Source organism: Trichomycterus rosablanca, chromosome 13 (genome assembly GCF_030014385.1).
Source record: "Trichomycterus rosablanca isolate fTriRos1 chromosome 13, fTriRos1.hap1, whole genome shotgun sequence".
NCBI classification, from domain to species: Eukaryota; Metazoa; Chordata; class Actinopteri; order Siluriformes; family Trichomycteridae; genus Trichomycterus; species Trichomycterus rosablanca.
In genome coordinates this window covers 5,627,268-5,699,356 of record NC_086000.1, presented here as the reverse complement: position 1 = coordinate 5,699,356, position 72,089 = coordinate 5,627,268, and the positions used below count along the sequence as shown (strand labels likewise).

The window sequence follows — 72,089 nt, the reverse complement described above, 5'->3', positions numbered from 1 at the left end:
TGGTAACAGGTAAGGGAATCATGATTAGATATAAAGGAGGATCCACCTTTATATCTAATCAGTCTCAGGATCAGTCTTTGAAGGATCAAATGGCAGAGCTATTACTCTGCCCATTAATTAAGTGTGGACTCTGGCAGCCACCGTAGTGTGGAGAAGCAGTCCCCCCCCCCCCCCCCCCCAAAATGTTCGTATGGTAAACCATTCGTAACTCAAGGGTCTGCTGTATTTTGGGCCTTTCGCCATTTGTACATCATGTACTATTTACTAGAAGTTTAGTTTGTTTAGAACAAGGCTGCAAACCACCATTAAATGTGCATGACCTTCAAGCCCTGCATGAGAAACAGTCATGCTGCTGTGATAAATATAGCTGGTGCATATTCTGGTGGTATTTTTGAGGTTGGTATTTAAAACAGTGTAATTAAACGGGTGACTTGCTTATGTGTGAAGGCGCCATTGATGCAGAGGCGTTTATTGGGACTGTCTACTGGGTTTTTTCTGAAAAGTCCATGAATATTTCTGCAAGTAAATGCCAGACCTTCTTCTGTACATACTATAACTGTATGGCTTCATAAACATAGAGTGCATGTGTCTGACCGGTCTGCTTGCAGTCTAGATCTATTTCTTATTGCAAATTTATGTCAGTGAGTGTAGAAACAAGGAGGTGGTTTTAATGTTATGCTGATAGGTGTGTATATTGCTTGTAAATGTTAAAAAAAATAATTATTTCTATTGTGCATTCTGGCTTCACTATTACTGAAGGTTCATTTTTTTATTTATTTGATTTTAATGTAACTTTTTTTCCATTTCTGATATTGTAAGCAAAGCTTTTAAGTAATTATTTAAAGTTATATGTGAAGTCCACAAAGCAAGTTAGTGCTGGCTACAAGGTAATTCATGTCTGTTAGTCATTTCTGGATAAAAAATATCATAAGTGCTTTTAGAAGGATGGTTCATATAAATAAATACAGACCATTAAATTGATTATTAAATATTACTGCTGAAATGAAATAATAAATAATAAATAAAATCTTATATAATAATAATAAATAATATAATAAATAATAAAATCTTACTGTCCTTTGTCTAGCTGAACTTTATTTAACACCATCATAAATTTTAGGCATACAAAATTGGGTGGCCTGTTGGCATTAATACACTTCCCTGAATAACTGCATATTCTTTTGGTATTTTTATGCAAAATCAACTTGTTATGCAATTCTGTGTTAAGGGGTCTTATTATTCTCACCTTAAGTCAGACTTATTTGTATAGTATTTTTAACCATGAACACTGTCTCAAAGCAGCTTTACAGAAATCTAGGTCAGAAACTTATAATGAGCAAGCATACACATACACAAATCAGGCATAACATTATGACCACCTTCCTAATATTGTGTTGGTCTCCCTTTTGCTGCCAAAACAGCCCTGACCCATCGAGGCACAGACTTACTAGACCCAAGGTTGGCAGGACCCAAGGTTTCCCAGCAGAACATTGCCCAAAGCATCTCACTGCCTCCTGGTGCATCCTGGTGCCATGTGTTCCCCAGGTAAGCAACGCACACGCACCCGGCCATCCACGTGATGTAAAAGAAAACATGATTCATCAGACCAGGCCACTTTCATCCATTGCTCCGTGGTCCAGTTCCGATGCTCATATGCCCATTGCTGGCGCTTTCAGTGGTGGACAAAGGTCAGCATGGGCACTCTCACTGGTCTGCAGCTATGCAGCCCCATACGCAACAAACTGTGATGCACTGTGTATTCTGACACCTTTCTATCAGAACCAGCATTAACTTCTTCAGCAATTTGAGCTGCAGTAGCTCGTCTGTTGAGTAGCCTTCTTCTATGGGGCTCAGCCTTCTTCTATGGAGCGCACGTAGGATGACGTAAAATGCCGTCTATGTAGAGAGTTCACTAGGTTTTCGAACAGACCCATAGACTCACATTGACATGAATAAGATGCCAGACTCCACAGAGATAGTTAATGAGGTAAGGATTGAATCTGGGTCCTAGTGTATGTTTAACACCAATGTTACCGTTCATACTGACAATAATACCTCTTATCTTATGACGATAAGATTTAGCAGAACTAATCACCTCTATATGTTTGGCAGAACCTTTGATTGAATAAATATGCATGCATTAATACATCCATTGAACATCTTCCATCATACATCCTAAAAATCCTAATAACAAACTTAAACTAAACAAACTTATACAGCCAAGATCCTGCATTTCATCATTATTTCAAGCACTTGGGTTGGCTTGAATCCTGAAGAAGTGCCAGATTTTCATAAAATGCATTCAAACTGAACTGTCCATTTATGCTAGGAAATTATTAGTGGAATTATTATTTGTATTATCATTATTTTAGTTCTCATTGGGTAGCTTTAGTCAGGTACATGGGAGGGCAATAGTAGCTAGTACTGGACTATTACTCAGAAGGTTAACTGTACAAGCCCCACCACCACTGCCAAGTTATGACTGTTGTGGCCCTGAGCAAGGCCCTTAACCCCCAATTTCTGGACTGTATTCAGTAATAATTGTAAGCCGCTTTTAGTTAAACCTTAGCAGGTATCCAGTGCAATGCAGGACCAGACACAGGTGTGCATCTGTGTAAAAAAACGTTTCTCTGAGCCAGTATAATACATGTTTAATATTTTAGTTTTTAATATTTTAGTTTAATACTGACCCTTATGATTTAACACTTATTGGCATAGTGTGAAATAGCGTGTCATTAAATGTAGTTTTATAATAGACAGTTTTACAAAAAATTGCTGATTTTATTAAGGTTTTGGGTTCAGAAAATGTGTCATTTAAACACCATTCAGAGATTAAGTTATTAAGGTGAAAACTAAGAAACTGTCCCAAAAGCTGAGAGAGGAGATCATTTTATTGCACCGAAAGAGCAATGGTATAATGGGCAGGCCCTTTCACTTCTGTAGGTAATGGGGTGAATCATCCTACAGTGCACCCTGTTGTCATCTTTTCCCTGGATAAACAACAAACATGTTTCCAACTGTGTGGGTGATCATAGAGAAAATGTAATTTATTGGACTGCTAACTGTTTCCCACTGCTTTATTGGACACTTTTGATGCTTATGACACCACTGTAGTAGATTTTGATGATGGACAGGATGTAGAATATGCACTTGGACTGTTTTTACACTGCATTTTGTGGCACATTTATCTATAACTATTGTTTGAATTATCTGCTGAGTTGTTAAGCTGCAATAGCCCTATTGAAGAAGATTATATACTTTATTTGTCATATATACATATAGCTGGGGTCAGTCATTGTACGGCGCCCCTGGAGCAGACAGAGTTAAGGACCTTGCTCTAGGACCCAACAGTGGCTGCATAGCAGAGCCTGGATTTGAACCGCCAATCTTCCGGTTGATAGCCCAAAGCTCTACCCACTAGGCTACCACTGTCCCTGTTGTTGGTTGTTGTTGGTCAGTACCAGACGACATAGCCTTCATTGTGCTCAGGCATCAATAAGTTTGGCTTTCCAAAACGTATTGATATTTCAGTGATTAATATTTGTCCCTTTGTGCCTGTTACCTCTACATGCTGAGAGCTCAGAGAGCCCGGATGACTCTCAGATGCGTAGCCATAATGGTTTGGCCCTCCTTAGTCACTTAAGTCATTATGCCTTCATATACCTGCTACATTTATCACGTTTACTATGAGTAACTACTGTCATTTAATTTAGCATTTAATAGACCCTTGACCACCATGTGCACATTTATTACATTCATTCATTGTCTGTTTTAGCACCACTTACCCAATTAAGGGTTGCGGTGGCTCAGTAAGTTAGAAAACACCCTGAACAGGTCGTCAGTCCATCACAGGGCAAACACATACACACATTTACACACACTCATACCTAGGGGGACTTGGGTATCTCCAATTAACCTGACTGTATGACTTTGGACTGTGGGAGGAAACCAGAGAACCCGGAGGAAACCCACACAGACACAGGGAGAACATGCAAACGGCTGGCGACCTGTCCAGGGTTTTGCCCAGTGAGTAACAGCAAAAACACTGTTCCAAGACTTGTGATGTAAAACGCTTGCTGCATGATATGCTAGCTATTAAAAAAGAATCTATGCCTGACCAGACCAGACATGACTTTTTCATAAAATTTATGAGTAATGAAACTAACAATAAAATTTGCATTTTGCTCAGTTTTCTATCAGATTTAATTTTACGTAACTTTAAATTCATGCCAGCATCTCTGTCTTCTGTTCTTTTTCCATTTCGCTCTTGGTGTGTGTAATTAATCCTGAAGCTGAACTCTAATTTATTAGAGTAGGAGTGTGATTTGTGTGTTCATCTGTGAGAAATGTCTGACCTTGTTCATGCTGGGTGGGTGAGTGATCTCTCCCTGGGCATTAATTTGTCCGGTCTGTCTTCTTTTTTGTCTATGTGAGTGGTGGCATATGGGGAATATCTATGAGAGTGACCCAGGCAACCCTTCATGTACTCCTCATTCAGGTCTGGTTATCACACACACTATGAAGACCCTTCTTCTCTTTCTTGTGATGAAGAATTAAAGCTGAAGCTTGGACTTTTATCTCACTATTCTTGCTCATTTACATCTGCTAACATACAGAACGTATAATAATCCAATTATATATGACCAAAAGAACATCCAAAGGCATGACGTATACACTGATCAGCCATAACATTAAAACCACCTCCTTGTTTCTACACTCACTGTCCATTTTATCAGCTCCACTTACCATATAGGAGCACTTTGTAGTTCTACAATTACTGACTGTAGTCCATCTGTTTCTCTGCATACTTTTTTAACCTGCTTTCACCCTGTTCTTTGATGGTCAGGACCCCCACAGAGCAGGTATTATTTAGGTGGTAGATCATTCTCAGCACTGCAGTGACAATGACATGGTGGTGTGTTAATGTGTGTTGTGCTGGTATGAGTGGATCAGACACAGCAGCACTGCTGGAGTTTTTAAATACCGTGTCCACTCACTGTCCACTCTGTTAGACACTTCTACCTAGTTGGTCCACCTTGTAGATGTAAAGTCAGAGACGATCGCTCATCTATTGCTGCTGTTTAAGTTGGTCATCTTCTAGACCTTCATCAGTGGTCACAGGTCGCTGCCCACGAGGCGCTTTTGGCTGGATATTTTTGGTTGGTGGACTACTCTAGTCCAGCAGTGACCGTGAGGTGTTTTAAAAACTCCAGCAGCACTGCTGTGTCTTATTCACTCATACCAGCACAACGCACACTAACACATCACCACCATGTCAGAGTCACTGCAGTGCTGAGAATGATCCACCACCTAAATAATACCTGCTCTGTGGGGGTCCTGACCATTGAAGAACAGGGTGAAAGCAGGCTAAATATGCATGTAGAGAAACAGATGGACTACAGTCAGTAATTGTAGAACTTTAAAGTGCTTCTATATGGTAAGTGGAGCTGATCAAATGGACAGTGAGTGTAGAAACAAGGAGGTGGTTTTAATGTTATGGCTGATCAGTGTATGTAAAGCACACTAGAGCCAGAGCCAGCAAATTTAACCAAGGATAAGAAGTTCCTACCCTTGGCTTTGTCCTGTTTGAGCTGTGTTTAGTTCTTCGCATGAGCTGAGTCATTCAGTTTGTAATAAGAGTCCAGCCTTAAAATGTGAAACTGTTTCTTTATTGATAAATCAGAGTTTGTGATTAGAAACAGTATAAAATGTAATATATTGCATACTAAATCAATTGCACTTTTATTTATAGGTATAGCATTGCATCTACGTCTCATTATGCCACACTTACAAGTCCTCGCTGTGCAATTGAACTGTAATGCTAAACTAATATGGGTGTGAATCATAAACATATAGTGATTTAACATTTAATGTATGTTTGAATATAGTCTGATTTCCGCAGTGCTTGATTGTTCATTTAATGCCGTGTTCATGTGAACATGAAGCTTGTACATACAAATAATGTTAAATGTTTATATACACTTACTTAAGGATAAGATGCATGTAATGCATATTGGTTTTTTTATATTAAGCCTCTCCACAACCAGTAAAGAACAGAGTTCAGATTAAATATCCACGTAATCTTTAAGTTTGTGCTTTACTCATTAGATGACTTTGATGGCCATCCAAAGCAGCATTATTCTCAAGTTGCTTTTCCATCTGCTCAGTGTAGTTCCTGGGGAATAAAACAAGTGTTAGGGTATGAGATGAGAAAAAGTGAGATATTCAAGTTCTAGTTCACACCAACACGGAAATTATTAATAAATAATTGTTTTTAAATTAACAAAATTCAGACGCTCCCCATCCAATCTGATGGAGCTTGCAAGGATATGCCAAGAGGAATGGGCAAAAATGTCGAAAACTAGTGTGCCAAGCTCGTAGTTTCTTTCCCAAGACGCATTGAAACTGTAATTGTGTGTACAGATATGTAACCCCTAAATAAACGAGTTTTGTCAGTAAAATATAATTGCATATTTTCTAAACCAAGTTTTCACTTTTTGTGTGTAGATGTTTGAGGCAAAAAAGAACTCAATCAATTATAGAGTGAGTCTGTAATGTAATAAAACTTAGAGAAGTGAAAGGGGTTTGCAAACTTTCCGGCTTGACTATATATATATATATATATATATATATATATACACCGTATATATATACAGTGTATCACAAAAGTGAGTACACCCCTCACATTTCTGCAGATATTTAAGTATATCTTTTCATGGGACAACACTGACAAAATGACACTTTGACACAATGAAAAGTAGTCTGTGTGCAGCTTATATAACAGTGTAAATTTACTCTTCCCTCAAAATAACTCAATATACAGCCATTAATGTCTAAACCACCGGCAACAAAAGTGAGTACACCCCTAAGAGACTACACCCCTAAATGTCCAAATTGAGCACTGCTTGTCATTTTCCCTCCAAAATGTCATGTGATTTGTTAGTGTTACTAGGTCTCAGGTGTGCATAGGGAGCAGGTGTGTAGTACAGCTCTCACACTCTCTCATACTGGTCACTGAAAGTTCCAACATGGCACCTCATGGCAAAGAACTCTCTGAGGATCTTAAAAGACGAATTGTTGCGCTACATGAAGATGGCCAAGGCTACAAGAAGATTGCCAACACCCTGAAACTGAGCTGCAGCACAGTGGCCAAGATTATCCAGCGTTTTAAAAGAGCAGGGTCCACTCAGAACAGACCTCGCGTTGGTCGTCCAAAGAAGCTGAGTGCACGTGCTCAGCGTCACATCCAACTGCTGTCTTTGAAAGATAGGTGCAGGAGTGCTGTCAGCATTGCTGCAGAGATTGAAAAGGTGGGGGGTCAGCCTGTCAGTGCTCAGACCATATGCCGCACACTACATCAAATTGGTCTGCATGGCTGTCACCCCAGAAGGAAGCCTCTTCTGAAGTCTCTACACAAGAAAGCCTGCAAACAGTTTGCTGAAGACATGTCAACAAAGGACATGGATTACTGGAACCATGTCCTATGGTCTGATGAGACCAAGATTAATTTGTTTGGTTCAGATGGTCTCAAGCATGTGTGGCGGCAATCAGGTGAGGAGTACAAAGATAAGTGCGTCATGCCTACAGTCAAGCATGGTGGTGGGAATGCCATGGTCTGGGGCTGCATGAGTGCAGCAGGTGTTGGGGAGTTACATTTCATTGAGGGACACATGAACTCCAATATGTACTGTGAAATACTGAAGCAGAGCATGATCCCCTCCCTCCGGAAACTGGGTCGCAGGGCAGTGTTCCAGCATGATAATGACCCCAAACACACCTCTAAGACGACCACTGCTTTACTGAAGAGGCTGAGGGTAAAGGTGATGGACTGGCCAAGCATGTCTCCAGACCTAAACCCAATAGAACATCTTTGGGGCATCCTCAAGCGGAAGGTGGAGGAGCGCAAAGTCTCGAATATCCGCCAGCTCCGTGATGTCGTCATGGAGGAGTGGAAAAGCATTCCAGTGGCAACCTGTGAAGCTCTGGTAAACTCCATGCCCAGGAGAGTTAAGGCAGTTCTGGGAAATAAAGGTGGCCACACAAAATATTGACACTTCAGGAACTTTCACTAAGGGGTGTACTCACTTTTGTTGCCGGTGGTTTAGACATTAATGGCTGTATATTGAGTTATTTTGAGGGAAGAATAAATTTACACTGTTATATAAGCTGCACACAGACTACTTTTCATTGTGTCAAAGTGTCATTTTGTCAGTGTTGTCCCATGAAAAGATATACTTAAATATCTGCAGAAATGTGAGGGGTGTACTCACTTTTGTGATACACTGTATATATATATATATGTATATATGTATATATATATATATATATATATATACGCTGATCAGCCATAACATTAAAATCACCTCCTTGTTTCCACAGTCACTGCCCATTTTATCAGCTCCACTTACCATATAGAAGCAATTTGTAGTTCTAAACTATTGACTGTAGTCCATCTGTTTCTCTGCATGCTTTGTTAGCCCCCTTTCATGCTGTTCTTCAATGGTCAGGACTCTCCCAGGACCACCACAGAGTAGGTATTATTTAGGTGGTGGATCATTCTCAGCACTGCAGTGACACTGACATGGTGGTGGTGTGTTAGTGTGTGAGTGGATCAGACACAGCAGCGCTGCTGGAGTTTTTAAACACCTCACTGTCTCTGCTGAACTGAGAATAGTCCACCAACCAAAAATACCCAGCCAACGGCGCTCTGTGGCCAGCGTCTTGTGACCACTGATGAAGATCTCAAAGATGAGCAACTCAAACAGCAGCAATAGATGAGCGATCGTCTCTGACTTTACATCTGCAAAGTGGACCAACTTGGTACGAGTGTCTAATAGAGTGGACAGTGAGTGGACACGGTATTTAAAACTCCAGCAGCGCCGCTGTGTCTGATCCACTCATAGCAGCACAACACACACTAACACACCACCACCATGTCAGTGTCACTGCAGTGCTGAGAATCATCCACCACCCAAATAATACCTGCTCTGTGGGGGTCCTGATCATTGAAGAACAGGGTGAAAGCAGGATAAAAACGTATGTAGAGAAACAGATGGACTACAGTCAGTAGTTGTAGAACTACAAAGTGCTTCTATATGGTAAGTGGAGCTGATAAAATGGACAGTGATTATATGGATTATATGGCTGATCAGTGTATATGTACAGTATATACTCTATACAAAGAGACAAATTCCAACGTCCGGAAAGTGTGGGACATTTTGTTAAATGCAACATAAACCACAACAAACTGTAATAAAAAATCTCTTAAACCTTTATTTAACTGACAAAAAAACAGATAAAAATAAATGAAAATAAAAGAAGAAATAAATGACTTCGTCTTTGGCTGACAATAGTATTTTGTAAATACAAACAAATTTTAAATTGGATGCCTGTGACACATTTAAACCAAAATAGGAACAGGGCGAAATGTATATGACAAATATACAATATTGAAGTTACACGGCTTTTAGAACATGTCACAATAAGTAGGTAAGCCTATCATGATTATTATAAAAGAAGGATCCACCAAAAGCTCAGGCTTTGCAAGAAAATTATGGGTCATGGTTTTATGCCAAACTTTGATATAATAAGATAATTGTTAATCAGCTGCGATTAATTTAGGTCTTTCACCATTTAATGTACATTATGAAGATTCTGGAACTTACAAGAAATCTCAGAACCCTCAGACAGCATTGCATGATAGCATTACACGAGAAACAGTCATACTACTGTGATCAATATAGCCACCTGGGTTTAGGAATACTTCGGAAAATCGTTGTCACTTAAAGGTCACCGCTGCGTCAATGAATTCAACCTACAATGAGCATGAGGTGTTTCAAATGATATTCAATTATTTATCTTGCTGTCTTAACCTCTTGTGTCACTATTCCTATTTCTCTGCTTGTTAAAAGACAAAATAGATATTAATTTGAGTAAAGACACCACCGAGCACTTCTGATAGCACTAGCCATTACCAAAAAAACATCCAAATAAATTGTAAATCCAAATATTCCATCAGAATCACCCACTGGAAACATTTATTAATTTTTTAATGGCTTATATAGTTTTATCAAGAAACAAATCCAAACAAACCTGGACATAGCCAATTATGTCATTGTAGGTGCCCAGTCGACAGATAGCAGAGCTGAGGTTTGCTATTGAATTGAGAGGTTAATAAAAAAAAATAAAAAAAAACATCAGTAAACAAAGTAACAAATAAAATAAACAAAAACATCTGCAGCCCACGATGGAGAAAGTGGATAGAACTGGGATAGTGCAGAAGTGAGAACTGGTTGTTTTCAAAAGTTTTCAGAAAAAAGAAAAGAGGGAATCTTAGAACCAGCCAGGACTGGCAATGCACACGGAAACCAAACCACAGCAACTGGCACCTCCCCACGCATAACATGAATTTACAGGTGAGGTCTGCTTTTGAGGTCTGCCTCTAGGGCAGGCTACTCATGAAGTTCTCAGAAAGCTATAGCATGCTAGCAACTCAAGCCAGCAGAAGATCGAGTTGGACCAAGCAACCTGGTATAACGATTTCAGAAAAAAAAGCAGGTGTGCCAACCAATCATCTGTGCCTCTGTGCCCTCTCTTCTGGCCAAAATGGCAATGCTGTTGGACAATACTCTTGGCACACAGCTCATTTAACAACTGACAGCTTTCAACAACATTCAACAACACCACATTTCAGCTTGCTTTGTGAATAAACAGGATATAATGTTCTCTGTGCCAAGGACAAAAAGGATTATCTAGATTGTTGTCAGCAAAAGGTGAAAAAGTCAACTTCTGTTGTGGTATGGGAGTGCGTGACTTGCATATGTGTGAAAGTATTATTAATAATATGGATGCATATTTCAGGATTTTAGAAAGGTAAAATTTTTTTCTGGGAAGTCTATGGTTATTTCAGCAAGACAATGGCAACAGCAGACTTTATAGACATATATAGCGTGTGTGTGCTTGACTGGCCTGCCTGCAGTCCAGATGTGTTTCCAATTGAAAATGTATGGTGCATCATGAAGAGGAGAATCAGACAATGGTGATCACAAATTGTTGAGAATCTGAAAGAATGGGCAAAATTTCATTTGCAAAACTGCAGTAAATAATATAATCAGTTTCCCAAATGATTAAAAAAGTGTAATGTCCCAACTTTTCAAAAAATAGGGTTTGTAAAACCATTTAATGTAGATATTTGACACTACTACACTTGACTGAGACCTGTGCATTCCCAGCGAGCCTTTTTTATTTAAACATCTTTGGAAAACAAACTGAATTCGAGCAATTTATCCGTGTTAGTGTGCACTAGGTTTAAGCTAAGTAATTGAAACTACAACCCCAAATTAGAAAAAGTTGGGACAGCATGGAAAGTGTTTCTTACATTTACTTCGATTTATTTGATTGCAGACAGGATGAACCTGAGATATTTCATGTTTTGTCTGCTCAACTTCATTTCATTTATTAATAAACATCCATTCCTGCATTTCAGGCCTGCAACTCATTCCAAAAAATTCGTCTTTGGTCTTTGGTCAGGAGCACACAGCGTCCATTTTTTTTCCCAAAAAAGACCTGGAATGCTGATTCATCTGACCACAATACACGTTTCCACTGTGTGATGGTCCATCCTAGATGCCTCAGAACCCAGAGAAGTCAACGCCGCTTCTGAACATGGTTAACATAAGGCTTCTTTTTTTGCACAGTAAAGTTTTAAGTATCATTTGTGCATGTAACTCTGTATTGTAGTGCTGGACAAAGGTTTGCCAAAGTAATCCCTCACCCATGTGGTTATATCAGCTATTGTTGAGTGGCGGTTCTTGATGCAGTGCCGTCTGAGGGATCGAAGATCACGGGTGTTCAGGTTAAGCTTGCGCCCTTGGCCTTTACACACTGAAATTCCTCCTGATTCCTTGAATCGTTTAATGATATTATGCACTGTAGAGGGAGAAATGTGCAAATCCCTTCCAATTTTTCTTTGAGGTTCATTGTTTTTAAACATTTCAATCATTTTCTCACCCATTTGTTGACAAACTGGAGATCCTCTGATAATCTTTGCTCATCATAGACTCAGCCTTTCCTGGATGCTGCTTTTGTATCAAACCATGATTACAATCATCTGTTGACATCACCTGTTTGATATCACATCATTATTTAGTTTTTTCACTTCATTATTAGCCCTAAATTGCCCCTTTGGAATGTGTTGTAGGCCTGAAATGCAGGAATGGAGGTATATTAACAAATGAAATGAAGTTGAGCAGATAAAACATGAAATATCTCAGGTTTAAACTGTCTGCAATCAAATAAAAGTCAAAGTAAATGTAAGGAACACTGCATTTTTATTTCATCTGCATTTTCCATACTGTCCCAACTTTTTCTGATTTGGGGTTGTAAAACAAATACCATGAGTCCAATCATTTAAAAAAGTTCTTACCTTGCTAATTAAACATCATCACAAGGAATCCTTATTGGTTAACAAAACAGAAGTTCCCACACTCCTGATTAATCAGAAAATGAAAACAAAAGTTACTGATGCTGTTTTATCAAAATCCATTTGCTGAATGCAGCCCCGAATGCTACAATCCTACATCGGTGGATAACACAGTTTCATGTGATCTGTTAGTCAGAGCAGAGTTTGACAGCTTGATCTCCAAATGCTGTTGGCTGATGCCTGATGCCACATGGATGCCGGATTCAGGAGAGCTGCACAGGAAGTGCTGAATCAAAGGAACCAGAGTTTCCAGCGTGCATGCTTCTTGGCCTCCATTTTGGACTTGCGTTTGGGGGTGGAAGTATACACTTCATGTGTGTAAGGCAGGGACTGGTAGGGCAGGTCCATTGTTGGACACAGTCTTTTTATCAAGGGTTGTAATTTATCCTCTTGCAGCTTAAAGTCCAGCTCCACACTAAAGAGAAAAAAATATATACAGTTCATTCATGTTATAGAATAGAATCCCACATAAGAGTATATATTTGTAAATCAGGTGTTGTCTTAAGCACACTTAATGCAACTAATCAAGGGCTTCAGATAAAACGCATTAAATACCTGGACTACCTAGGGGTTTATTGACAGTAGAGTTAACATTAAAACCACCTTACCATATAAAAGCACTTTGTAGTTCTACAATTACTGACGGTAGTCCATCTGTTTCACCTTTTTAGCCTGCTTTCACCCTGTTCTTCAATGGTCAGGACCCCCACAGGACCCCCACAGAGCAGGTATTATTTAGGTGGTGGATCATTCTCAGCACTGCTGTGACAATGACATGGTGGTGGTGTGTTAGTGTGTGTTGTGCTGGTATAAGTGGATCAGACACAGCAGCGCTGCTGGAGTTTTTAAGCACCGTGTCCACTCACTGTCCACTCTATTAGACACTCCTACTTAGTTGGTCCACCTTGTAGCTCATCTTTTGATGCTGTTTGAGTTGGTCATCTTCTAGACCTTCATCAGTAGCCACAGGGCACTGTTGGCTGGATATTTTAGGTTGGTGGACTATTCTCAGTCCAGCAGGGACAGTGAGGTGTTTAAAAACTCCATCAGCGCTGCTGTGTCTGATCCACTCATACCAGCACAACACACACTAACACACCACCACCATGTCAGTGTCACTGCAGTGCTGGGAATGATCCACCACCCAAATAATACCTGCTCTGTGGTGGTCCTAGGAGAGTCCTGACCATTGAAGAACAGCATGAAAGGGAGCTAACAAAGCATGTAGATAAACAGATGGACTACAGTCAGAATATGTAGAACCATAAAGTGCTTCTGTATGGTAAGTGGAGCTGATAAAATGGACAGTGAGTGAAGAAACAAGGAGGTGGTTTTAATGTTATGGCTGATTGGTGTAATTGCCTTGCACAAACACAAAAAAGGACACAAAAAGCAATGACAGTGAATGTTACCTTTAATGACAGATACAGTTGGAAGCAAAACGCACAAGGAGAGTCAGCTACAATATGAGCAAAACCATAGAAAGAAGCCACATACATTTTGGGATTCTGTTCCATACAGAAATGACACTAAACTACACCTTTTCAGGCAAATGGATCAGCAGGACATCTAGAGGTGGGAGAGTGAAGCATCCACTGCCTACAGTGATGATTGGTGATGCTCTGGGGCTGCTTTGCTTCCTCTGGCACTGTAAACCTTTAGCGTATGGAGGGCAAGATAGACTCAATCAAGTAAATAAATCCTAGGAGAAAATGCCATGCCTTTTGTGTGGAAGCTGAAAACCAATCTATCACATCCCTGGGCATTGGGGCTGAGAGTAGAGCACTGTTCAGGCAACTTGAGTTTCTCCACATCTCAATCCATGTCTTTTTGAATCTTACTTTGTGCAAAGGGACATACATTAAATTGAAAAAGGAATGGGACGTCATTAAACTATTGCTACAAAGTTGGATGCATAGAATTCATTTTACATGTATTTTTTTTATACTTGCTTGCAATGGATGTGGCTGAAATAATTTATATTAAAATAATATATAATATATTTTTATTTATGTATAGTGTGCCCTCTCATCTTTTAAAGTTCACTTAATTAAATTTTGAGGCAGTTTGTGATATGATGTGGTAAAAGCGACCCAGACAGTACGAAAAACACAGAAATAAAGCGCAACGTGGCTTGTTGTACTAAAACAATGACACACGCTGGAACCAGAGCTGGGATCTCAAATACATCGTATTGAATCTCAGCTATGCATGCCGGCTAGGCTGAGCGGCCACATGAACAACGATTGGCCTGTTGTTCAGATATGTGCGGGACTAAGCCGGATGGGGTTTCTCTCCTATGACTGGTGCAATTACGCCCTCTGCTGGCTGATTGATGGTGCCTGCACAGAGATGAGAAAAGAGTGCTCTCAGGGTGTGTCTCTCCGTACACGACGCTGAGCTGCACTGCACTCGTCAAAGTGTAGGTAATATTGCATACGGCATGCTGCCCATGTGTCGGAGGGGGGGCGTGGGTTAGCTTCATTCTCCTCAATCAGAGAAGGGATTGGCATTGGTGGAGAGGAAGCATGACGCAATCGGGCAATTGGACGCCCTAAAAGGGAGAAAAAGGGGAGAAAATGCATAAACAAAAATATGAACAAAAAAAAGAAATTGTGCAGTACTGAGCACCTATAACCAGTAATATTTAGAAATTTAGTGTTTCTCTGTCGTACTTTTAGTACATTAAGTCACGACTCTCCCGAGAAGCGGATTCAGAACCCCCCGAGCTGTATAATCACCACACGTGAAGTAAATACAGCTAAACACCGATACATGTGGAGCTTTTAGAGTGGATAGAGTGGTTATTTCACACAAATGGATGTTCGTGTGCGTTGATTTTGCATATTTGTCACATCAGGTTCTCATAAGTAATGTAACAATATACAATAAATCATTAATAGGCAGTTGTAGCTTAGTGGTTAAGGTACTGGTCCAGTAATCAGAAGGTTGCAGGTTCAAACCTCACCACTGCCAGGTTGCCACTTTTGGGCCCTTAAGCAAGACCATTAATCCTCAATTGCTTAGATTGTATACTGTCACAGCTGTAAGTCGCTTTGGATAAAAAGCGTCCGCTAAATGTCGTAAATGTGAATTAATAAATACAATAAATAATTTTGTACTTTAATATTACTAAAATGCAACACAAATAATTCATGTAATAAAATAATTGCCCCTTTAAACTTAATAACCGGTTGTGCCACCATTAGTAACCAAATTTGCAATCAACTCCTCCTAATAACTAGAACTGGATCATCAGACTTTTTAAGGTAGAGAGCAGAATATATGCTTCTATTTAAGTCCATCTGTGTTCAATTTTTTTTTTTTTTTTTTTTTTTTTTTTTTTTTTTTTTTTTTTACAATCCTATCAGATTTTAACATTCCACATGTGCACAGCTGCAAATATACTGAAGGTTGCAGGATGCCAATAACTACTTTAAGATTTAAATTAAGTCCTCCACCCTCAGCCACAAGCTGTTGTGTCAGGACCTGCTGGTCCCACTGGATTTTTGTGGTTATGCAAAGCTCAGCAATAGCTATAACTATTTCAATAACTAGTTTGTGTGCAGCATTGAATTTGGTATACAGCCTTTAATAAAAATTTATTTTCCATTTACAATCATAAGATTAAAGTGTTGCAGAGTGGGAGCTACACAAAAGACTGTACAAAATCTTTCTGGAATGTCTTGCAACAACTTGTTCTTTAAAAATGATCTCAAAATGGAATTCCTAAGTACAAATAGACTTAAGTGATTAGGAATCAAATTAGTAAATGCATGTGTGTGTTTTGTTGTAAGCCAACCGACACATTCTTTGTCTTGGAGTGCTAATCTCAGTCTGATGTCATCTAAAATGACTACAACAGTTTAAAGCTCATATTTGCAGTTTGCTTTGCCCTTAATCTGATCTAAATTAAAATCATCCTGCTAGCATCCATATCCGCTATGATGTGACTCATCAATAAACATTCCTGGAAATGGAGGAGCTGTGCTGTTCATATCTCCCTCTGCACAGTTTATTAGATTCCAAATATACATAACAAAATAAATATCAGTACATCATCGTCGTCATCATCAATTATGTCTGTTTATTAAAAATGAGCTGGAGTTTTGAGTTAATTACATGGAGTTTATTGTTATGGGATGTGTTATGAGTAGGTCACTGGTTTAAGCCTCACACAGCCAGGTTAACACTGCAAGGCCCCAAGAGGCTACAAGGCTTTATTTTGTCGGGAGGCTCGCTTTGTTCTTGCCTTTTTTCTCTGTGTTCTATGCTTAATGCAAGTTCTAGTGCTTAGTTTTGCACCAGCACTGCTTCAGTAGCCACCAGCAGTGCTTCAGACTCATAGCATAATAGATATAATAATAATTGCATATTTACGTATCTGCTGTATTTACATTGTTCATTTTACTGTTTATCATATGTGCATGTTAAGCACTTTTGTGGACCTTAGTGTTTTCATATATTCGCACCCCCTGGAAAAAAACCTCACTGTTTCAGACAATCGCATATTTACGGACTAGTGCTCCCCCCTTTTAGTTCATTAAATCAAGGTTCCACTGTATAATATATATAGTGAAAAAGATGGGACACTGCCTAAAGTTCAATAAAAAACTAAAATCTGTAATATGTAAAAAATTGAAATCTGTAATCTGTCATTTGAATCTTTATTTAACATACAAAATAAGAAAGAAAAGATTTTTGGTGACAAACTTATTTCTACTTGTTAAATATAAACAAGTTTGGAAATTGATGCCACCAACACACAAAACTTGCAAAACTTCAACAATTCTAGGTTCTTACAGATGGAGGGTAAATTAGTAGTAGTACTGTATATTGCTGAGCAATTAATCAATAGTGGGTCTGAACAATTAACGTCTCTGCACAAACACCATCTCCAACTCTATATGGGTGACCAATAAAAATAAGACTTCAAAGACTTTCATTACACTGGTCAACAGAGATTTTGTTTCTTGAACACTTTTGGGTGTGTCTTAGGTATTTTGAGCTGCTGATAACAAAAATCACCTCAAATTTTTCCTATCACGTACCATTTTATTGATTCATGCCTCAAGGCTGTCTTGTTATACAGTGACAATGTCTATCCTTCAGTACCTGTTGGTATGCTTTACACATGAAGGAAACATACCAGAACATGGAACTGTTGTTGAAACACATCAAGTACAGCAACTACAACTGAAACAGCTGGAGATTTAGAGTGGCACTGCTTCTTGGATTGCAGCTCAGATATACCAAGTATTGCTGCTTCATTTGCAATTGGGACAGTCATAAGAAGAATCATATTACACTAAAAATAACTGGCCAATTCATCAGAATTTGACCCCAGGGCAGAACAATATTGCACATAAACCACTTGTGGACCCAAAAAAAAAAAGATATTCACTTCACTTAAAACTCGGGCTGATGAAAAATGTTATAAAGGCAACGAACAAATAAAAAGCAAGAAGAGTTCGCAAGAATAACTGATACTATGATTAGTGAAGGCATTTCTGTTGGTCCACAAATGCAACACATCATGAATGATCAGTTCAAAGAGCTGGTGGTGAGACCTGAGAAAATCACTTGGAAATCATTCCAGGATGTTGTTGAAAAATTTTTTTTTGCAACTATCGAGCGCCAAACTTCATCAAGCTGGGTGACAACCTTCTTCAAGCTTACAAAGTGATGAAGTGCAATGTCACTGAAAATTCATTTCCTGCATTTCTTCCCTAATCTTGGTGCAGTAAGTGATGAGCATGGCGAATGCTTTCACCAAGACATTGCCACAATGGAAAAATGTTACCAAGGCCACTGGAATCCGTCAGTGCTGGCTGACTATTGCTGGACACTAATACGAGATGCACCAGATGTTGAGTAGAAACGAAAATCAGCAGCAAAACACTTTTATCTCAGTTGAACTAATGACACGTATAAGATTTAAATGTGTTATAATCAGTAAAGTTAATCTCATGTTTCTCAAAATTTCTATGTGATACAGACAATCAGAAACTACATTTGTGTTCAGATCAAATGGGTCTGTCACAATCACCAAAAAAATTCAAGGTAACAGAACTTTGGCAAAAAATTGTTGTCCAGTGTTATGGATGGAGGGATGGGGGAATGTTGCTGAGTTGTCATTCAGCTGCTCTGAAGCTTCATTATTAAAATGAGCTACATTGCATCAGTAATATTTAACCCAGGGATCACGTTTCCTTTCTAAACCATACAGGATGTAATATTCCAGTTCATATTACTTTACTTTGACTGACAGCATAGTTATGGATCCATAAAACTCCTTTAGTTGTTAACACTGAATACAAGTAACCTCAGGTCTCTCACAATTATACGCTCTGCTGCTTTGGCTGACATGACTATTCTCTCAAATATTTTACAACTGAAAGACAGAAGAGACTAACTCTGTGTGCTGCCATTAATATTTGAACAATAGTTTTGATTAGACTCCTGCTTTTTAACACAACGTTAGACCAAGCCTGATTGATATTGTATATGCTCTACTTTACTTTAAGCCCTTAGTAGTATGTTAGGTAGTTTACAGTAGTCTAACAAATTGTACACATTCATGCATTTGCAATGGAAGTCCTGTTATACACTGATCAGCCATAACATTAAAACCACCTCCTTGTTTCTACACTCACTGTCAATTTTATCAGCTCCACTTACCATATAGAAGGACTTTGTAGTTCTACAATTACTGACTGTAGTCCATCTGTTTCTCTACATACTTTTTTAGCCTGCTTTCATGCTGTTCTTCAATGGTCAGGACCACCACAGGACCACTACAGAGCAGGTATTATTTAGGTGGTGGATCATTCTCAGCACTGCAGTGACACTGACATGGTGGTGGTGTGTTAGTGTGTGTTGTACTGGTATGAGTGGATCAGACACAGCAGCACTTCTGGAGTTTTTAAATACCGTGTCCACTTACTGTGTAGTCTATTAGACACTCCTACCTAGTTGGTCCACCTTGTAGATGTAAAGTCAGAGATGATCGCTCATCTATTGCTGCTGTTTGAGTTGATCATCTTCTAGACCTTCATCAGTGGTCACAGGACGCTGCCTACGGGGCGCTGTTGGCTGGATATTTTTTTGGTTGGTGGACTATTCTCAGTCCAGCAGTGACAGTGAGGTGTTTAAAAACTCCATCAGTGCTGCTGTGTCTGATCCACTCATACCAGCACAACACACTAACACACCACCACCATGTCAGTGTCACTGCAGTGCTGAGAATGATCCACCACCCAAATAATACCTGCTCTGTGGTGGTCCTGGGAGAGTCCTGACCATTGAAGAACAGCATAAAAGGGGGCTAACAAAGCATGTAGAGAAACAGATGGACTACAGTCAGTAATTGTAGATCTACAAAGTGCTTCTATATGGTAAGTGGCGCTGATAAAATGGACAGTGAGTGTAGAAACAAGGAGCTGGTTTTAATGTTATGGCTGATCAGTGTATAACAGGACATCCCACACACGTCTTGGTTTTAGTGTGTGGGATATAGCAGCAATTTCTAAAATAGTCAAATTTAAGTTTTAACTGCAAGTGTAAACAGGCCCAAATAGGATAAAAAAATATTTAGGAATTTTTGTCTGAAGCTTAGTGGCTCAGCTTCATCATCAGCTGTCAGTGTAAGTCAGAAATTGTTCAGATCATATATGTCAGCCAGTGCTTTATTATGTGGCTTTCTTTTGAAGATGTAAGACATGACTATCATTGCTGCTCTCCAACACAAAATACTGTCCTCCTCCTGTCGTGTGCTATCAGTGTCTACTCTCAAGTATCTTGGAAATGTCTGGATTTCAGAAACTGAGGATTGCTCACTAGAAAGAAAGGCACAAGCATAGCTGACTACGTCGTTCAGCTGATTGGCACTTCAGGGTAACGGAGGAATCACACGTTCAACCATTGACTCTGCCAGGCTGTGTTCTCTAGACAATTTAGGAACAGAGCAGAGCAATCAGACATCATGCTCTCTTTTCTCTTTCTTCACTTTATTTAGATTTAGATTGGTTCAGTGAGTCAGCAAAGCTTGTTAGTGCTGACTGCAGCCTAGTGTTCAAGTGATCTCTGGCGCCCAGCTGCACTTGAGAACTTCTAAAACTGTGAAAAATCATTTGGATAATTTATAGAGTGTTATATCCCACACTGCCATTATTTTTTTATTCAAATCAAACTAAAATGAGAAAAAGGGCAGAATGAAGTTGCTTGGAAAGTTCTTTATTAGTTTAAGCAGGATAGAAATTACAGGAATACAATTACAATAACATTTACAATTACGGCATTTAGCAGATGCTCTTATCCAGACAGACAGACGAGAAGGTTGTTCCACCACTTGGGTGCAAGTACAGGTAAGAGCCTTGATGCTTGTCTTCCTTGAGTTCTGGGTGGAGGATCAAGTCGAGCATGATTTTGACTTGGTCTGTTAGCTCCTGTCTGTTAGCTCAGGGTTTAGTTAAACATATAATCATGTTAAACTTTTAAATGATTAAAATCAACACAAAACAAAGAAATGTAACTCTATATACTACTGTGTTTTATAAACACGATTAATAATAACTATGCTAGCCTTGGAAGGCTGAAATAATATCATCTATTTGAAATAAAAGATTCTTTAACAGGAACCTCCAGTGGTTTTCAGTTTTGTACAATGCTGTATACATACACACACAGACACACACTCTTACACACTTTGGGACAGACTGGAATTACTTAATGATGCAAATCCAATGTTCCGTGTGGCAGACAGAATGGCCTCTGGCTCTGCATTACACATAAAAGCAATTACACTACAAAGAATCACAGGGGAAAGTTTTTTCTCCCCTTTTTTGGTTCTTAATGATTTTATGCTACTATTTGCTTTTAGAAGGACAACTCGGGTGGTACGGTTGCTTGGTGGGTAGCACTGTCGCCTCACAGCAAGAAGGTCCTGGGTTTGATCCCCGGGGGGGCGGTCCGGGGTCCTTTCTGTGCGGGGCTTTCCTTGGTTTCCCTGTGTCTGCGTGGGTTTCCTCCAGGAGCTTTGGTTCCTCCATCCATTTCTGCACTGTTTCACTTACTGGAAAGGCTTTTTATAATATTTTAAAGTATTTGTAGTTGTGCAGATTAAGTAAGAAAAATGGGAAGGCACTAAAGTTGCAACTGGCATCTCAGTGCAGTGAAAATGAATTGATAAATGAATCAGGGATCTACTCGGGCTAGAGGATTTCCACACAATTTGTCAAGCCATGTCTTTAAAACCCTTGCTCCCTATATACTTCACAGTCTTTATATAATTGATTTCACTATGCTCATATATGGCTAGTTTTACTGCATCAATAACAAAAGGCATCTCTTGCCAAGGTCAAAAAGAAAACAAAAAAATTGTCTGTGAAATCAGAGGCAATTCAAATGACACAAAAAAACAGGTCTGCCATGAGTTAGAAATGGTAACATGTTCAAGTGAGCTTTACGTTGCCACCAGATTAGAGCCCGTCATCCATGAATGAAGCATCTGCACTAAAATCACAAAAGAAAATTAATCTCCAGACTGCCATTTAGGACTCTAATAAATACCAAATACCACACTTCAAGGCTGCTCAGGTGGCGCAGCGGTAAAATATGCTAGCACACCAGAGCTGGGATTTTAAATACATCGTATCGAATCTCAGCTCTGCCATCCGGCTGGGCTGGCCAGCTATATGAACAACGTTGGCTGTTGTTCATACAGGGTTAGGGAGCCTGAGAGGGACCTCATAACTGAAGCAATTACGACCTCTGCTGGCTGGTTGATGGCGTCTGCACAGAGTAAAGGAATAATGTGTTGATCAGGGTGTGGCTCCCCGTGCACAGGGCTGTTTCGCATATTAACTTGGTTGGTGCAGGTGAAAAGATGCAGTCGGCTACTGCTCACGTATCGGAGGGGACATTTGTCAGTTCGCTCTCCTCAATCAGGGGCGGGGGTCAGCACCAGTAGAGAGGAAGCATAATGCAATTGGGTAAAAATTGGACATGCTAAAAAAACACTTCCACTTTGGCCACCCACATGTGTCTCTAGCAATCCAGATCTATCTGTCCATCCCTCCATCCAATTATTCCCTTCCATCTATCCCACCACCTTTCCCCATCCATATTTCCACCCTGTTCATCTACCCTATATTCACTCCAACCCACCACCTATTAAGCCCCCCCCCCCCAATACATTACATAGCAAATACATTAAAGTATTGAATAGGCAATCCAAAGTTTGTCACTTCAAAGCCCACCATGAACCTTTGTTCTGTGAAGCAGACTTGAAGGTCTTAAAACAAAATTCAAATACAGATGTGACACAAAGTCATTAAAAACTGTTAGTCTGGGAATGGTTACAAAGTCTTTATTCACAAATGGAGAAAACCTGAAACACTGATGAACCTTCCCAGGACTGGCCAGCCTGCCAAAATATCACCAAAAACAAATCAACGACTCATCCAGGAGATACCACGACACTGGCCATTACACAAGGAAGGCATCAACTCAGCAGCAGGACCAGTTATCTGCTCCTTTGTGGAAGGAGGAATGAGAGGAGCCCGGTCAGAGCCATAAAAATGACATCCAACAGGCTACTGGTGCACATGTTTCTGACCAAACTGTCAAAAACAGACTCCATTAGGTGGCATAAGGGCCCAGCATCATCTAGTGTGACCCGTGTTCACCTCTGCAATATACAGCTCAATAAGCATTCACCAGAAAACACCAGAATGGCAGGTCATTTATCCTCCGTTGTCTTTACAGATGAAAGCAGGTTCACACTGAGAACATGACAGACATGAAGGAGTCTGGAATTGCTTTGATGAATGTTAGACTGCTTGCAACATCATCCAGCATGACCGGTTTGGTGGTGGGTCAGTGCTGGCCTGTGATGCTTATCCTTGGAGGGTTGCCTTTACATAGTATAGCCAATGGTACACTTATTGATATTAGGTCTTAGGATTAAATCCTCAGAGCCATTGTAAGAACTTACTCTGATGCAGTGGTCCCCGAGTTCCTGAGTACAGGATGCTTGGTCTTATGTGGCCAGAGTGTGTAGGTAGTTTCTGGATGATAAAGACATTGATGCCATTGACTATCCCGAACGTTCTCCAGATGTGAATCTAACTGAGAACCTCTGGGACTTTCTCAGTGTTGCCCCAAGCCAAGTGTGGGAGGAGATGTGTGTACATGTGTGTGCGTAAACCTTAGAGCTCAGTTCAATCCATCACAGAAGTAAGGAAAATATACGTACGCTGATCAGCCATAACATTAAAACCACCTCCTTGTTTCTACACTCACTGTCCATTTTATCAGCTCCACTTACCATATAGAAGCACTTTGTAGTTCTACAATTACTGACTGTAGTCCATCTGTTTCTCTGCATGCTTTGTTAGCTCCTTTCATGCTGCTCTTCAATGGTCAGGACTCTCCCAGGACCACTACAGAGTAGGTATTATTTGGGTGGTGGATCATTCTCAGCACTGCAGTGACATAGTGGGACAAAAATATATCCAGCCAACAGCACTCCATGGGCAGCGTCCTGTGACGACTGATGAAAGTCTAGAAGATGACCGACTCAAAAAGCAGCAATAGATGAGCGATCGTCTCTGACTTTACATCTACAAAGTGAACCAACTAGGTAGGAGTGTCTAATAGTGAGTGGACACGGTATTTAAAAACTCCAGCAGCGCTGCTGTGTCTGATCCACTCATACTAGCACAACACACACTAACACACCACCACCATGTCAGTCACTGCAGTGCTGTGAATGATCCACCACCTAAATAATACCTGCTCTGTGGTGGTCCTGTGAGGGTCCTGACCATTGAAGAACAACATGAAAACAGGCTAAGAGGTATGTAGAGAAACAGATGGAGTAATTGTCTATATGGTAAGTGGAGCTGATAAAATGGACAGTGAGTGTAGAGACAAGGAGGTGGTTTTAATGTTATGGCTGAATCATATTGAGGATAGTAAATAAAAAGCTGGTCTTATGAAAAAGACGCCTTTACTAAATGATTTTTCAAAGCATTACTTAAAAGAGTGTCCAGACAAAGGTAGAACATCATATGATGGTTATTTTTTATGGAGATGCTTATGCTTGTCAGCAGAAAAGACTGGTCAAGATTAATTTCAATTAATAGCAAACAATACAGATTGATTTTGGACAAAAACAGCTCCTTTTAAACAGCAAGATAATGCACGCAAAGCTCACTGCCAAAACAACACCCCTTGAGGGTGGAGGGGGAGACAATGCCCGTATCTCTCAAACATCAAGGATAAGGCCAAACAAATCCCAGATTGTTATCACTGATGACAAATGACTGCATTAACTTGAGCACCTTTGTTTGTATAAGCACATTATTTTTCTTTATTTCTTCATTATTGTTTAAAGGCAGTAAATGAATGCATAATACCGAACCAGTCCTGTGTATCTTACCTGTAGATGATGCAGGCACTGTTGCGGCATGTGTCACAGTTGGCTGTATCCTGTCCTGTACGGTATGATAGTCTGCTGCAAAGGAAACAGAAACCATGTAAATGGCCTTATTTCAACTCTGTACCCATAACTGATAGATATCAGAATTAAACATCTGTACAATGATGTAAAATGTTGGCATGCATGTCTTCTGGCTATAACTACTGATATGGCATGTATATGACAGTCTGGTTTTTATCAGCCTGGCCAAGTTGTCATGATTTAATGTATTGTATGTGTGGTGCTGTGCAAATAATCACACTCAACAGCCAAAAGTCATTCATGTCATGCAAGTGTAATGGATCACTTCTTTTTTTCAGTGCCCTGTAACATAGTTGTGGTTATTGATATTCTGCGCCCAGATATTCTGCACCCAGGACTAGATTTGTTTTAATATTAAGCTGCAAGATACACAGGCACAAATTCTCTGATGTGCATACAACATACAGCGTACATTATACTCCGAGCACCTGTGCACAATGTATATACACCAATCAGCCATAACATTAAAACCACCTCCTTGTTTCTACACTCACTGTCCATTTTATCAGCTCCACTTACCATATAGGAGCACTTTGTAGTTCTACAATTACTGACTGTAGTCCATCTGTTTCTCTGCATGCTTTGTTAGCTCCTTTCATTCTGTTCTTCAATGGTCAGGACTCTCCCAGGACCACTACAGAGCAGGGATTATTTGGGTGGTGAATCATTCTCAGCACTGCAGTGAAACTGACATGGTGGTGGTGTGTTAGTGTGTGTTGTGCTGGTATGAGTGGATAAGACACAGCAATGCTGCTGGAGTTTTTAAACACCTCACTGTCACTGCTGGACTGAGAATAGTTCACCAAACAAAAATATATCCAGCCAACAGCGCTGTGTGGACAGCGTCCTGTGACCACTGATGAAGGTCTAGAAGATGACCAACTCAAACAGCAGCAATAGATGAGCGATCGTCTCTGACTTTACATCAAGGCAGACCAACTAGGTAGGAGTGTCTAATAGAATGGACAGTGAGTGGACACGGTATTTAAAAACTCCAGCAGCGCTGCTGTGTCTGATCCACTCATACCAGCACAACACACACTAACACACCACCACCATGTCAGTGTCACTAAAGTGCTAAGAATGATCCACCACTTAAATAATACCTGCTCTGTGGTGGTCCTGACCATTGAAGAACATCATTAAAGGGGGTTAAAAAAGTATGTAGAGAAACAGATTGACTAGTCAGTAATTGTAGAACTACAAAGTACTTCTACTGTATATGGTAAGTGGAGCTGATAAAATGGACAATGAGTGTAGAAACAAGGAGATGGTTTTAATGTTATGGGTGATTGAAAGGATGATTGTATACCTATTGGCATGTTTATGAGTATACAGAAAGGTATACAGTTACTAATGGCAGCCATCGTTTTATACATGCTTTTCACCCCCTTAAACTTGACAGTCAATAGAAAAGGTAAACCACATGAACCACTGACCATATATTATCTTGTCAGATATTTTATTAAGATATCAGAGCAAATGAAGTCGATGTAGTGTCATTGAATAAGTATTAGTTTGTAGATGTTAAGAAACACAACATTTTGCTTTTGGTTCTGGTACACATGCAAACATGTTGGCGCTTTTACACTGCCAGGATGAAAAATGCAGTATTGTGTCCCAGTAATACTGCTGCTTCTACAGTTAATGTACTGCACTCTTTCATTCAAAATACATTATTTATAGAAATTGTGTGTATGTATTTTTAATACTGTATACAGTATTTATATTGTTGCAAAACGTGTTTATTTAAAACACTGTAAGCTGGGTTTCTCATTCACTCAACTCACTTTGTCTCTTTGACTTTTGTTTGAGATTCTTTCAGATTCTAGGGTATGTTGAGCACTGATGGCTCTAGTGATTAGCAATTATTCTCTTCTTGTCAAGCTCTTATGTTTTTTAAATCAAGATAATGGCTCCTGCTGTAGGTTTTGTGGAATCCAGGAGCCAAACTGCATTAAATTACGCTTCTAACTAAAAGCTAAATTCACTCAGCACTTAAATTTACCTTATTAATAAAAGTAAAAACTATTGCTTTGTTGCTTAAATAAAGGAACATTTGTCATCATTTCAGCTCCTGCTATGTAACAATTATTATAAACTAACGTAACTAAGTAGCCGAATAACAAAATGTTATTATTGTACATGTTCTTGTAAAACTGTATATATTTTAGTCTTATTTGAAATAATGAGGTTGCGTTGACACATATGCTGTAAATAACACAGATATAATATAAAAACACTGAAATACAATTAAAAAACAGTTAAAAATAAAAAAAATACAATAAAATCTGCTCTTCACCTTCACTTCTTCATTGTTTCCTTACACTTCTTAATAGTGGAGATGCTTGATCTTGAAATATCATATTCCCTTCAGTAAAGACGCATTCACATAAGAAGTGACAAAACCGCTTTTGCACTGCTGTACGGTTATTTCCTATGGAGTGTGCCAGTGCACAAAGCTTAACATGACTAATTGTATTAAAACAACAATTGAGGAATTTAATTAGTGGAGAGAACTTAGAGCAGCACAGGTTTAGTGTTCCTATGTCGTTCTTTTAATACATTAAACCACGTTAAACTTTTTTTTAACAATAAGTGTTTTAAACTCTCCAAAAAAAGCTGATTCTCACAATTTCTCAGCACCCCAAGCTGTAAAACACAAGTTTAAAAGTGAAATAGTAAGGAAAATCCAGCTAAACACAGATACATGTGGATGCTTTTCATCTCATATTCGCGCTTGGATGACGTTTTACCACACCACTCAAGCCAAGTGCTGAACAAAGCGGCTGTTCATTGTTAATTTGAAATTAAATTAATTAATTACTTAAAAAACTAAACACGTTGAGTTTAAGGGAAACGTTGGGTGTTAAGTTTAAAAGATTTTGAGTTTAGGGGACGTTGAGTTACAAGGTACCACTGTATACCAAAACAATTGTAATCGTATATGAATGATATTTGCAAGTTGTTAACAGCTGGATAAAAGTGTACAATATGCTATATTTTAGTAACCAGTAACTGCATGTTTTTGGACTGTGGGAGGAAACCGTAGCTCCTGGAAGAAAACCCACGCAGACACGGAGAGAAAATGCAAACTTCACACAAAAAGGACCCGGACCGCCCTGCCTGGGGATCGAACCCAGGACCTTCTTGCTGTGAGGCGACAGTGCTACCCACCAAGCCACCCATGGGGGGAACTGTTATGTGTAAATACACAAGTATTTACATAGCAATGTTGTCTAAATGTCCACACAACATAATGCAACATAATGCAAATCTAAATCATCACCACACACACTGCCTGTTTAGTATGCCAATATTTCCATTGTAATGTCTAAATGTACTGTTTGTAGGCCTAGTAATTTAAGTAATTTAAATATAATGACCGGGATTTTCCTGTATGTTACTGTTTGTAATCTAACTTTGTGGGCAGATAATATTTCTGAATGTTTTGGTAATAGCAAGAAACATTTATAGCAGCAGCATTCTAAATTTGCTGTAGGTGTCTAATAAAACAGAGCATTACAACAGTCAAGTCTAGAAGTGACGAAGACATGCACATCTGGCTATCAATAGGGGTTAAAATGTCCTGAACCTTTATGATATTTCAAAGATGGAAATACAAATTTTTTCAGATATTACTAATGTAATATTTAATACTGAGCTCATTTTCAAAGATGTCTCCAAATTCATAGACTGTATCAGAATGTAAAATCACTGAGAAGTGAGCTGATGAAAAGTTAGCTGATAGACTTGCCAGAATTTGGTGCTAAGGAGATATTCTGCTGTGTGTCATCTGTAAACAAATGCCTCATAATTACAGCAAAAAGTGGAAGCATATATACTGTAGGTTAAACAGCAAAGGTCCCAAGATTGATCCCAGAGGGACTGCACAAGTAATGGCTTGATGTATTGAAATACAATTGCCAGTGCAACATAGTAGTCATGACCACTTAAATATGTTAGAAACCATTCTACGCCACTGAGACCCACCCATTTTAAAAGCTAAGCAAGTAGGATTTCATGATCACCTGTATTAAAAGCAGCACTCAGAGATATCATCCATGTTGTTTTTGTTAGATCATTAGAGACTTAAAATGATCTAAATAGCCAGTTTAAACTGAAAATGGATCAAAAGCAAATCTAGCATGAACTGAGTAGGAACACTATATCAGAATACAGGTCACTGGTCTTTTGATTGTGCAGAGGTGATGTGCTTTGTCAGATACAAAAATCTTGCTGTTGTTAAAAAAGAAAAGGATTTCACCCACCGGAAAATTCCTAAAGGTCATGTTTGTTTGTGAGTCTAAGCTAAGGCATAATCAGTCATGCAGAAGGACAGTGATCCAAAATAGAAAAATAACTCTGTAGGTGTGGGTTATATTTTTTAACCTTCATGTGAATCATAGCTATCAAATTTACAACCCTAATCAGGAAAAGTGTAGACAATGCAAATAATAAAAACAGTGTTTACATTTACTTTGACTTATATTTCATTGTATTTCATTGTAAACCAGAGATATTTCATGTTATGTGAGCTTTATTTCATTTGTTAATATACATCTATTCCTGCATTTCAGGCCTGCAACACATTCTAAAGAAATGTTGGGACGGTAAATGATTTACAACTCTGTAATGATGCCACTCCTTCTCACAACACTTAAAAGTCGTTTTGGCACTGTGTTGAAGTGTCCCAGTCTTCCTGCAAACACGTCCTAAGGTATGCAACAGTACAGGGTTGGATTTTCCAAAAATCTCAATTACATTAAACCCTTTAAATTTGTGTTAAACATGTTAAATGAATTAATTTTGGAACAGAAATGCAGTTAAACATATTCTTAAGAGGTTAGCAGTAGTAAAGACATGTAATATGAAACATAATTTTTAATTCTGTGTTTTTTAAGGCACATAAAATGTTTTAGAATTATCTAAAGGTGATTGTAAGATTTTTTGACAAAATTTATTTAGCCCAAGCACTTGCTCTTTCACAATACACTGACAAGCCAAACCACAAACCAAAAATTTGCATAGAAATGCCTATTTTGTGACAACTGTGTAGGTGAGATATATTAAAGGTTGGGTTGCTGGTAGTTACTTGTAGTACATGAGTGACTTTGATGAGGGCCATCAACTAATTGTAGAACTACAAAGTGCTTCTATATGGTAAGTGGAGCTGATAAACTGTACAGTGAGTGTAGAAACAAGGAGGTGGTCATAATGTTATGCCAGATCGGTGTATATATATATATATATATATACACACACACCGATCTGGCATAACATTAATATAAATAATATTTTCAGTTTCATTAACTGCTTCATCATAGTCAGTATCATGGTGGGTTGTGCTCCACTTCAATCACTGGTTTTGAAGTATTCCCAGGGGAAAGTAACACAGTTGCTGGATCTTTTAGCTTGCATACCCATTACCTAGCTAGATAGCTAGCATAGACAGCCGACCTATGCAGTTTTAGGAAAATCATGCCTAAAATGTACTTAAAGACATCATATAGGATCGCTGTGTTAACCCAGAATCAGTCCATTTTATATTCACTTAGCAGCAAAGTTCTGGAACTGACAGTTTAGCTTTAATGACACAGTAAGATATATAAGCATATTATGCAGTCCCAGGAACATCATCTATGTGGTCCCAGGAACATCATCTATGTGGTCCCAGGAACATCATCTAGTCTTCATCTGGGGACATCATACAGTTGCGTTGATGATGTTCCTAGAACCACATAGATGATGTTCCTGGGACCACATAGATGAGACCACATAGATGATGTTCCTGGGACCAAATAGATGATGTTCCTGGGACCACATAGATGATGTTCCTGGGACCACATAGATGATGTTCCTGGGACCACATAGATGAGACCACATAGATGATGTTCCTGGGACCACATAGATGATGTTCCTGGGACCACATAGATGATGTTCCTGGGACCACATAGATGATGGTCCTGGGACCAAATAGATGATGTTCCTGGGACCACATAGATGATGTTCCTGGGACCACATAGATGATGTTCCTGAGACCACATAGATGATGTTCCTGGGACCACATAGATGAGACCACATAGATGATGTTCCTGGGACCACATAAATGATGTTCCTGGAACCACATAGATGATGTTCCTGGAATCACATAGATGATGTTCCTGGGACCACATAGATGATGTTCCTGGGACCACATAGATGATGGTCCTGGGACCACATAGATGATGTTCCTGGAACCACATAGATGATGTTCCTGGGACCACATAGATGATGTTCCTGGGACCACATAGATGATGTTCCTGGGACCACATAGATGAGACCACATAGATGATGTTCCTGGGACCACATAGATGATGTTCCTGGGACCACATAGATGATGTTCCTGGGACCACATAGATGATGGTCCTGGGACCAAATAGATGATGTTCCTGGGACCACATAGATGATGTTCCTGGGACCACATAGATGATGTTCCTGGGACCACATAGATGATGTTCCTGGGACCACATAGATGAGACCACATAGATGATGTTCCTGGGACCACATAAATGATGTTCCTGGAACCACATAGATGATGTTCCTGGGACCACATAGATGATGTTCCTGGAACCACATAGATGATGTTCCTGGGACCACATAGATGATGTTCCTGGGACCACATAGATGATGTTCCTGGGACCACATAGATGATGGTCCTGGGACCACATAGATGATGGTCCTGGGACCACATAGATGATGTTCCTGGGACCACATAGATTATGTTTTTGGGACCACATAGATGATGGTCCTGGGACCACATAGATGATGTTCCTGGAACCACATAGATGATGTTCCTGGGACCACATAGATGATGTTCCTGGGACCACATAGATGATGGTCCTGGGACCACATAGATGATGTTCCTGGAACCACATAGATGATGTTCCTGGGACCACATAGATGATGTTCCTGGGACCACATAGATGATGGTCCTGGAACCACATAGATGATGTTCCTGGGACCACTTAGATGAGACCACATAGATGATGTTCCTGGGACCACATAGATGATGTTCCTGGGACCACTTAGATGAGACCACATAGATGATGTTCCTGGGACCACATAGATGATGTTTCTGGGACCACATAGATGATGTTCCTGGGACTACATAAATGATGTTCCTGGGACCACATAGATGATGTTCCTGGGACCACATCGATTATGTTCCTGGGACTACATAGATGATGTTCCTGGGACCACATAGATGATGTTCCTGGGACTACGTAGATGATGTTCCTGGGACCACATAGATGATGTTCCTGGGACTACATAGATGATGTTCCTGGGACCACATAGATGATGTTCCTGGGACTACATAGATGATGTTCCTGGGACTACATAAATGATGTTCCTGGGACCACATAAATGATGTTCCTGGGACCACATAGATGATGGTCCTGGAACCACATAGATGATGTTCCTGGGACCACATAGATGATGTTCCTGGGACTACATAGGTGATGTTCCTGGGACTACATAAATGATGTTCCTGGGACCACATAAATGATGTTCCTGGGACCACATAGATGATGGTCCTGGAACCACATAGATGATGTTCCTGGGACCACATAGATGATGTTCCTGGGACTACGTAGATGATGTTCCTGGGACCACATAGATGATGTTCCTGGGACCACATAGATGATGTTCCTGGGACCACATAGATGATGTTCCTGGGACTACGTAAATGATGTTCCTGGGACCACATAAATGATATTTCTGGGACCACATAGATGAGACCACATAGATGATGCAAATAAGCTGAAAATATTTTGAAGCATTTCTGTCTGTTATGCTACACTTCTGCTTGGGCATCAATCTGATTGCAGTTAAATCTTACCCTTTTTCTAATATTCTGTCTGTACTTTGGTTCCTTTTGTATCATTAAGTTTATTTCCTAGTTTATTTAATTCCTGAAAATGCTATTACTGCTAGCACTGAAACCTTACGTACAAATTGGCAGTTACTGTATTCACTGTATTCAGCATTCAGTGTTTGAATAACTGATTCAAAGTTGGATTAATTGACATTAATTTACTTTCTCTGGTGACTGTAAAAGAGCACTGGCATCTGATAAGGTGATCTTTTTGTTGCACACAGTTTATAATTCCTTACAGCAATATGACATGTTGGATGACAACAATTTTATCCCCACCACCTACAATTTAATCACATTTGGTGGGTGGTGAGGGGTAATTCTAACCCTCTGCCTATAATCCATCATCATCAACAACCAAAGAGATAATACATCATATATGTTTACTCTGTGAACTCATGGGGAGGCAGAAAAAGACTTCCAGGTTCCTTCAAATATGGCATCTCTGCAGGGGTAACTCAAGACAGTCTGTTGCCAGTTTAAATGGGCTGGAGGATAATTGACATGCTAATAGGCCAGCCAGGATACTTATCAGAAAGCTGTTTGGGCTATTTAATTTGTGTGTGGATACAGTGCAGATTAAGTGTCTCTGGAAATCACCACTGCAAATAAAATTGTATTATCTACCGCAACTGTAAAAAATCCATTGGGCAAAATGACAGGAATATGAGATATTGTTTCGAGCATTCTACAAATGCTTCAAAGTTCAGTCAGTTCAAGTCTTAACTGAAAAGTCATATGCACTGAATCTCAGGTGCACCAGCTGGCAATTGCCAGGTAAATACAGCAATAGATAATGCATTTTTCTTCACTTGAGCTGCTAGCTGTTTAGCAAAGGAATCTTTCATGTTCCATTTATGAGATAAGAATTAACTTAATGCCGCTCAGGTGGCGCAGTGGTAAAATACGCTAGCACACCAGAGCTGGGATTTCGAATACATCGTATCGAATCTCAGCTCTGCCATCAGGCTGGGCTGTGCGGCTATATGAACAACGTTTGGCTGTTGTTCATCCAGGGAGGGAGCTGGATAGGGACCTCATAACGACCTCTGCTGGCTGATTGATGGCGTCTGCGCAGAGTAGAAGAATAATGCAATCAGGGTGTGTCTCTCCGCAAATGAACTCGCCACATGCTGGTGAAAAGATGCAGTCAGCTACTGCATAAGTGTCGGTGGGGGCGTATGTGAGTTTGCTCTCCTCAATCAGGGCGGGGGTCAGCACCAGTAAAGAGGAAGCATAACGCAATTGGGTAAAAATTAGACAAAAAAGGGAGAAAATACATTAAAAAAAAAAAGTTCATATTAAGTTCATATTTTTGGGGGCATGTTTAAACCATTACTAACAGGAAGAATGTAAGTAAGCCAACCTTACTCTGTGTTTTAGGCTCTTCTTATTATAATTAGTTAATCAGGGCATGGATTATTATAATCAGTTAATCAGTGTGGCACTGATACAGATCTCCATGCCTCTATAAACTGTAAATATAAAAGACAGTGTAAAAAGTTGCTAATAATTAGAGTATCTCTGTTAAATGCTTTCCCTGTGTGAGATCCACTTACAAACATCTCTTTAACCTGATTATCATCCTGGGACACACAAACAGAGGCAGCTGTACCATTCAGCTCGGTTATAGGGGGGATTACTGCCATTAGGTGTGTGAAGTACCATTCTTGGAGCTTGGCAAGGGGGGCATTCTAGTGTTGTCCTGCTATGGCTTTCTGCCATGGATTTAGTTATGAAATCATTTGTTTATCGTTGAGAGTTTATACTGGTTGGGTTTATACATTTTTGTAAATTGGCTTTGTGTTATATGGAATCAGACAGAGTAAAGTTACTGTAGTTGGATTGGCCCAAAGACAGGGCTGTAGTTTTTAGGGAAGTGGTACATAGAGTCTAATCTGTTTTTGGATGTGGTGGTGGCAAGTCAACGGTGCAGTGGTTTTCCCTTTGGCCAGGTTTGATGATATAGCCTAGAGCAGAGTTTTTCAAACCTTGGGTCACGACCCCACAAAAAACTGGTCACAGAAAAAACTAGTCATAAATAAACAAATTTTAACGTGCATAAAAACGACTTGAACTTGTACACAAATGCTCCCTTGTGAAGGCTTTATGCTACATCCTGTAAACCACAGTGGGACCAGATTGCCACCATTTTTAATAATTAAGTATATTTCAGCTTGATGCATTGTTTGTGCTGCCTAAGTCGTGGTAAAAATCCTGGTCAAAGACGCCGGGATATTCCACTAGCACACCAGCGCTGAGATTCTGAACACCTCGGTTCAAAACTCTGCGTTGCACCGGTCGGCTGGACGCCATTTAGCGGGCATAATTGTCAGTGCCTGCATCAGACACGTCAGACTGCTAGGGCGGCAGAGTGCATGGGTGAAAAAGGGTTCCGCCAAAGTCGGAGAAGGCATTAGCAGCAATATACCCACCTCGACTGCAATCGGGAATCCCCCAGCAGCGGAAGACAAACTGATGCATAAAAAAATAAAATCCTGGTCAAAATATGGGTCGCTTGAAAAAAACCCTGACCTAGAGATATAGCCTATAGAGTTGTCTAGCAGGTCTACTAAAACAGTTTTTCTTTTCTGTTTAATACAATTAGTTTTTCCTTCTATTTTTTGCACAATTTAAACTATGACCAGCTGAAAGTAGCAGTGCCAGAGAAATATGACATCAGTTCAGAAACCTACAAACAGCAGTTCTGTGTCTTGGAGACCAGTACAGGAGAGTCTTATCAGAGCCTGACTGTCAGATTAAAGGACCACTTCAATAGATCAGTACATTATAAAAAAAGCACAAAATAAGAAATTATGGGGACCTTGGTCCTTGAACAGTACTTACGAGTCCTCTACCCAGAAGTCAGAATGCGGGTAAAGAAGCGCAATCCCAAAGTCAGCAGCTGTGGCAGTCAACCTGGTGGATATCTTTGGTGGCACACAATAACCCAAAGGCCTACCACTATGCAGGTGTGCTGATCTGGCAGATGTTGGGCTCTGTTAGGGGTGTTGGTTTAGATGGCCCTGCTAGTTTCAAAATTAACTTTACAATACCCCAGGAAGCAGAGCGGCCACACTCTGAGAGAGACCAATATTAGGACAAGTTGTCAGCAAAGCCATATTATTTGCTTTAATTGTGGTGCACATAGCCACAAAAGTCCCTCATGTTCAGATAGAAAGCCCAGAGATGCCAGTCTGTTACCTGCCTCTTCTTCATTGTCCAAGCAAAATCACAGCATGGAACCAACCACTTATGTAGAATTATATGGCAAAGCAGTCACAGTGTTAGTAGATACAGGCTATCATCAAACCCTAGTCTAGAAATAATATTACCACTTGAGTTTTGGAATGAGGAAAGGTTAGATGTGCTAGCTGTTAGATGTTTTAATGGTGGAAATTTGTAGAAGAGTGGAAATCAGGGATAAGGGTCAGACATTTGTTTTAATTCTCTGTTTACAAGATTTGCCTGTAGTTATAGATCTAGTGCAGAGCCCAGCTTTGTGTGGGTAGTAACATGGGTGACCGCCAATTAGGCAGAGCAGTCACTCTCCACTTTACATTTAAAGTAAGCTGGTCCTGGAGGGAATTCACTTGAGGCTTTCTATGAATCCTGTTTAGAGGAAGAACCATCCACTATGGCAGAAGAGGTCAGTGAAGAGGGATATAGAGGAAGCATTGGAGCAGAAAAGTATAGATTACCCAGAGCTAGGAATAGATGTTGTCTGGTGACCTACCCAATTTGAAGAAAACAGAATGCACTCTTAGCGAATGCCTTAAAAACTCAGAGAAGGGAGGGGACTTCCAGCCAGCTGTGGGTAAAGAAGTCTTTCTGATTTAAAATCACCCTCTACACCATAATGGGGAGGAAAGCTTTGGGCAGGTCATTTAGACTACATGAATACCTTACAGCATAAAAGTAGGAGATGTTATAAAGATTATTTGCAAAGCTTGTTTTATATAGCAGTTATATGAAAGCAAGGCGATAGCTCTGGTACCACTCATTCCTTTACCATTTTCTGACACCCCTCGAAAGAATTGGTGTGGATGTTGTAGGACCTGTGAAAATAAATGAATTTATATCTAAGATGGGAAAAGACTGAAATCAGTGGCTGCTATTCCTGCTGTTTGCATATCCTGAAGTGCCTTAGTCCTCTCCTTTTGAACTGCTTGATGGTTATCATGTCAGAGGACAGCTGGGAGGGCGAGTCCTCATCACCAAGAGTGAACAACATCTCCTAGATGCTTAAGATGTGGAATAAACTAGCACAGACACAGTTTTGTCACAGGAGAATTTGCAAGCAGCTCAAGCGTGACAGAAGTGCTGGTCTGATCAGGCAGTTCAGCCTGGTGATTTGGTGTGTCTTCCCCCAAGCTCAGAGACTAACAAGCTGTTGGCCTGGGGACAAGGGCCATACACAGTGAATAGGAAGATGGGACAAGTAACCTAAGAGATGCAGATATCAGGATGGGGGAAACAACAGCAAGTTTACCATGTAAACCTGCTAAAGTTGTGGGTTCAGTGCCAAGGAAAGAAACTCGGGTTTTTATGATCCAGGCTGTGATAGAGGAGAAAGAACATGAGGAGCAGCACTCCCCTGCAGTCAAGAAAAGAAAGAGCTGGAACCTAAAGCATCTATCTCCTTAGTGTCAGCAGCAGCTGCGAGACATCCTTGCTAAGAACTTGCTGGTGGATTGGCCAGGGCGGACACACCTCGTGGACCATCAGGTGGTTCTCAAAAAGAAGAAGACTGTACCACAGCTGGGTAACCAAACTCCTGAGTACCTACTTCAATTACTCATGGAGGAGTTGGACATCATGCTGCAGATAATGGCAATTGAACCCTCTGCTTGTCCTTAAAAAGGATGAAAGAATCCATTTGTTTTTGGACCCTCAGGGGGTCGACTCTATCCCCAAGAATGATCCATATCCCATGACAAGAGTAGATTAATTGTTGGAATGGCTGTTCATATTTAAAATTCATATCAACTCTTAATTTATAAAAGGGCTATTAGAATGTACCACTTGCAGCTACAGTAATAAAAAGTGACTGCCTTCCATACCCATCCATACCCCTTTCGGCCCCTTCCAACTTAAGGTCATGTCCTTTGGCCTGTCAGGGGCCCCTGCAATGTCTGGCAACTGAGGTTGATAAAAGGGGTCCTCAGAGGTTCTGCAGCAGCTTATCTGGACAATAATATTCTATACAGCAGTAGCTGGCAGAAGCACATGCAACACCCAGGATGTGTTGAGGCATCCTACTTGGGGAATGTCCTGGGAGAAGGGGTAATTAGGCCACAGGTAGAGAAAGTGGAGGCCATAATGGCAGCAGGCCTGCCCAACCACCAAGAAGTGGTATTGCAGATTTATTCAAAACTTTAGTTTTGACCTGCAAATCTGGCCCCAGCAAACTATGACAAATCTTTCACAGATTTGATAGAGCCAGTATTGTGTATAACTGATTTTTTAAAGACATTTACTGTGCAAACGAATGCTTCTGAAAAGGGGAAAAGCTGGAGCACGGCAGCCCATTGCTTCCCTTTGTCGCACGTTGTTACCACTAGAAACAAAGTACCCAACTGTGGAGAAGGAATGCTTGGCAATTAAGTGGGCACTGGACTGGATATTATCTTTTGGAAACCGATCATAGAGACCTGTCATTGCTTAGTAACATGAAGGACACCAATGCTATTATCACAGGATGGATCTTAGCTATTCAAACTTTTGATCTTGAGGTTTTGTATCAGAATGAGAAACTCAAATGTATGGCAGAGTATTTGTCTAAAAAACCACAAGCGGTGTCTAGGTGGGTGGGTGGGGGGGGGGGGGGTGTCATGTATCTTTATGCCCCAACTGTAAATAGAGGAGGGCAGTATACAGACTTGTTGGCAATAAGGGTATCTCTGTTAAATGGTCTTCTTTTTAGCGGTATTTGAAGTTGGTTGGTGTTTTGGGTGTGTTTGTGTTGAACAGATGATCTATTTGTAATGCCATGATAACACACCAGCCATCACATATTTCATTCTTACATGGAATCTAGACACTAAATACATGCAGTAGTCCTGGAACACTTCCTGGGAAACAGAGGCAGTTGTACCATTCAGTTTAGTTATGGGGGTTTCCTGCCATTAGTAGTGGGAAGTAACATTCTTGGAGCTTGGGAAGTTTAGAATGTATTGGGTTTTGCTTGTCTATTGCTGCTGTTTGAGTTGGTCATCTTCAAGACTTCCATCAGTGGTCACAGGACGCTGCCCACATGGCGCTGTTGGCTGGATATATTTTTGTTTGGTGGACTATTCTCAGTCCAGCAGTGACATTGAGGTGTTTACAAACTCCATCAGCGCTGCTGTGCTTTATCCACTCATACCAGCACAACATACACTAACACACCACCACCATGTCAGTGTCACTGCAGTGTTGAGAATGACCCACCACCCAAATAATACCTGGGAGAGTCCTGACCATTGAAGAACAGCATGAAAGGAGGCTAACAAAGCATACAGAGAAACAGATGGTTAGCTGATAAAATGGACAGTGAGTGTAGAAACAATGTTATGTCTGGTCGGTGTATTTCTCAGTGTCTTTATTAGAAAACAAAATTGGTATTTATTGTAAATGAATAATCAATATCTATCTATTTGAGTTGCTGCATTTTAAATTTATTGGAAAGGACATGTTGTATTTGTAATCCCAATAGTTACAAACATAAAATAACTACAACAGTCAAAATGAGAAAGAAAATCAATGAACCTAAGTTACAACATCTATGATGTTATCAGAATGAATGCATGCAATGTTACAGAAATGGTAAAAAGTGATTGTAACCAGTGCCCCAATGTGGGTATAAAATAATTAGAAGGATTAAACAAATCACACATATTGTGTGCTTTTGAAATGAATTTTCACAGTCACACCATTTATATCAAGTGTGAAGTCTGAAAATTCTGTTTTGAGTCAAGCTGTATAACTATTGTTTTATTGGGATTTAAATTCCACCTGAGGTCTGCCCCTTGCCATTTCACAAATGCCTGTGCCAGCACTGCTGAGTGAATGATGCTTTTAGACAAAATGGCAGCATGCTCCAGACAGGCTAAGAAATATATCAAATCCTTGGCCCTGGCTCTCCTGGCCAACAGAGACAAATAGAGGCCGTAAGCACAGCTGCTTAAAAGACCTAGTACAAGTATGAGTAGGGGATCAGAGAGCCTTGATTTAATAATACCTGTGTGTTGTGTGATGTGTGTGTTTGAGTGTGAGTGTAAGAGAACCTTCCTGCTATTCTGCAGATATACACACAGAGGCTAATGCTACTTCCCGAGATGAAAGGCCCGCTTGATGAGACACTACTAATTGAGGCTCTTTGAGAGGTGGTTTGGTGCTTCAAAGACCAGGGACGCTTCCTTTTTTCTCCTGACCTGGGATTAGCTGGAGCTTCACTGTTTTGGTATCTTTGTGGAGCAGGTTTAAGAACCATTAGCTGCCCTACACACAGCCCCAAGGGCCTGTTAATGTTTAAACAAAATGATCTCAGCCAAGGTTTGATGCTCAGAGCGACTGGTACATTAAAAGTGCTTTAAAAAAATACCTATCTAATCAACTCTAATCTGAGTTGAGACACTTTGACACCTACCACAAACCAACAGTCAGTGTGCATTTCGTCACATCACGTTCAACTATAATGTAGTTACATGGTATACTGGTATACTGTCATGGTCATGGTATACTGTCACTGACTGTGAGTCTTTAATTTTATTTCTTTTGATGTAACCCGCTACCCCTTCCTACACAGTCAATAAATTGCATAGCTACTAATACTACTAGAGCAGGTTCCTCATACGAGGCACCAAAATGTAAGCTCTTTAAAATAATTTGAATAATATTTGGATTAGTACCAAACAATGATAATGAAAGTGCTTATAATTGCTTTAAAGTGCAAGTTGACCATCCCCATCAATTCAAATCACAAGTATTCAATGGTCGTACAAAAGCACTTTCATTTACCAGGAAATTAGCTGATATTACATTGTCAGCACAGCAAAATCTCTGACTTTTTTTTTTTAATTGCACTTTAAGATTTGACAGTCAGTAGTGGTTTTACTAAGTGGTGGTCCTATGGTGGACCCTAACCATTAATGTTGTTCAGTATAGGACAGCATACTGAGTGTACATGACAGTTCAGCTACAGTTCAGCTATAGTTAGCACTGTATGTTTAGTTGCTTAGATGCATCAGAAATATCTATTATAGAAATCAGAAAAAGTTGGGACAGTATGGAAAATGCAAATATATTTACTTACATTTACTTTGACTTTTATTTGATTGCAGACATAATGTTTTGTCTGCTCAACTTCATTTTATTTATTAATAAACATTCATTCCTGCATTTCAGGCCTGCAACACACTCCAAAAAAAGTTGGGATGGAGGCAATTTAGGGCTAGTAATGAGGTGAAAAACTAAATGATGTGATTCCAAACAGGTGATGTCAACAGGTGATTGTAATCATGGTTTGGTACAAAAGCAACATCCAGGAAGGGCTGAGTCTTTGATGAGCAAAGATGGCCAGAGGAGGAGAAATTTTAGTGCGTAAAGGCCAAAGGAACAAGCTTAAGCTAAACGCCTGTGATCTACGATCCCTCAGACGGCACTGCATCAAGAACCGCCACTCAACAATAGCTGATATAACCACATGGGGGAGGGATTACTTTGGCAAACCTTTGTCCATCACTACAATACAGAGTTACATGCACAAATGCCACTTAAAACTTTACTGTGCAAAAAAGAAGCCTTATGTTAACCACGTCCAGTAGCGGTGTCAACTTCTATGGGCTCGGAGGCATCTAGGATGGACCATCACACAGTGGAAACGTGTATTGTGGTCAGATGCATCAGCATTCCAGGTTATTTTGGGAAAAAATGGACGTTGTGTGCTCCGGACCAAAGACGAAAAAGACCATCCAGACTGTTATCAGCAACAAGTCCAAAAGCCAGGGTCTGTCATGGTATGGGGCTGTGTCAGTGCCCTCAGCAAAGGTCATTTACACTTCTGTGATGGCAGCACTGATGCAGAAAAGTTCATTGAGATCTTAGAGCAACATGTGCTTCCTTCAAGATGTCATCTTTTCCAGGGACGTTCATGCATAACTCAACAAGACAATGCAAAACCACATGCTGCACACATTACAAAGGCATGGCTGCGGAGGAAGAGGGTACGAGTACTGTACTGGCCTGCCTGCAGTCCTGACCTGTCCCCAATAGAGAATGTGTGGAGAATTTTGAAACAAAAAATGCGACAACGACGACCCCGTACTGTTACACATCTTAAGACGTGTTTGCAGGAAGAATGGGACAAAATAAAAGCTGAAACACTAAATCACTTGGAATGGCTGTTTATTAATAAATGAAATGAAGTTGACCAGATAAAACATAAAATATCTCAGGTTCATCCTGTCTGCAATCAAATAAAAGTCAAAGTAAGTGTAAGAAACTCTGTTTTTTTTTATTATTTGCATTTTCCTGCTGTCCCAACTTTTTCTGATTTGGGGTTGTATATAAAAATATGGATTTATATAAAATATAAAGCTTTAGTAAATAGTTTTTGGGAGAACATATGATTCTGTTTCATAAGGAAATAGCATATTTGCTGACCTCCAGCTGAATGTAGGTGATCATTTGTAACTTTGTGTAAACACTGTGCCAAACCCAATTCATATTCAGCTAGAGTTTAACATTTAATAAGATCTCCCAGCTGTGCAAACCCACAGCAGAAAGAAAGAAATCAAATTCATATTAGCATTTTAATATTGGATCTGCTTTTAGATGGAATTCTTTTTTGTCTGTACTGCAGCTGTTGTTAGGGATCAAACACAGACAGTTGGAGCCATGGAGAAACATGTCTGCTGCATTACTGCCTGACAGCTGTAAACCGTACCTGAAAAAACTCTGAGGCCATGGTTTGTTTGTTTGTTTATTAGGATTTTAATGTCATGTTTTACACTTTGGTTACATTCATTACAGGAACGGTAGTTACTCGTTACACATGATGCATCAGTTCACAAGGTTATATCGAACACAGTCATGGACAATTTTGTATCTCCAATTCACCTCACTTGCATGTCTTTGGACTGTGGGAGGAAACCGGAGCACCCGGAGTAAACCCACGCAGACACGGGGAGAACATGCAAACTCCACACAGAAAGGACCCGGACCGCCCCACCTGGGGATCGAACCCAGGACCTTCTTGCTGTGAGGCGACAGTGCTACCCACTTAGCCACCATGCCACCCCTAAGGCTATCATGAGGTGCTTAGTAATACGTAATTGACTTAAATTAAGACATGCAAACGAGTGTGCAAAAATAGACCCAGTGCCTCAATTGAAGCTGCTAACAAAATAATTACAAGGCGACTTTTATAATAGATTTCTGCATGGTTTGTATCAGGCAAAATCCATAATGTGGGCATACATGTGTTTGCAATATTATTTTATATGACATGAGCAAAAAGTTTAAAGTAGCTTCCTACATTTGGCATCAGTCTGGCTGTTATTTAGTATAATGTTGTGGAAAAGTAAGGTGAGATGATAAATGAAAACAAAAATTACAGTTGACTGGATTGGAGAATTTATTGGCATAATCGTGGGTTCTTACAGAAGTGGAATAGCTAATGAACCAGGAACAGAACTCTGGCTCTCCCTTTATACTGCTCTAGTCACATCACATTGGGTGTTGGACTTTGGAATCGCCATTCTGTGCTAAATGTTGTTTCTTACAATAGACATGTTCCTTATCTCTGTACTTTAGACTCCCGGCCACATCTCAAGCAGCCACGTAAGGATTTAACAACTCGAAGTATTTAATGCTTAAGCAGCAAAACACTAATATTCAGGTGATATCAAATTTTTCAATAACAATAACATATGGCTTGTGTGGGGGCATATGTACAAACCCTATTTCTGTAACAATTGGGACATTTTGTAAAATGCTGTAAATACAAGCATCTGTGATTTGTTAGTTCAGTAAAGGTGTTTCTTACACTGACAAATGTTTTACATTTCTTACGTTTGTTTCATTTTGATTTGTTCAAAGTAAACACGTTTTTCCAGCCATATTTTGATAGTCATTTTTCCATTTTTATATTTTATCACAACAAACGGATGGCACTGTTATTTATAAATATGATCCAACTTAGGTAAATAGTAAATGTTAACCTAATACGCTGCTTTTATTGCTTGTAAACATTTTAAAGTAAAACATCTAATATTTTGTATGTTAAATAAATTATGGCTGTATTGATTTAAAAACACAATAATGCGGTGGGTCCACCAGACCCGCAAACATTGGCTGAGTAACAAAACTATGAACACCACACAAGGGTTAAGCATGTAATTTCTGTAAGCTCACAAAACAAACAAATCGAAACAGAGGCATAGCAAAGATTTAAAGTGGAGCAAATTTCTGCCAAATTGAGCATAATCCTGCTGTCAGTTTATGAGCCCTGACATCATCAGTAGATGCATCCTTGACTCTGTTTTTATAGCATAAGTGAGAAAACACTTTCAGTGGCTGTAAATAAACTCAGTTTCTTTATTTACTTTAACATAAGACTTAAAACTGCTGAACCACTGACTGTTTAACTACTGACAATTAAATTTATGAACTGATTTGGAATGCATTTCTTTTTTACTTAAACTTAAAATTCTTTACATACACCGATCACGCATAACATTAAAACCACCTCCTTGTTTCTACACTTACTGTCCATTTTATCAGCTCCACTTACCATATAGAAGCACTTTGTAGTTCTACAATTACTGACTGTAGTCCATCTGTTTCTCTGCACGCTTTGTTAACCCCCTTTCATGCTGTTCTTCAATGGTCACTACAGAGCAGGTATTATTTAGGTGGTGGATCATTCTCAGCACTGCAGTGACACTGACATGATGGTGGTATGTTAGTGTGTGTTGTGCTGGTATGAGTTTTTCAATACTTCACTGTCACTACTGAACTGAGAATAGTCCACCAACCAAAAATATATCCAGCCAGCAGCTCCACTAATGAAGGTCTAGAAGATGACCAACTCAAACAGCAGCAATAGATGTGCGAGTCTCTGACTTTACATTTACAAGGTGAACCAACTAGGTAGGAGTGTCTAATAGAGTGGACAGTGAGGGGACACGGTATTTAAAAACTCCAGCAGCGCTGCTGTGTCTGATCCACTCATACTAGCACAACACACACTAACATACCACCACCATGTCAGTGTCACTGCAGTGCTGAGAATGATCCACTACCTAAATATTACCTGCTCTGTGGTGGTTCTGTGACGGTCCTGACCATTAATGAACAGGGTGAAAGTAGGCTAAAAAGGTATGTAGAGAAACAGATGAACTACAGTCAGTAATTGTAGAGTTACAACGTGCTTCTATATGGTAAGTGGAGCTGATAAAATGGACAGTGTGTGTAAAAACCAGGAGGTGGTTATAATGTTATACATGGCATTTCTAAACAAAGACAAATTACTCAAGCAGTAGCTAAATGGCATTTGTGATGCCATTTATAATGGTTTGTTATGGTTTGTTTTTTCACGTGATTGGTCAGTTTTGGACACTCGATTGATGTACAGGAGCAGATTATTAACACGGCTCATTTATTTTTTTACTTACCTGATTTGACAGTCGCAAACTTGTGGCCTTTGATCTATTTCATCCATTAGTGGACACAGTTATTGCATTTATACCACTCAAAATATCACATGATTCGGGGTTTCTGAGAGTTCAGCAGCTGAATAAAATAATTGTTTAAATTTACTCTGACTTACCCTTCACGCTGTGCCTCTCCTTTCTCGAGCTCTTGAATGACCCCCAGCAGAACTTTAATGGTCTCCTGGCTGGAGCTAATGAGGGCATCCATGGCTTGCAGCCGAGCCTTCACATTTCCTTCTGCCCCAGGCAGAGAAATCGCCTGCCTGCAGCCATGACCCCCTGTGTCGTCTCGGGTGCTCGTACTCCCAAAGCCGTGACTGCCATGAAAGTGACCATGGCTGGTTTCCTGTGAGGGACACGTGGTTGAGGTCTGAGATTGCGCACCATTCAATGGTGCAACCTCTTCATGCTTAAACTGCTCAGAGGGACTGTCCAGACTTTCCACTTGTGTCAAAGATGTCCATGCAATGGGTCCTGTAACTTTTGAGGTGGCACCCCTGTCCGGCAGGAGTTGTGTTGAGGAAGATGTAAAAGAGCTCTTGGTGCAGTTGGGGTCTTGTTCTGCCCCTGTCTTGCCCTGATTGGCTAATCCTTTGTGCTTGTAGCCACTTCCTTGGGTAGCTCCTTCGTCCTTAACGTCTAATTGGTGCAGGTTTGTTTCCCTGCTTTGACCTGAGGAATCGAGGCTGCTGTCCGGGCCATCGGACCCTGCGCACAAGTCCTGCACATCTGTGCATGGAGGCATACTGTGCAAAATGACTCGAGTCTTTTGTACTCTACCCCCACAAGGCCTGTCCTCCTCGATACTTTTTACTTCATTTAAGAACCCGTTGTTCTGTCCCTGATAGTTCTCCACCAAAGCTGCGTGTTTGATCGTGTTGCCCTTCTTGCGCTCGAACGGGAAAGTCTGATAATGCTTCTTGAGGTCAGGCGAGGTTTGCACCGCAGTGCTCTTGGTCACGTTGGGTATGGAGCGCCGCGCCGGCATGGTCAGATACCTTCTGTGTACGACCTTGCACGAAACCGAGCGCCCCTTGGCACCTTGAGCTAGACGTGCCGCTTCATTCTGGGCCTCACAGATGTCCTTGAATCGGACCTGCAGGGCTTTGTTTCTTTTACGTACAGTGTCCGCAGGGCCACCGCTCTCTTCTCCCAGAGTCGGACCCCCTGAGTCTGAGTCCGACTCTGAATTTGACAGGACACACCGGCCTGTCTCCTTACTGACCATCACTCCTGAGAGAAAACAGTAAGTAATATGTTATTAACTGCAGTTCCAGCACACATTGTCTACATTTAGGTATTTCTTAACATGCAGCACCCAAACATTCAATGCTCATTTTACCCAGTTTTACAACCCCAAATCAGAAAAAGTTGGGACAGTATGGGAAATGCAAATAAAATAGAAATGCAGTGTTCCTTACATTTACTTTGACTTTTATTTGATTGCAGACAGGATGAACCTGAGATATTTCATGTTTTGCTCAACTTTATTTCATTTATTAATACACCTCCATTCCTGCATTTCAGGCCTGCAACACATTCCAAAAAAAGTTGGGACAGTAAAGCATTTACCACTTTGTAATATTGCCATTCTTTTTCACCACACTTAAAAGATGTTTTGGCACCGAGGATACCAGCGATTTTTCTGCATTAATGCTGCCATCACAGAAGTGTAAATGACCTTTGCCAAGGGCACTGACACAGCCCCATACCATGACAGACCCTGGCTTTTGGACTTGTTGCTGATAACAGTCTGGATGGTCCTTTTTGTCTTTGGTCCGGAGCACACGGCATCCATTTTTTCCCAAAAAAGACCTGGAATGCTGATTCATCTGACCACAATGCACGTTTTCACTGTGTGATGGTCCATCCTAGATGCCTCCGAGCCCAGAGAAGTCGATGCCGCTTCTGGACATGGTTAACATAAGGCTTCTTTTTTTGCACAGTAAAGTTTTAAGTGGCATTTGTGCATGTAACTTCGTACTTCGTACTTACAATCAATTCTTTGGAATCACATCATTATTTAGTTTTTTCACCTCATTACTAGCCCTAAATTCCCCCCATCCCAACTTTTTTTGGAATATGTTGAAGGCCTGAAATGCAGTAATGGATGTTTGTTAACAAATGAAATGAAGTTGAGCAGATAAAACATGAAAGATATTGGGTTCAAACTGTCTGCAATAAAACAAAAGTCAAAGTAAATGTAAGAAACACTGCATTTTTATTTTATTAGCATTTTCCATATTGTCCCAACTTTTTCTGATTTATGGTTGTATTTAGAGATGCAGCTGACATGATGCACTCCGCATTTAGGCTCTCTACATTGTACTTTTATTTTTGTAATGATGCTTCACATGTACAAGAGCTTTTAATCAGGTGAAAGCAGTATGTGAACTTTTGTTGCATTACATCAGAAATGCACTCGAAATCCCAAAACACATAAAATGCAATTATGAGGGAACTAAAAGCATCAAAAACACTCAACAGGAAGGTTAAATCAAACACTATTCCACCCTACATACATACAAAATATAAAAACTTATTGCCACCTACAATATTAAGCTGCATGCATGCAGAGCTGAAAACAGAAACATTTATTATTGTTTTATATTTTAAGTGATGTAAAATAAGTATTCAACCACTTGTTATTTATCATTCTTTCTTTGCACTCAGGTGGGTGAAGTGGTCTAATTTGCTAACCCACCACCAATAAGAACTAAATGGTGGGTTGAGCACGTAACAATAGTTGGCAACTAATAGTAGAACTGGTGATGATCAGATGGAGATGAAAAATAGGAGAAATAAGTGTGAACAAAATTATAATGTTAAGATAATGGGTAGCATATTCTGACATAAACACTGTGGTTAATTTTGGTCAAACTGTCTTTAAGTTTCCTACATTGGGATGGGATTTCTAACCAGTCTTAATGTGGTTGTGGCTTTATGTTTGTGGTTGATGTGTTGACATGTCTAGATTTTGTGTTTTAGACAAATACTGCTTCATTACTCTGGTGGTTTATGGCCAACAGTAGTCTGGCTAGCCCACAATCTCTATAGCATTCTGTTTCCAAGAAATTCATTGACCAACAGTGATATTTCTAGTGTACCAATTTACCTTACAAATTAAAAGAACTAAATACAGTACTCTATTATACTTTTTAATAAATAACAAACAAATTACACACATGATGTAAATTATCATTTCCCCAATTGTACCTGCATAGTTGTGGCCATATATTTTAAAATATATAAAACTTGGACTCTAGTTCTAAATTTATTTTAGGTAAATTGTAGTGATTTGTGCAAGATAAATAATACAATTCAAACTTGAGAGAAAATGACAAATTTTGTAAAAGATAAAGTTATGTATTCAGGAAAAAAGTTTCTTCATTCTCTCAGTTAATCTAGTGATTATAATTTCCCCTTTTCCTCATGAATCTTGAGGTGGCCAGTGTTTCTTTTGTTCTCAGTTTTCCCACTCAAACATTTCCCCATACAAACATATTTTCCTTTTGTACCTCTTTTAAGCCTATTGGTTTTTAACCCACCTCAGTAGAGACACATTCTACAGAGCCTGCTTGGCTGAAAGGTAGTGTTCAGTCTCTAATGCAGCGGCCTGGGTTTCAGTCACACTCAGAGTATTTGTTTTTGAGTTTAATTATCTGTTCCACGATCAGACTACTAAGCATTTGGGTCCTATTCCTAACCTGTGTGGTACGCAGGGGTTCTGTGTTCAAATCCACCACTGGGCAAGCACTATTACATAATGTACATGCATATACTGTAACTATTGTGAAGTAACTTCCCTTTTATAATTTAAAGAATTCTTAGGAACATATAGCTTAATTAACCTTCTATTTACTACTAAAATTAAACAATTAAGTTTTACATGTACTTATTTTTACACTATGCAATATTCTAAAGCTCAAAATGGATGTTTTTTTTTAATCAAATTAGTAATTTAAAAAGTGTTCCAAAGCTATATCTGAGGCTTTATGGTGCCAGCAAACCACAGTAAAGATCATTATTTCCAAATAAAGAAACAGCTGAATCTATCTACCCGGCCCGCCAGTATATAGGATGGAATACTACCGATGATACTACCGAGAATGCATTGCAAAAGCGAGCCTGCCAAGCCCATCTGCAACCTTCCTTCCTTCTGTTGCACATTCATTCAAGGTCAGAAGTCAGTTACGCTCATGTACCCTACTTAAATATATTTCCTTTTGCACTTTATCCAATATCCTGTTTATCCTGTTTAATAAATGTTGACCTAGTTTGGCTCTCGACCTTGTTTGGTCCTGGTTTTTAATTCTGGCCCTCTCCGTGATTGAGTTTGACACCTCTGTCCTATAGCATTTGTGCTTTAAGACAAAATGTTCTATAACCTTGCTTACTTTTAGTGTAGGTTATCTGCTAAAAGTCAAAGTCTGATACTGGCATAATGTCAGGTAAAACATTTGTGTATTATTAAAATTCATCCAAATACCAAAACCGAAATACTTAAAAGTACTTAATCAAGGTTAAAACACTATTTAGAGTCTAGGGAAAAAAAAAACAGGAAACAAAGTGTGCAAATACATTTTCAACCTATCTCACCTTTCAACCAAAAGTCTCATTAAACAAAAAAATTTCAATTTATGCATACAAGCGATTTTGAGTTGAAATGAAAAACATTCAGGTCGCTTCACAAATGTCCATGTGCCATTATTCAACCCCCAGCCTCAGTGCTTGGTAGAACATCCTTTATGCTCTACCAAGTGTGTTAACAAGCTTCTGACACCTCTGTTGTGAAATCATCACCCATTATTTTTGTGCAGAAGTTTCCAGCTCATTACTGGCTTTTACGCTGCAACTACTTTCTATAAACAGTGGAAAGGTGCTAAGGTCAGATAAGTCCACATTTCAGTGTGTTTTCAGGAAATGCAGACATCGAGTTCTCTGTGCCAAAGATAAACGAACCATCCAGACTGTTATCAGCGAAAGGTGCAAAAGTCAACATCTCAATGGTACAGAGCTGCATCAATGGTAAGAAGATACCGCTGATGTGATATTGGGATGAACACCAAAAAGAAATACCCAAGAAGAAGGCTAAGGCTGACTAAATTCTTAGATACCTTAAAATGCTGCCTATTAAGATGCTTTAATTCTAAGTGATAATCTGACTGAATAAAGAGGGAGCATCCAGAATAAAGGCAATCCCAGCATTCAGTGCGGCACAACTTTTCTCACAAAAAAATTATAAATAAGGAGAACGAATGCAGAGCAACGAGCGTAGTTCTTTTTAAATGTAAATAAATTCTAGACACCCAGGTGGCGCAGCGTGATATTCCGCTAACACACCAGTGCTCTGTGAATGGTCGCCACCTAGTGTGCACAATTGGCAGTGCCTGCAGCAGACACAAATTGGCAACTGTGTCTGCTGGTTGGGGAAATGGGTGGGGTCTTCAAACGCTGGGTGGGGTCTTCAAACGCTGTGCAAGGACCCTGGTTAGCAGACCGAGGCGCCTATGCAGAAGCACGTGCATAAAAGAAGGGGTCCGCTAGGAACTGCGCACATGTTGGAGAGCAGCAGTATATATATGAGGTGCCTATAAATTACAAGTGTAATTTATTTGGAAATATATAATAAATAAATATATTTATTTGGGTATATAAGCTGGCATGCTAGTGGGTTGTGCCACCTTACCCCATTGGTTTGAATGGCCTAAGACTAACTGTGTTGGCTTAGTAGACGAAAATTGCTGTATAAGTAGGGCATCTAATTAATCTGCCTTATGAGTTTGATGTCTTACTAGAATCCTCTCTACAGGTAGGCAGTAGGGAGCAAGGCAGCGCACTAGGTTTCCAGACAGACCCAATGACTACTGTAAAAGCAACCCAGGAGGTCAAGTAGCCATCCACAATAATGGAAAAAATGTTCCTGATAGCACTACAGCCCTTTAATATGGACTCGTCGTGTCTGATACCACCAATGCGGTTGCCAGGTTTAAAAAATTCTTCACTTTGTGCATTACTAAATATGACTGAGAACAATCACTGAATGACTCAATTACTGACAGCATGAATGTATGTTCTCAGTTCTCAGTTAGCATCAGTGTCTGTAGATGTCTGATTTTTGCTGTGTAAGCTCATCTGAGATGACAGTGACACAGTGACACTTATCCTTACTTTGTCATTAAACTGTCCTCATGATACAATCAGTTCTATCTGGGCTCTCGAAATAATGAGGAAGCATCTCTGTCAAAACTGTTAGGACACTAAAAATCTAAAAGAAGACATTCGATGTGCTGCTCATTATGGAGACAGCAAAATGTTCTATGTCAGCCGCATACATTTACTGAAGAGACCTGATTCTGCATTCTAACCAGTGACACTTTGAGAAACTGTGAAGGAATAGATTACATATGTTAACTTTTGCTGGCTGTGCTTAATAATCATACAGCCTGAGCAGTCTCACCTATCTCTCAATGCTAACACCATCTGTTATCTGTTATAAACAGATGGCAGCAGCTGATTGATTTAATCATTCTATTAACATCATGTATGTGGCACACCAGTGATGTAATTACAATTATTTATTAAATTGTATAAAGGAAGGAACTGAATCCATGTAATTATTTTGGAACTACACTCATTATACTTTTGTATTGATTTGACCCTAAACTGACATTGCAGCATGGTGACGCAGTGAATAGCGCTGTCACCCTACAGCAAGAAGTCCAAAGACATGCAGGTATGTTAATTGACTAGAAATTATGTTAACTACTAGAAATTGCTCTAAGTGTGTGTGTGTGTGTGTGTGTGTGTGTTTGCCTTGAGCTGGACTGGCACCCTGTCCGGGGTGTTTTCTGCCTTTCGCCCAATTAATCAGACCCACCGTGACCCTCACCAGGATAAAACGTTGATAAAACAGACAATGAATGAACGACCGAGACACTCATCTCGCATTTGGCATAATTTTTTTACTTTAGCATTGTGATACGGTTCATTGCCTGATAAACTTCCCTCCCAGTCAAAGCTTTCTCTCAAAGGTGATAGTACAAGGTTTTTTTCAGCAAGTTTCAGCACTTTTTTTACCTATTTATTGAGAATTTCAAAACAAATGACATCACTTGTCTACATAGTTACCTTTCAATGCATTTTTCCCAGCGTCGTACCAACTTTTTAATGCCATCAGCAGAAAGTGAGTGAGCAGAGAGTGTAGCCACTGATGCACCACTGCTTTCACATCATCACATGAAAATCTTCTTCCCCTTAAAGCTTCTTTGAGCGGTCCAAAAAGGTGGAAATCAGATGGTGCTAAATCCAGACTATAAGCTCTCTCTCAGTCTCTGTGGCACGGCCAATTACTAATCCTCCCGCCCTCACCGTTTCAATGAAAACATAAAAGTATATATACAGTGTATCACAAAAGTGAGTACACCCCTCACATTTCTGCAGATATTTAAGTATATCTTTTCATGGGACAACACTGACAAAATGACACTTTGACACAATGAAAAGTAGTCTGTGTGCAGCTTATATAACAGTGTCAATTTATTCTTCCCTCAAAATAACTCAATATACAGCCATTAATGTCTAAACCACCGGCAACAAAAGTGAGTACACCCCTTAGTGAAAGTTCCTGAAGTGTCAATATTTTGTGTGGCCACCATTATTTCCCAGAACTGCCTTAACTCTCCTGGGCATGGAGTTTACCAGAGCTTCACAGGTTGCCACTGGAATGCTTTTCCACTCCTCCATGACGACATCACGGAGCTGGCGGATATTTGAGACTTTGCACTCCTCCACCTTCCGCTTGAGGATGCCCCAAAGATGTTCTATTGGGTTTAGGTCTGGAGACATGCTTGGCCAGTCCATCACCTTTACCCTCAGCCTCTTCAATAAAGCAGTGGTCGTCTTAGAGGTGTGTTTGGGGTCATTATCATGCTGGAACACTGCCCTGCGACCCAGTTTCCGGAGAGAGGGGATCATGCTCTGCTTCAGTATTTCACAGTACATATTGGAGTTCATGTGTCCCTCAATGAAATGTAACTCCCCAACACCTGCTGCACCCATGCAGCCCCAGACCATGGCATTCCCACCACCATGCTTGACTGTAGGCATGACACACTTATCTTTGTACTCCTCACCTGATTGCCGCCACACATGCTTGAGACCATCTGAACCAAACAAATTAATCTTGGTCTCATCAGACCATAGGACATGGTTCCAGTAATCCATGTCCTTTGTTGACATGTCTTCAGCAAACTGTTTGTGGGCTTTCTTGTGTAGAGACTTCAGAAGAGGCTTCCTTCTGGGGTGACAGCCATGCAGACCAATTTGATGTAGTGTGCGGCGTATGGTCTGAGCACTGACAGGCTGACCCCCAACCTTTTCAATCTCTGCAGCAATGCTGACAGCACTCCTGCGCCTATCTTTCAAAGACAGCAGTTGGATGTGACGCTGAGCACGTGCACTCAGCTTCTTTGGACGACCAACGCGAGGTCTGTTCTGAGTGGACCCTGCTCTTTTAAAACGCTGGATGATCTTGGCCACTGTGCTGCAGCTCAGTTTCAGGGTGTTGGCAATCTTCTTGTAGCCTTGGCCATCTTCATGTAGCGCAACAATTCGTCTTTTAAGATCCTCAGAGAGTTCTTTGCCATGAGGTGCCAAGTTGGAACTTTCAGTGACCAGTATGAGAGAGTGTGAGAGCTGTACTACTAAATTGAACACACCTGCTCCCTATGCACACCTGAGACCTAGTAACACTAACAAATCACATGACATTTTGGAGGGAAAATGACAAGCAGTGCTCAATTTGGACATTTAGGGGTGTAGTCTCTTAGGGGTGTACTCACTTTTGTTGCCGGTGGTTTAGACATTAATGGCTGTATATTGAGTTATTTTGAGGGAAGAATAAATTGACACTGTTATATAAGCTGCACACAGACTACTTTTCATTGTGTCAAAGTGTCATTTTGTCAGTGTTGTCCCATGAAAAGATATACTTAAATATCTGCAGAAATGTGAGGGGTGTACTCACTTTTGTGATACACTGTATATGACCACTGAAGAACAGCATGAAAGGGGGCTAACAAAGCATGTAGAGAAACAGATGGACTACAGTCAGTAATTGTAGAACTACAAAGTGCTTCTATATGGTAAGTGGAGCTGATAAAATGGACAGTGAGTGAAGAAACAAGGAGGTGGTTTTAATGTTATGGCTGATCAGTATATTTTATGTATTTGTGCTACACTGTCTGCAGTACTGTTAATCTTGTGGTCATGATTTATGAATAATTTACCATGAGGGTACAAGCTTTTATTATTAATAAACTAGACAACTAAGTTGATGTTACATAAAGAGTCACCTTTAGAAATATACAAAAGTTAATTTAATAATGCAGTCCTGGTGTAGTCTGTTTGATTTATTTTAATATGAACTTGGGGCAGGTCTTCATCTGATAATACCACCTCAAGCAAGATAATTAGTGTTAATAATCCCCTTCTAATTAAATGGCTTCAGCTAATTCATTGACATTTATTGCTAACAGGTAGATGATTAAGGAACAGCTATACAGTATTTATGTTGCCAGTATAAGGAGGTATAGAAAGAGTTTATTTAAAATGCTTTAGGGAGCTACATAAGCAGAACTGTTTGTTCTGGAGGTTCATGGTTCAAGCCAAGGATCACTGTGTGTAATGACAAGAGTTGTTTAATTCATTACTCTAGAAGAAGCATTTCCAAAGCTTCAAAATTTCAATCTGGTAGTTTGGTATATAAGAAAATAATGCTTCCTACTCGATAGAAAACTGCCAAAAAAGAACAGACTATGGTTGTTTTGATAGTTAGGACTGCTACTCTTTGTTCCAGTAAAACACTTAAGCATGAGCTGACATTTAAAACTTACTGTAATATTAGCATTGTGGCAGCAGTTAAGGACAGGCATGTACCTGTTTCATCATGACAATGCCACATGCACAAATACACTGATTAGGCCTAACATTAAAATCACCTCCTTGTCTCTACACTCACTGTCCATTTTATCAGCTCCACTTACCATATAGAAGCACTTTGTAGTTCTACAATTACTGACTGTAGTCCATCTAATTCTCTACATACTTTTTTAGTCTGCTATCACCCTGTTCTTCAATGATCAGGACCACCACAGAGCAGGTATAATTTAGGTGGTGGATCATTCTCAGCTCTGCAGTGACACTGACATGGTGGTGGTGTGTTAGTGTGTATTGTGCTGGTATGAGTGAATCAGACACAGCAGCGCTGATGGAGTTGTTAAATACCGTGTCCACTCAATGTCCACTCTATTAGACACTCCTACCTAGTTTGTTCACCTTGTAGGTGTAAAGTCAGAGACGATCGCTCATCTATTGCTGCTGTTTGAGTTGGTCATCTTCTAGACCAGATCAGTGGTCACAGGACGCTGCCCACGGGGCACTGTTGGCTGGATATATTTTTGGTTGGTGGACAATTCTCAGTCCAGCAGTGACAGTGAGGTGTTTAAAAACTCCATCAGCATTGCTGTGTCTTATCCACTCATACCCGCACAACACACCACCACCATGTCAGTGTCACTGCAGTGCTGAGAATGATCCACCACCCAAATAATACCTGCTCTGTAGTGGTCCTAAAAAGAGTCCTGATTATTGAAGAACACCATGAAAGGGGGCTAACAAAGCATGCAGAGAAACAGATGGACTACAGTCAGTAATTGTAGAACTACAAAGTGCGTCTATGTGGTAAGTGGAGCTGATTAAATGGACAGCAAGTGTAGAAACAAGGAGGTGGTTTTAATGTTATGGCTGACCATCTAACACCTTGAATTGTCACGAATCAAGCCTCTGTGCTCCTGGAGTGTGTTTATGTGTCACGCCCGCTCACTGTGATTGGTCTCTGGCTAATTACCCACAGCTGCACCTTGTCTGAGGTAATAAACTCATGGGCTTTAAGAAGGCAGCTTGGGAACAGTCATTGGAGACTATTGTGAATTTGACTTTGGTTTGGTCAAGCATGGTCTGGTCTGGTCTAGTCTAGTCTTGTCGTTTCTGGTCTAGTCTAGTCTAGTCGTTCATGGTCTGGTCTGGTAGTCCATGGTCCGGTCTGGTCGTCTGTTGTCTGGTCGTCCATGGTCTGAGTTTTGTTTTGTGTCTTTTGTTATTATTAAAACACCTCGTTAAAACATCTCTGCGAGGGTGTCCGCCCTCTTGTCTCGTTTTAGCCCAATCTGTTACAGGGATGAATTACATTTGGTCGTACGCTATCTAAAAGGGAGCGAAAAAGTACTGCGAGAAGTATTTTTCTCCAAAATAACTGTCCTTCCTTAATCAACAGAGTAGTTGGTACATAATTGCAGTGGGATCCAACTAGGACACAATGAATTCCCTTAGATCGGTGATGCATTTCTGGTTGTCATCAATTTGCACTTCCACGAGAGTCTAATAAAACTACCTTTAGCACATCTTTATGACAGTAAATGATGAAGTAATTCACTCCAAACTGATTTCCCCCCAGTTGCCTACTCAGTGTTAAATCATCTGCCTGTATTCTGCAAGGAAGCATTTACCAGTGGTTTTTCATATTCTTTAAACCTTTGCTGTCAAGCTTGTGTCTTTATTCTTTTGACCTATCCAAATATTAGGTCAATTTAACAATTACAACATACAATCCCAAATCAGAAAAAGTTGGGACAGTATGGAAAATGCAAATAAAATAAAAATGCAGTGTTCCTACATTGACTAGTTGGGATGGGGACAATTTAGGGCTAGTAATGGGGTGACAAAAATAAATAATGATGTGATTCCAAACAGGTGATGTCAACAGGTGATTGTAATCATGGTTTGGTACAAAAGCAGCATCCAGGAAAGGCTGAGTCTTTGATGCAAAGATGGCCAGAGGATCTCCAGTCTGTCAACAAAAAAAATATTGAAATGTTTAAAAACAATGTACCTCAAAGAAAGATTGGAGGGGATTTGCATATTTCTCCCTCTACAGTGCATAATATAATTAAATGATTCAAGGAATCAGGAGGAATTTCAGTGCACAAGGCCAAGGGCGCAAGCTTAACCTGAACGCCCTTCGATCCCTCAGACGGCACTGCATCAAGAACCGCCACTCAACAATAGCTGATATAACCACATGGGTGAGGGATTACTTTGGCAAACCTTTGTCGAGCTCTACAGTTACATGCACAAATTGAAACCTTACTGTGCAAAAAAGAAGCCTTATGTTAACCATGTCCAGTAGCTGCGTCGACTTCTCTGGGCTCGGAGGCATCTAGGATGGACCATCACACAGTGGAAACATGTATTGTGGTCAGATGAATCAGCATTCCAGGTCTTTTTGGGGAAAAATGGACGCCGTGTGCTCCGGACCAAAGACGAATAAGACCATCCAGACTGTTATCAGCAACAAGTCCAGCCAGGGTCTGTCATGGTATGGGGGTGTGTCAGTGCCCTTGGCAAAGGTCATTTCCACTCCTGTGATGGCAGCATTAATGCAGAAAAGTACACTGAGATCTTAGAGCAACATATGCTGCCTTCAAGACGTCATCTTTTCCAGGAATGTCCATGCATTTTTCAACAACACAATGCAAAACCACATGCTGCACACATTACAAAGGCATGGCTGTGAAAGAAGAGGGTATGGGTACTGGACTGGCCTGCCTGCAGTCCTGACCTGTCCCCAATAGAGAATGTGTGGAAAATTTTGAAACGAAAAAATGCGACAATGACGACCCCGTACTGTTGCACATCTTAAGACGTGTTTGCAGGAAGAATGAGACAAAATAAAAGCTGAAACACTAAATCATTTGGTATCACTTACAAAGGAAATGTAAGAAACTCTGTGTTTTTTTTTTGTTATTTGCATTTTCAATGCTGTCCCAACTTTTTCTGATTTGGGGTTGTAATATTAAGGTACATTAAAAAGTGTATTTCATCCAGTGTTAAATATGACCTTATGCACATGCTCTGCCTCAATCCAAAGATGTGGCAGTATCCTTGTGCTGACCACAAACAAAATATGCTACACGTATGGCAATATATTCCTAAACTCTCCACTCTAATTTTTCCTTCTGAAGTGTGTGAACCAGTTAAAAAAGAAAGATATTTTCTGCCCTGAGTTGAAATGCCAGCCTTTGAACACCAAACATGCAGTGATGACAGGCATTAAGTAGAAGAGACTCTGCTGGGCTTACAAAGAGATTTCTTTTTTGCAGGCGGACTCTAGGCGGCCAGCAAAAGCATGCTTAGCATTGTAAGGTTTGTGGGTTGGTGAGGATTGATTGCTTCAAAATGATTGCTGCCCAAGCCACCTAAACTGCCACTATTATTTTTGGCTTCACAAAATCGTACATTTCCTTTAGGTAACAAAGTATTCTGTAACAAATATCAAATAAAGCTAAAACATATGTTAAGATGGGCACAGAGGTGTACACTAATGTGTAACAAAGACATGGAGAGGGGAGTTAGGATGCAAGTGCGGGTGTGTTTATCAGACAAGGCTATGGATCAAGGCAGCAATACACAAAGGAGTAGTACGTGGAATTAATGCCAAGTAAGTTTACAGTCAAGCCAAAAAGTCTGTACACCCCTTTCACCTTCTCCATGGTTTATTACGTTACAGACTCATTCTATAATAGATTGAGTTCTTTTTTTGTCACAAAATTCTACACAAAATAGCCCACAATGACAAAGTGAAAGCAGGTTTTTAGTGCTAATTTATTAAAGATTAAAATGTAAAATATCATATGTACACAAGTGTGCACACCCTTTGATATGACACCCAAAAGTGAGCTGAGAAACAGGAACAGTGAGCAGGAACCCGAGGGTCATCCTTGCGTATCCTTGTGGAGATGGGAGAACCTATCAGACGATCAACCATCCAGGCAGCACTCCACAAATCACGCCTTTATGGTAGAGTGGCCAGACGGAAGCCACTCCTTAGTAAAAGGCACATGACAGCCCGCTTGGAATTTGCAAAAAGGCACCTAGAGGACACTTAAACCATGAGAAACAAGATTCTCTGGTCTGATGAAACCAAATTGAACTTTTTGGCCTGAATACCAAGCGTCACATCTGGATGAAACCAAGTACCGCTCATCACCTGTCTAATGCCATCCCTAAAGTAAAGCATGGTGGTGGCAGCATCATGACGTGGGAATGTTTTTCAGCAGCGGGACCGGGGCGACTAGTCCTGATAGAGGGAAAGATGAATGCAGCTAAGTACACTGAGATCCTTGAAGAAAACCTGCTCTAGAGCGCTCTGGACCTCAGACTGGGGTGAAGGTTTACCTTCCAACATGACAACAACCCAAAGCACACAGACAAGATAACAAAGGAGTGGCTTTGGAGAAAGTCTGTGAATGTCCTTGAGTGGCCCAGCCAGAGCCCAGACCTGAATCCAATCGAACATCTGTGGAAGGAGCTGTGTATGGCTGTGTACCGACGCTTGCAAGGATATGTGAAGAGGAATGGGCAAAAATGTCCAGAAACAAGTGTGCCAAGCTTGTAGCTTCTTTCCCAAGAAGCCTTGAAGCTGTAATTGCTGCCAAAGGTGCATCAACCAAGTATTAGGCTAAGGGTGTGTACAGATATGTAACCCCTAAATAAACCATTTTTGTCAGTAAATTATATTTGACAGCAACACAGTGCATAAAATCACACAGACGAGGGTCAAGAGCTTTAACGTTTACATCAAAATAAGAGGTGGGTGTGATCTGAGTGAGTAAATCGAGTATGTCAGAAACTGCTGAGCTCTTTGGATTTTCATGCATGAGTTTTTATAGTTTACACAGAAAAGTGCAGAAAAATCCAATAAGCTGCAGTTCTGCCGGCAAAAACGCTTGTCGATGAGATGTTTGAGCTGACAGTACAACTATGGTAACTCAAATAACTACTCTACAATTGTACAGCAAAAAAACCTCTCAGTATGCACAACACGTTAAAGCAGCAAAACTGCAGATCAGATAAAAACATGCTGTTCATGCTAAATGTTAAACCTTGATCTGTATGTCACATAAAAAATAACAAAATTAATTACAACCCCAAATCAAAAATAGTTGGGACAGTATGAAAAATGCAAATAAAATAAAAATGCAGTGTTCCTTACATTTACTCTGACTTTTATTTGATTGCAGACAGTTTGAACCTGAGATATTTCATGTTTTGTCTGCTTAACCTCATTTTCTTTGTTAATATACTGTACCTCCATTTCTGCATTTTAAACCTGCAACACATTCCAAAAAAAAGTTAGGATGGGGGCAATTTAGGGCTAAAAACTAAATAATGATGTGATTCCAAACAGGTGAGTAATTGATAAACAAAGGAGGATCAGAGGATCTCCAGTGTGTCAACAAATGTGTGAGAAAATGATTGAAATGTTTAAAAACAATGTACCTCAAAGAAAGATTGGAAGGGATTTGCATATTTCTCCCTCTACAGTGCATAATATCATTAAACCATTCAAGGAATTGGGAGGAATTTCAGTGCGTAAAGGCCAAGGACGCAAACTTAAACTGAATGCTTGTGATCTTCGATCCCTCAGACGGCACTGCATCAAGAACCAAGAACCGCCACTCAACAATAGCTGATATAACCACATGGGTGAGGGATTACTTTGGCAAACCTTTGTCAAGCACTACAATACAGAGTTACATGCACAAATTCCACTTAAATCTTTACTGTGTAAAAAAGAAGCCTTATGTTAACCATGTCCAGAAGCGACGTCGACTTTTCTGGGCTCGGAGGCATCTAGGATGGACCATCACACAGTGGAAACGTGTATTGTGGTCAGATGAATCAGCATTCCAGGTCTTTTTTGGAAAAAATGGACGCTGTGTGCTCCGGACCAAAGACGGAAAGGACCATCCAGACTGTTATCAGAAACAAGTCCAACAGCCAGGGTCTGTCATGGTATGGGGGTGTGTCAGTGCCCTTGGCAAAGGTCATTTACACTTCTGTGATGGTAGCATTATTGCAGAAAAGTACATTGAGATCTTAGAGCAACACGTGCTTCCTTCAAGACGTCATCTTTTCCACGGACGTCCATGCATTTTTCAACAAGACGATGCAAAACCACATGCTGCACACATTACAAAGGCATGGCTGCGGAAGAAGAGGGTCCTGACCTGTCCCCAATAGAGAATGTGTGACAAACCAGTACTGTTGCACATCTTAAGACGTGTTTGCAGGAAGAATGAGACAAAATAAAAGCTGAAACATTTAATCACTTGGTCTCCTTGGTGCCAAAACGTCTTTTAAGTGTGGTGAAAAGGAATGGCAACATTACAAAGTGGTAAATGCTTTACTGTCCCAACTTTTTTTTAGGAATGTGTCTCAGGCCTGAAATGCAGGAATGGATGTCTATTAATAAATTAAATTAAGTTGAGCAGATAAAATTTCTGATTTGGGGCTGTAAAAAAAATAATTGTTAACAGTCTTTTACTGTATATTTAGATTCCTGTTTCTGGATGATAACTGGAACCAGATGTGATCTTTTGCTGTTGTAGCTCATCTGTCCCAATGTTGTCCATTCTGAGATGCACTTCTGCTCTCCACGGTTGTAAAGAACCGTTATTTAAGCTACCATAGCTTTGCTGTCAGTTTAAACCAGTCTGGCCATCATTCTCTGACCCCCTTCCCGACCTTTATTAAAGCAGTCACGCCAACAAAATTGCTGTGTAAATTATAGAAACTCTTGTGCACTTAGAGAAAAGTGGCCAGTCAATGCGTTGTGCGTCACGCTGTTTTCAGTCTTTTGAAATGCTAATTTTAAATTATTAAAAGCATTTAGTTGTGGGTCATTGCCACAAAAGGTAGTACAACCAGAAAACAGTTATATTGTTAGTGTGTACCAAGTGTTGTACCAAAATATACAAATTATAAAATTGTTTTACAAAATTTATGTCCTTGTTTTATTAGTGTAATTTATTTTGCTTATTATTTCTAAAATTCATTGTAAAAAAAAATGCAGTTTATGCATCTAGCAGGCATAATTGGCAGTGCCTGCAGCAGACCGGTTTCTGCTAGGGCGGGATAAATTTTTTTTAAATAAATTGTCAAGTGTCAACGCCCCTCATTATGATTGGTCAACTGCTAATTGTCCATAGCTGCACCTTGTTGTAGGTGTAATGCTAGGAACATTTAAGTGAGCAGCTGTGAATCCTACAGCTGAGTCATGCTCAAGCATTGTTTGATATTTTAGCTCTTGTTGGTTTGTTCATGCTTAGTGTTAGTCTTGTTTAGTCTTGTTCATGTCTTATGTTAGAAGGTCCTGGGTTCGATCCCCAGGTGGGGCGGTCTGGGCATGGCTGGATTACTGACCGGGCCAGTGGGTCCAGCGCCCAGGGGCCCTTGAGGTCAGGGGGCCCCGGGGGGGCCCTGGCCCAAAACATTTTGCGATGCCTATCAACATTTATGATACAATATATTTTTATTTCCGAGGGCGCTCCATTTTAAGGATCCTCTGACTATTAGGGACTTTGACCCCAGGGCCTCTTGGGGGCCCTAGCCATGCTTTTGGGGCCCCTAGCCATGCTTTTGGGGCCCTTAGCCATGCTTTTGGGCCCTAGCCAAAATACTTCTCTGTTATAGTTGACTCCACTCCAGACCTTGCTCATGTGGACCAACTTACTTTTATTTTCAGGTTTGTTAATAATGACGGACATGTAGTTAAGCGTTTTCTAGCTTTTAAGCCTATTGAAAACCATAGTGGGGACAGTTTGGCAGAGTGTGTCGTTGCTATGGTGGAGAATCTGGGCCTAGACTTATCCAACTGTAGGGGCCAGTCATATGATAATGCAAGTAACATGTCGGGAAAGTACAATGGAGTCCAAGCTCATCTTAAACAAAGAAACCCTTTGATTTGTTATGTCCCCTGTGCAGCACATTCACTGAATTTAGTTGGTGTCAATGCTGTTGACAGTAGCCCAGAAGCTGGACGTTTTTTTGACTTTGTACAGGCAATGTACACATTTTGTGCATCATCTACACACAGGTGGGGAAAGGTTTTCCGTGATACTGATATCAAACTCACACTGAAATCACTGTCAGGTACTCGATGGAGCGCACGAGCTGAGTCAACTAAGGCTCTTTGGAAATATTATGCACAACTGAGAGAGGCATTGAATGATATGTCTAAAGATATGGAGGAGAAATGTGTAACTCGAAGTGAAGCCTCTGCACTCTGTGACAAATTGGACACGTTGGAGATGGCCTTCATGGCATACTTCTGGGACACAATACTACAGAGGTTCCAAGCCACAAGCCTGCAGCTGCAGAAGCATGATATTGACATATGTACAGCTACACAACTTCTCTTGTCTTTACGAGACTTTGTGGCAGCACAGAGAGATAACTTTGAGGTGTTTGAAGGGGCAGCTTTAAATGTCACCACTGCTGTCTCCCAAGAGTACAGGCATGACCTCCAGCGTACAAAGAAGCGCAAAATTATGTCTGATGATAGTGCAGAGCCAGGTGTAGCATTTAACGGAAAGAACAAGTTTCGGATCGAAACTTTCAATGTTGTCATTGACAAACTTGTGTCCTGTCTTAACCACCGATTGAATGCATACACACACTTAACTGAGCTATTTGATGTTCTTTTCATGCCTGACAATATGTCCAACAGTGAGCTCACTTTAAAGGCTAACTCACTCGCTGCAGCATATCCTTCAGATCTGAACATGAACCTGGCAGATGAATTGATACAATACAAATCATTCATAACAGAAAAAGAAAAATGTCCTAGTAAAATGCTCAAAACCATGATAAATTTGAATTTACAGTCAACCTTTCCAAATGTCTACATAGCACTTAAACTTTTTTTGACTGTGCCTATCACATATTGTGAAGGGGAGCGTTCATTCTCCAAACTGGCTCGTATTAAGAATGAACTCAGGATTAGGATGCGCCAAAACCGCCTGAACTCACTGTCACTTCTGGCCATTGAATCAGATTTGGTCAGACAGCTTAATTTTGATGAATTAGTGGATGACTTTGCAAGAAAGAAGAGTAGAAAGAAACTTATATAAAATAGATTCTTGTGTTAGGGTTAGTTATTGACAGGTTGTTTAATGTATTGATTTATTTATGTTTTTGGAGGGGGGGGGGGCGCGCTTTGGGGCCATGGGCAACTCTTTGCCCAGGGGCCCAGACTATCCTTAATCCATCCTTGGGTCTGGGTCATGGGTTTACTCTGGGGGCTCCGGTTCCTTCCCACATAGTCCAATGACAAGCAAGTGAGGTGAACTGGAGATACTAAATGGCGCAACAGTGGCTACGTAGCAGAGCTTGAATTTGAACCGGTAATTTTCCAACTTATAGGCCAAAGCTCTACCCACTAGGCTAGCACTGTCCTTATATATACTCCATATACAGTATATACAGTGTATCACAAAAGTGAGTACACCCCTCACATTTCTGCAGATATTTAAGTATATCTTTTCATGGGACAACACTGACAAAATGACACTTTGACACAATGAAAAGTAGTCTGTGTGCAGCTTATATAACAGTGTAAATTTATTCTTCCCTCAAAATAACTCAATATACAGCCATTAATGTCTAAACCACCGGCAACAAAAGTGAGTACACCCCTTAGTGAAAGTTCCTGAAGTGTCAATATTTTGTGTGGCCACCATTATTTCCCAGAACTGCCTTAACTCTCCTGGGCATGGAGTTTACCAGAGCTTCACAGGTTGCCACTGGAATGCTTTTCCACTCCTCCATGACGACATCACGGAGCTGGCGGATATTCGAGACTTTGCACTCCTCCACCTTCCGCTTGAGGATGCCCCAAAGATGTTCTATTGGGTTTAGGTCTGGAGACATGCTTGGCCAGTCCATCACCTTTACCCTCAGCCTCTTCAATAAAGCAGTGGTCGTCTTAGAGGTGTGTTTGGGGTCATTATCATGCTGGAACACTGCCCTGCGACCCAGTTTCCGGAGGGAGGGGATCATGCTCTGCTTCAGTATTTCACAGTACATATTGGAGTTCATGTGTCCCTCAATGAAATGTAACTCCCCAACACCTGCTGCACCCATGCAGCCCCAGACCATGGCATTCCCACCACCATGCTTGACTGTAGGCATGACACACTTATCTTTGTACTCCTCACCTGATTGCCGCCACACATGCTTGAGACCATCTGAACCAAACAAATTAATCTTGGTCTCATCAGACCATAGGACATGGTTCCAGTAATCCATGTCCTTTGTTGACATGTCTTCAGCAAACTGTTTGCGGGCTTTCTTGTGTAGAGACTTCAGAAGAGGCTTCCTTCTGGGGTGACAGCCATGCAGACCAATTTGATGTAGTGTGCGGCGTATGGTCTGAGCACTGACAGGCTGACCCCCCACCTTTTCAATCTCTGCAGCAATGCTGACAGCACTCCTGCGCCTATCTTTCAAAGACAGCAGTTGGATGTGACGCTGAGCACGTGCACTCAGCTTCTTTGGACGACAAACGCGAGGTCTGTTTTGAGTGGACCCTGCTCTTTTAAAACGCTGGATGATCTTGGCCACTGTGCTGCAGCTCAGTTTCAGGGTGTTGGCAATCTTCTTGTAGCCTTGGCCATCTTCATGTAGCGCAACAATTCGTCTTTTAAGATCCTCAGCGAGTTCTTTGCCATGAGGTGCCATGTTGTAACTTTCAGTGACCAGTATGAGAGAGTGTGAGAGCTGTACTACTAAATTGAACACACCTGCTCCCTATGCACACCTGAGACCTAGTAACACTAACAAATCACATGACATTTTGGAGGGAAAATGACAAGCAGTGCTCAATTTGGACATTTAGGGGTGTAGTCTCTTAGGGGTGTACTCACTTTTGTTGCCGGTGGTTTAGACATTAATGGCTGTATATTGAGTTATTTTGAGAGAAGAATAAATTTACACTGTTATATAAGCTGCACACAGACTACTTTTCATTGTGTCAAAGTGTCATTTTGTCAGTGTTGTCCCATGAAAAGATATACTTAAATATCTGCAGAAATGTGAGGGGTGTACTCACTTTTGTGATACACTGTATATACAGTATATATATATATACAGTATATACAGTATATATATATATACAGTGTATCACAAAAGTGAGTACACCCCTCACATTTCTGCAGATATTTAAGTATATCTTTTCATGGGACAACACTGACAAAATGACACTTTGACACAATGAAAAGTAGTCTGTGTGCAGCTTATATAACAGTGTAAATTTATTCTTCCCTCAAAATAACTCAATATACAGCCATTAATGTCTAAACCACCGGCAACAAAAGTGAGTACACCCCTAAGAGACTACACCCCTAAATGTCCAAATTGAGCACTGCTTGTCATTTTCCCTCCAAAATGTCAAGTGACTCGCTAGTGTTACTAGGTCTCAGGTGTGCATAGGGAGCAGGTGTGTTCAATTTAGTAGTACAGCTCTCACACTGTCTCATACTGGTCACTGAAAGTTCCAACATGGCACCTCATGGCAAAGAACTCTCTGAGGATCTTAAAAGACGAATTGTTGCGCTACATGAAGATGGCCAAGGCTACAAGAAGATTGCCAACACCCTGAAACTGAGCTGCAGCACAGTGGCCAAGATCATCCAGCGTTTTAAAAGAGCAGGGTCCACTCAGAACAGACCTCGCGTTGGTCGTCCAAAGAAGCTGAGTGCACGTGCTCAGCGTCACATCCAACTGCTGTCTTTGAAAGATAGGCGCAGGAGTGCTGTCAGCATTGCTGCAGAGATTGAAAAGGTGGGGGGTCAGCCTGTCAGTGCTCAGACCATACGCCACACACTACATCAAATTGGTCTGCATGGCTGTCACCCCAGAAGGAAGCCTCTTCTGAAGTCTCTACACAAGAAAGGCCACAAACAGTTTGCTGAAGACATGTCAACAAAGGACATGGATTACTGGAACCATGTCCTATGGTCTGATGAGACCAAGATTAATTTGTTTGGTTCAGATGGTCTCAAGCATGTGTGGCGGCAATCAGGTGAGGAGTACAAAGATAAGTGTGTCATGCCTACAGTCAAGCATGGTGGTGGGAATGCCATGGTCTTGGGCTGCATGAGTGCAGCAGGTGTTGGGGAGTTACATTTCATTGAGGGACACATGAACTCCAATATGTACTGTGAAATACTGAAGCAGAGCATGATCCCCTCCCTCCGGAAACTGGGTCGCAGGGCAGTGTTTCAGCATGATAATGACCCCAAACACACCTCTAAGACGACCACTGCTTTATTGAAGAGGCTGAGGGTAAAGGTGATGGACTGGCCAAGCATGTCCCCAGACCTAAACCCAATAGAACATCTTTGGGGCATCCTCAAGCGGAAGGTGGAGGAGCGCAAAGTCTCGAATATCCGCCAGCTCCGTGATGTCGTCATGGAGGAGTGGAAAAGCATTCCAGTGGCAACCTGTGAAGCTCTGGTAAACTCCATGCCCAGGAGAGTTAAGGCAGTTCTGGGAAATAATGGTGGCCACACAAAATATTGACACTTCAGGAACTTTCACTAAGGGGTGTACTCACTTTTGTTGCCGGTGGTTTCGACATTAATGGCTGTATATTGAGTTATTTTGAGGGAAGAATAAATTTACACTGTTATATAAGCTGCACACAGACTACTTTTCATTGTGTCAAAGTGTCATTTTGTCAGTGTTGTCCCATGAAAAGATATACTTAAATATCTGCAGAAATGTGAGGGGTGTACTCACTTTTGTGATACACTGTATATATATATATATATATATATATATATATATATATATATATATATATATATATATATATACGTATATATATATATATATATATATATATATATATGTAAAATATAATAGTGTAATATTACTTAAATGATTAATTCATTCATGAGACCACTTCAAGGACACCGTTGTCATACTTGCACTTAGATGCCTCTCTCTCTCTCTCTCTCTCTTCCTCTCTCTTTTTTTCCCAGAATATATATAATCCTTCTGACTGATTTATCTTCCTCTACATAATCTCAGGTCGCATTTGCTCTGTGATTGGCTGAGGCCAGTGAGAGCTGATCCGTACTCCTGCTTTTCACTTCACTCAGTGTTGACGGCGCAATAGCTTTAAGCCATAGCCATGTCAAAAGTGTAATGATTTCCGAAGCTAGCGTAGCATTAAGCTTCTTCCACATGGTCACCCTGTCTAAAATACGTATGGACACTGCATTTCTTATTTGGAAAAATTCAGTTAGCATAAAAGTTAGTTGTAAACTCCCTATATGTGATTTTACTCTACTAGGGCCACAGAACTGTTCAAAAATACAAAATAAGTTAAAAAAAACTAAATTTAGTAGAGAGTTTATTGTACCTTACAGATATCTACACATTTTCACTGATCAGCTTGATTGTAATTCTGTAAATAGAAACACATTTAGCCATTGACGCTTGCAGAACACTCAACAAAAGATTCAGCAGCGCTGCTGGAGTTTTTAAATATCGTGTCCACTCACTGTCCACTCTATTAGACACTCCTACTTAGTTGGTCCACCTTGTAGATGTAAAGTCAGAAACGATCGCTCATCTATTGCTGCTGTTTGAGTTGGTCATCTTCTAGACCTTCATCAGTGGTCACAGGACGCTGTTTGCTGGATATTTTTGGTTGGTGGACTATTCTCAGTCCAGCAGGTACAGTGAGGTGTTTAAAAACTCCAGCAGCGCTGCTGTGTCTGATCCACTCATACCAGCACAACACACACTAACACACCACCACCATGTCAGTGTCACTGCAGTGCTGAGAATGATCCACCACCAAAATAATACCTGCTCTGTGGTGGTCCTGTGGGGGTCCTGGGAATTGAAGAACAGCATGAAAGGGGGCTAACAAAGCATGCAGAGAAACAGATGGACTACAGTCAGTAATTGTAGAACTACAAAGTGCTTCTATATGGTAAGTAGAGCTGATCAAATGGACAGTGAGTGTTGGAACAAGGAGGTGGTTTTAATGTTATGACTGATCGGTGTATAATGTAGTATTACAGAGTGTTACTTTTAAAATATATATAAATATATTTCTATTTTATGAACTGCATTCGAAAAGATTTACTTTATCATTCCAACAGTTAACCCTACCACACTCAACCAACCCAGTATTTATTTGGCAGTTGCATTAGGTCTTGACTCTGTATTGCAAGTCGCATTACTTAGCGTATTTGACTCAGACCCAGTAAAAGCTGGGTAATAACTGGGTAGACATAATGCACTGTTGCAACACTGCAGGTAGCTTTTATGACCAGTGTTTTAGGAAGGTTTCCTAACATTTGATGTTTCTGCAGATGTAAGTGATAAGGCTTACGAGGGTGCCTGAACAATGCCTTACACATAGCTATTCTACTTCACTTACTGTTGTTCAGGTGAATAAATATGTTCTTGTATAGGCATCAGTTGAGCTTGTTTTTCTTTTTCTTAATGCACACTGGCCAAACATTTGCAGCTGTTAGCAGATGTTTTTATCTAAATTCACATATAGTGGTGCTGTTTTATTTGTTCCTGTTGGAAGACATTTGTATAAAATAAAGGTGCTTTTTATAACATTGCTTGGGATGTATTATTTGTGTTCTGCAGTTTAAAACTGAGGAGCACAGTGGGACTAAATCTTTGCTATTACAACTGCTCGGCAGGGAGGAACGTGAATGAGAATCGCAGGTCTAATCCTGCTAAGAAGTCGTTAAGCTGAAGTAGACGAGACAGGTGGAATCCTCTTTTGGATTTGTGATGTACAGAGAGCAGTGGTTAATCCCTTGTGAACACTGAGAGATAAACAGTAAAGGATAGAGGAAAAGGAAGATAAAATTGAAAGGAATATGTGAGGGTGAACAGGTATATTACAAGCAAAGTGTACATTTGTAAAAAAAAAAATGCTGTTTTAGTGACATGAATTATATGGTTGCAAGAACGTTTTCAATGTACACTCAACTCAACATCTGGTGGATAGTGACAGATCATGTAGATTTTACAAAGATAAAAAGAAAAAAATCAAGATGAGTAGGAAAGGGATAAACAAGGTAAAATCAAAAAGAAGCAAAACGAAGAAACAGAAATGATATGGATAAGGAGAAGTAAAGGAAGAGAAATAGATGTGTTTCATTTACAGCAGAAGCGCTTGGAAAGTAATATTGTGTTTTTTTTCCAATGATGTGCAGACATGATAGTTTGTTTTGGGTTTTTTCTGAGGGGAGAATGTGATCTGCTGTCTCATTCTGAAGAACTATATTATTCTCTGCCTTAGAGAAAAGGATATCATCACACACTCAGTCTGACACAAAAAGGAAATTTCTCTCTTCCTGCTTCCATCTTCCTCTCTCAGACACATCCACATTTTCTGTGATGGTAAATCTTCCAGTAGGACTGCCATCAATTAGATGTTGGTGCCAGGAACCTCTGTTTTATGTGCTTAGAATATTGCTGAGTTCAACCACTTTTTGTCGTTTAATCTGTGCAAGCAGATTAACTATGGTCCACAACCCCATTTCCAAGAAGTGTGGACAGGACAAATAGAAAAGAAAAGAAGAAAGCAGTGATTTTGATCCTTTTACAGGTCCTGCTACAGTACGAAGAGAAATTTAATGTTTTACCTGATCAAGGTACTGATTATTGTAAATGCACACATAGCTATATTTTCTTTAAAATTTCCACAGATGATGCTATGGGACAGTGGTAGCCTAGTGGGTACAGCTTTAGGCTATCAATTGAAAGGTTGAGAGTCTGAGACCCAGCTCTGCCATGCAGCTACTGTTGGGTCCTTGCAAGACCCCTAACCCTCTCAGCTCCAGGGCTGCCGTACAATGGCTGACCCTGAGCTCTGACCCCAGCTTCCAGACAAGCAGGGATATGCAAAGAAAGAATTTCATTGTACTGTACACGTGTATATGTATCAGAGATGTTCACAAGTCACAAAATACGAGTCTGAGTCAAGTCACGAGTCTTTAAGCTAGAGTCCAAGTCAAGTCACGAGTCAATATCATAAACACAAAACATATATTGGAAATGTAGCGTAGAAATAAACAAATAATATGTATGTTCAGATAAAAAACTACAACAGATTAGCGACTGTATTTTGCTGTTTTACTTAGTGCCCTTACTTTCCTAGTCATTGTGCAAATGAATGTAATTTTGTAACAAGAAGGTACCAGTTAAAAGCTTAAACTGATACGTTTTGTTTTCATTGCAAAACAAAAGCACGTGATAAATCAGGCACAGCGGCCAAAATCCAAAACAGAGCAAAAAAATCATAACCACTGCTTACCTTAGCTTCTGTTCTTCCAGATGCTATTAAATTTATAACCATGTGTCCCATTAGGAATATAATCTGTTATTTTGTAAATGTGCTTATAATTAAAAACCTCCAAACTTTTCTCGGTTGTGAAGTTCATTGACAATCATCTGTGTGACGCAAACTGAATAAATGCAAATAACAGCATTTCTTACTAAAAATTAAAATCAAAA

At 40.2% G+C, this 72,089-nt stretch overlaps 1 protein-coding gene across 1 annotated transcript; it reads right to left on the bottom strand.

The window, feature by feature from the left end:
- Positions 1–12,637: 12,637 nt before the first annotated feature.
- On the bottom strand, positions 12,638–46,851 carry insyn2ab (inhibitory synaptic factor 2Ab). Its single transcript, XM_063006713.1, has 3 exons — positions 45,740–46,851; positions 24,927–25,001; positions 12,638–12,896 (listed from the first exon to the last, which is right to left on the bottom strand). Exons 1-3 carry the CDS (start codon positions 46,849–46,851, stop codon positions 12,713–12,715), a joined length of 1,371 nt encoding a protein of 456 aa, XP_062862783.1. The 3' UTR covers positions 12,638–12,712.
- Between the last annotated feature and the right edge of the window lie 25,238 nt (positions 46,852–72,089).

Coding starts and splice junctions, on each gene's coding strand:
- insyn2ab (XM_063006713.1), bottom strand. CDS start 46,851: ATGGTCAGTAAGGAGACAGGCCGGTGTGTCCTGTCAAATTCAGAGTCG. Junction 25,002..45,739: donor GGAGAGGCACAGCGTGAAGG/GTAAGTCAGAGT, acceptor TTTCCTTTGCAG/CAGACTATCATACCGTACAG. Junction 12,897..24,926: donor AGTGCCTGCATCATCTACAG/GTAAGATACACA, acceptor TTTTCTCTTTAG/TGTGGAGCTGGACTTTAAGC.